The sequence below is a fragment of the Erythrolamprus reginae genome, chromosome 6, assembly GCF_031021105.1.
Source record: "Erythrolamprus reginae isolate rEryReg1 chromosome 6, rEryReg1.hap1, whole genome shotgun sequence".
Lineage (NCBI taxonomy): Eukaryota > Metazoa > Chordata > Lepidosauria > Squamata > Dipsadidae > Erythrolamprus > Erythrolamprus reginae.
This window is the reverse complement of record NC_091955.1, coordinates 59,037,630-59,109,718: the sequence shown is the minus strand read 5'-3', so window position 1 is coordinate 59,109,718 and position 72,089 is coordinate 59,037,630.

The following is a 72,089-nucleotide window of genomic DNA, read 5'->3' as shown; positions in this document are numbered from 1 at the left end:
TCCATACAGTAACATCTCACAGTATGTTTAATAGATATGATAACATCCTAGGAAAAGAAGAAGAAAGAAGAAAAGAGAAAGAAAAGGTGTTGTTCTTAAAGCCACAGACATGCTATTTGTTAAGAGACATTATACATTACACATTTAAAAAGCTTAAATATATTAAGTTATCGAAATTAATAGTAAGTACATCTATGAGAAAAAATCTTGGATTTTTTGCACATTTGCTTCATAATATGGATTTGATGATACATGAGGGTATGTTCTTTTTTATAAAGCAATTTTAAAATTTTGCAAACTTTGGAAAATCCTATAAGGAGATAGGTGGAGAAGTTAATGAGAAGAAGAGGGAAGGGTTTTTTGCTCTTCCCTCCTCTTTCTCTTCTTTTTTCTTGCACTGTGCTTTTCTTTTTCTTGTTTTTTCTTTTCATCCTGTTGTGTCTTTACATTCATAGTTACCTTATCTACTTAGTGTAATTTTCTATTTTCTGTTTATATCTCTTTGTGTTCTTATTTTTTTATAGATTTAATTCTATTTTTTTAACTTGCTTATTTTTAATTTTTTATATAAAGGAATTAGTAATTAGGTTTGTAATTGGATTAATTGGGCAATATTTGGTGATCCTATTTGTTTTGTTTTTTTCCCCTTTGATTATGCTACCGCAAGATGTTTTCAATTTTTTAGGGGTATTTTTTAATAGGCGCTAATTATCTGTAAAGGGTTGACTTTTTTTTACACCTATGGTGGAGTTTTAAACATTATTGCGTATAATTTATCTTCTGGTTACCTGTTATTTATTGGTATTATTGTGAAAACAAATATTTTTCTAGTGTGGTGCAGGAGTATTTTGTCTTTATCCTTTGTGCCATCTTATTGCTGCTTTTAATATTGTTGATGGCAAAATTAATAATATTTTGTTAATTTGGTGTATTTGCACTGTTCTGGTTATTTATTTATATGTATGTAATATGTTGATGTGACTTGAATATATTTTCTGCGTTATTAACACATTGGTCAAAAACTGAGAGGCCATCGAAGAGACATGTGGAATCAGCGCGGCTTTACTAAAGCTGAATATATGACAGAACTGATGGCCCTAGCAACTGCACTTTATAATGTTATATTTGTTATATGTTGTGTTGTCTAGTAAATATTTGTATATGTTTACAGTTCACTGTGCTTTCCTTTATGATGTCATATTTGCACCATAGTAATAAACATACTTGACCAAAAGATTTAACAAAATGACTCATATTATTAATCTGTCAAACAAGTGTACCTTGTTGTAGTGGCAGGGTTTAAATTTTTTTTGTGAAAGGTAAATTTAATACATAATTGGTATGTCGCAAAGTAAAGTAGTTTTAAAATGGCGGGGGGGGGGGGGGCAGACACTTAGGCTGTATGGGGCCCCAAAATTCCTGATGGCGGCCCTGAACCCGCCCATGGAAGTTATGCTGCAGATCGCATCAGTCAATGAATTTTACTGGTGAGCTGTAGGAAGAGAGCTCTGTCTGCTGCTGACCCCATATTGTGGAACATCCTACCCTCAGACATGAAGAAATCCCCAAATCTCTTGGCCTTCCATAAAGGGCTCAAATTTTGGTTCTTTTGGGAGGGGGAGGGGGAAATAGAAGAAATTGTGGGGCTGGCTAGTCCTGCCTTGTAATAATATTAAATGGCCATCTTAGGATATTTCCCCTTTTAATATTTAATTGTTAGTCTATAATTTTTAATTTAATTTAATTTAATCCTAATTAATGATAATGATCATATGTATTGATTGATTATATTACATTGTACACCACACAGAACCCCTCTCTGAGGCAGATGGATGGTCTAAAAATATGAAATATAAATAACTAAATATACCATGCACTCATTTTGCTAGACAAGGGAATATTTAAATATATATATGAAGAAGCAACTGCTTTAGTCTAAAAAATGCTTGAATTCAGACATTTGAAGACATTTGAATTCAGTTATCTTGGCTTCATTGTGGAATATAACTATTCTTCATTATCAGTAGTATCTGGCTACATTTCAGGTTTACTATTTTTTTCAGAAATATCATGTTAATCATAATGAAGTCTTTGATAAACAAAAAAACCCACCCTCCTCTAACAGGCATAAATGATGTGATAGTTTATTGGTCAATGTACTGCTAAATTTAATTATTTAGAAAGCAATTTACTGATATTTCTCTCTACTGGGATTCGTTATTTCCTTCACCAAGTACATTTACCAAACTATTAATAGCCAAGGATAGGGCTGAGTACAGCAGTACCTCTGGAGTATTTAAATATTTATAGCATTGCATACAATTAAAGTAAACCTATATTTTAACAAAATACAAGCTGCAAGGTCTGAGGGAAACTTGTGGGAGTAATAAATTGCCTTTCATATCCTTAGTGGAGTTTATAAAGATCGTATATGAGATGATTAACAGGTATTGCAAAATACTGTAGCAATAAAATATAACCCAATAATAACATTTAAACCTTTTTCCAACTTATACGTCTTAGGTGTGCTTCCTAAAGTTGACACTAATAGAATTTTAGTTAAATCCTAAATATTCTGAACATCACTTAGAGAGTCATTTTGCTCTATGTCAACATCCAGCTCAAGAATCCAAATAAAACTCCAGATTCATTCAGTTTCCAATAATCTTACCATTTATTGAATACACTGCATGGTAATGTCAAACCTAAACTAACTCTAAGATTCCCAGACACAAATACAGAGAATTAAACAATAATTTCTCCAGACAAACCCCCAACTTGTAACGTACTCCACATAAACACTTTGTTATGGGAGCCGTCTACTTCAACTCCACATCTGCTATAATGAACTAGAAAAGCGGAATTATTGAGGTTTCACTTCACCATCTAATCCATTTAAAAGCAACTCTTTATGCTAATGGCAAGTTTAAAAGAAAAGGCACATAGCTGCCAAAGCTTCATATTTGAGACCCTAGTGCAGACCTGGGCAAAGGGTGGCCCGCAGGCCGCATCCGGCCGGCCCACTGTCTGTGACCAGCCCGTGTGCTATCTGTGGCCGTGCAGGCCAAAACCAAATGCCGTGTGGGGTTTTCCACCCCCGTGCAGTGGAGCTGGTGCCGTTTCTTCATACCCAATAGCTGATCTGCCCCTCCCAAGCTGTTGGCCAGGGAGAAACCCCCATGGGCTCTCTGCCTCAGGGCGAACTTCTGCGCCCCGCCCTGTGCGGGGGGGGGGAGGGCGGAAGCTGAGCAAAGGGCTTTGGTTTGGGCAGCGCCACAGGAGTGTATGTATGTGTGCGTGTGTGTGTGTGTGTATATCCTGTGGGGGGAAAGGGGCTGTTGCTCCCATTGCTTGGATGACGGCACTGCCCAAACCAGAGCTTTTGCCTTGCCCTCCCTCTGCCTTTCTTTTTCAAGCTTGCGCTCAGCCTCCCCCCCCCCAAGGAACATGGCCCCTCCCTGAAGAAAACAGCTCTTTGCCTGCCACCGCAGCCACACCCCCACCCAAAGAGAGCCTGCCTCTTCTGGGTCCTGCAGCTGCAGAAAGAAAAAGGGAGAGGGAAGAGAGAGAAAAACAGAAATTAAGGTGAGAGAAATGAGAGCAAAAAGGGAGGAGAAACAAATGAGAGAGAGAAGGGGGAGAGAGGGAGAAATACACAGAAATGAGAGAGACCTGGAGGGAAAGAATGAGAGAGAGAAAAAAGAGGAAAGAGAGAGAGAAAGAAAGAAAAGGAAAGAGAGGGAGGGAAAGAGAAGTGGAGAGGAAGGAAGGAGGGAGGGAGGGAAGTAGGGAGGGAAGGAAGAAAAGAAGGAGAAATGGAGGGAACAAGGAAGGAAGGAGGCAGGAAGGAAGGAAGAGAGGAAGAATAAAATGAATGGAGGTACAGAGGAAGGAAAGACTTGGGGGGGGGGTGTTAATTTTTTTCTCAACATACTTTCAAACAATACAGTGTGTCATCTAATTTTCCATGAATAAAATGCAGTATTTTGTTAGCAACTAATATCAATCATCAAAAGAGTTGCAAAAGTTTTTATTCTAATATTGTCACCCAGTTACATTTTCTTTTAATTAAATTCCCTCCTTGATGTTCAAAAAGTACACCAATTATATTTCTAACTTATTAACCATTATGCCAAAGTGCTTCCCTCTTTCTTTATACATTTTTCTATAAACCAATAAAACCTTGTATAGCCAATCAGATGTAAACAAAAGAAAATTAAAAACAAAACATAAATATATACGAATTTTAGACTTCTTTCCCCCCTCTAAATAGCACATTTACCTAATCCCAAATTTAAAAATTATTTCAACCCATCTAACATTTAGCCAATTAATACTTATCTACATTTCTTACTTAATTATTAATCTTAAATTTCAACCAATTTGAGAAAAGGAAAAAATTCTAAATATTCTCTATTTTCAACCAATTAAAAATCATTAATGTCATTAATCTCCCCAACATTTCTAAATTCAATTCCATTTATGCATTAATCCAAATCAGTATCATCTACTACATACCTTATTATAATCAATACTTCTAACTTTATTAAAACAGATCAGCAATTCCTAAATTCATATATCTAAATAGAAAAAATAATTAAAGTTAAAAAAAGAGCAAACAAAACAATACTCTAAGCTTAATCAACCCTTCTCAAACTCCAATTTCTTTAATCTGAGCAGAACTTTGAACCTATCCCTTTTCTTTTTTTATTCTTTTGTATCCCCTGCTGGTTGCAGTTCATCGTCTCATCATTAAATAATGATATAATTAGGTCCTCCATATTTTCATTGTATTGTAAATCTTTGCACTGTTTAACATACTATTTGTTTATGAAAAGATAGCATATGTATACTATATACTGCGGAGAGGGGCGGCATACAAATCTAAATAAAAAATAAAAAATAAATACAGTATTGGGTAGAACTGAGTTAATTATATTAGTCTGGCCCTTTAAAACCATCCCAATTTCTCATGCAGCCCCATGGCAAAATTAATTGCCCACCTCTGCTCTAGTGGTTAAGACCATCAAACCAGAAACCAGGAGACTGTGAGTTTTATAGTAGTCGTGTCTTTGACATGAGAGTCCTCTGAGTTATTTTAGGCCAGTCACTTTTAGCCCATCACATCAGACTTGGGTTACAAGCCAGTCAACCAATTCCTGTCATAACCAGTGGATCAATACTCAGATCCTGCATTTGCTAAGAATCTAAGGATATAAGGAAAAATGCTAAGAAAAATATATATTAAATATTACTTGAAAATCCTAGCAGCTGTTCTGAAATTGACTCTTTTTTCCTTAAGTTCACCATGCATTTATTTATGAAGTGAATCATTGATGATTTTTTTACTCTTGAAAGTTTCATAATCATCTTCATTTTATTCCAATTTTCCTCATCAAGTAATTGCAATTGCTTTTTCTTAAATGATAGTAATAAATTCCATTCTCTGTTTCTTGTAATTTTTAAAGTTTCTTGGATTAATTCTATCTCTTTTAATAGATTATTCCTCTTAACATTCCAGGATTTCCTAAGGAAAGCTTCCGTACTAATGCAATTACCTCTCATCACTGCTTTATGTGTATCCCAGACTATTGTTTCTTTAACCTCGCCTGTTGCATTAATACTAAAAAATCCATTGAGTTCCTTTTGTAATTTTGTTCTGCTCTCCTCATTTGCAGAGACAATGGGGTTATACCTCCAAATTCTTTGTTTGTTACAAACCCCTATTTCTAACACTGCTAACATAGGAGCATGATCTGATAGCCATATGGCTTTCACTTCCGCTTTCTTCAACTTAACCTTATCTGTTTTATTAATTAACATGTAATCTATACAGCTAAATTTATTATGTCTTGCAGAATAGAAAGTGTCTCTTTTAACCACATTTTGATGGAGGTCCATCATATTAATTTTATTTAAATTTTATTTATTTATTTATTTTGTCCAATGCACAATACATATTGAAGAGGATAGACATGAGTTATTATATATAAAGAAAGGATATAAAAGTCCAATACACAATGAGGGTTTTAGTGGGTATATATCAATATACACATAGTAAAATACATGATGAAGGTTATAGAGGAGATACTCATAGTAAAATATATCTAAGAAATAATAGAAAAGAAGATATAGGAATAGAATATATCAATGAAAGAATAAAAGAAGAGATATAGGAATAGAGGAAAGGTATATAGGAGATATAGGAGAGCAATAGGACAGGGGACGGAAGGCACTCTAGTGCACTTGTACTCGCCCCTTACTGACCTCTTAGGAATCTGGATAGGTCAACCGTAGATAATCTAAGGGTAAAGTGTTGGGGGTTTGGGGATGACACTATGGAGTCCGGTAATGAGTTCCACGCTTCGACAACTCGGTTACTGAAGTCATATTTTTTACTGTCAAGTTTGGAGCGGTTAATATTAAGTTTAAATCTGTTGTGTGCTCTTGTGTTGTTGTGGTTGAAGCTGAAGTAGTCACCGACAGGCAGGACGTTGCAGCATATGATCTTGTGGGCAATACTTAGATCTTGTTTAAGGCGTCTTAGTTCTAAACTTTCTAGGCCCAGGATTGAAAGTCTAGTCTCATAGGGTATTCTATTTCGAGTGGAGGAGTGAAGGGCTCTTCTGGTGAAGTATCTTTGGACATTTTCAAGGGTGTTAATGTCTGAGATGCGATATGGGTTCCAAACAGATGAGCTGTATTCGAGGATGGGTCTGGCAAAAGTTTTGTAAGCTCTGGTAAGTAGTGTGAGATTGCCAGAGCAGAAGCTACGTAGGATTAGGTTTACAACTCTTGAAGCCTTCTTGGCTATAATGTTGCAGTGGGCTTTGGCACTTAAATCTTTTGTTATTAGTATACCAAGGTCTTTAACCGAGTGGGGATTATCTGTGATAATTTGATTATTCAGTTCATATTTGGAGTTCAGGTTCTTCTTCCCAATGTGTAGGACAGAGCATTTGCTAGTTGAGATTTGGAGTTGCCATGTGTTAGACCACTCAGAAACAGCGTCAAGGTCTTTTTGGAGAGTAGTTGTGTTATCGGTGGTGTTGAAGAGTTTTACATCATCGGCAAAGAGGACACAGTTGCTTGTGATGTAATCGCAAAGGTCATTGATGTAGAGAATGAAGAGCGTTGGTCCCAGTACACTACCTTGGGGAACACCGCTTTTAACTGGGACGGGGGTGGATATGGTGCTTCCTATTTTGACCACTTGTTGTCTGTTTGATAGGAATGCTGTAATCCAGCTGTGGAGGGATCCTGAGATGCCATAGGATTTGAGTTTTAGGAGTAGTTTGTCATGGACCACTGAATCAAAGGCTTTGCAGAAGTCAATATAAATTGCATCTGTAGATTTCCCTTGATCTAGATGAGTTGTCCATATATTTTTGCAGTGGAGGAGCTGCAGGTTGCAGGATAGTTTTTTTCTGAAACCAAATTGTTTATTAGAGAGCAAATTATTAGTTTCTAAATGGAGAGTAATTGATTTGTTTATAATTGATTCCATGACTTTGCATGGGACGCAGCATAGTGAAATTGGTCTGTAGTTATCTACAAGAGAGGGGTCTCCTTTTTTGAAGATGGGGATGACCATTGCTTTCGACCATAGCTTAGGAAGTGTGCTGGTTCTGAAGGATTTTTCAAAAATTATGCTTAGTGGTTCAGCTATGGCAGAAGAGAGCTTTTTTAGAAAGTATGCACATAGACCATCTGGTCCAACTGATAGAGAAGGTTTAAGGTCACGTAATGCTTTTTCAACTTGGTCTTCAGTGAAGTCTACTTGGGTTAAATCATTGAGGGAGTTTGAGGTGCGATTGATGAAATTGGGGGATGAGCCATTGCTGTTAACAAAGACAGAGCCAAAGAAAGAGTTGAAGAGGTTGGCTTTGGATGAATCATCATGGTATTCTTTGTTGTTGGGTCCTTTGAGAGGTGGGATTGGTCTAGAGTCTTTGAGTTTATTGTTGACAAAGTTGTAGAAAGCTCTATTAGATTTGGTGCGTAGGAGGTTTTCCTCTTGTTTGCTGTAGTAGTTAAGGCATTCTGCTTTTATTTGATTGCAAATGCTTTTATATCGGCTTTTGAAGTTGGAAACTTGTCCTTTTTTGTTTTTCCTCCAGAGAGATTTTTTTCTTGTTTGTAATTTTCTTATTGAGATGGGGAGGTTATTTTTTTTGTTTATGGTACATGTTAGAGGTACATGAAGTCTGATGATAATTTTCATTTCGAGTAGGAATGTGTTGTAGAGGTCATCAGTAGTGTAGCATTCAGAGAATAGAGTTTTCCAGTTTAATGTAATGTAATGTAACTTTTTCTTATCCCCCTTCCCTGTTGTTAGTTCCAAATTAAAATCACCTGCTAAAACCACTATACCTTCCGCAAAATTATCTAATTTCCATTTTACATTTATTATAAATTGCTTTGCATTTACGTTAGGGGCATAAATAACCGCTAGAGTTACTAGATTATTTCTTATTTTCCCCTTAATAAATAACATTCTACCATCCTTGTCTCTCTTAATATTGCTTAACTGAAAATCCACTCTTCTATGAACCATTATTGCCACCCCTCTGGATTTATTCGTTCCTTTCAAATGATAAATTCTTTCCCATTCAATATTTTTTACTAATTTATTTGTTTTTTCCCTTCCCTTATGAGTCTCCGACAAGAATAAAATATCTGCCTTACAGTCTTTAGCTAGCTTCATGATTCTACATCGCTTTTTCTGTGATGAAAGACCATTTACATTGAGAGATAGAAGGCTTAGATCACCCATCTGCATAAACTAAATGCATTTCCTCTTTCAACAAAACAGAGCCTACCGGAGAATTGTTTATTTTCCCAAAGAATCCACACCCTTGTGCCTCTCCCCTGACCTTCCCACAGGGGAAGGCAACGGAAAAAAATCTTCCGTTACTGAGAGGCACTCTTAGATCTACGTTCCCTCTGAAAGCCCTCCCTTCTCCCCCATTTTACAAGACAATAAAAGATTCCCCCCTCCTTCCCTCCTCTCCCTTTATTAACTAGCGTGAACCCCCAACAAGAAGTACAAAAGTATGAAAAAAAAAAAAGTTAATTAGTTGAAAAACTTAATACCATATTAGCATGACAACTCAGTTCAGTTTATTATTTTTTCTTCTGTCTGGTCACACGAGGCTGATCACGCTTCTCCGATTGCAGTGAGGCCAATTCTCTTTGAAGTTCGGCAATCTTCTCCTCCTTGGTTTGTTCTGACTCGCGAAACTGTTCTGCTGCATCTGGCTGGTCGATCGATGCCTGGGTCTGCATTGCTTCCTCTGGATTTAATCCCAATTGTAAAAGCATCTTCCTTCCTTCTTCTAATGACTTTGCCTGGAAAAATTTAGTATCTTTAAACACAATAATGGTGGCAGGATATCTCCAAGAAAATTTTATCCCATTTTCATACAGCTGAGAAGAAATCTCTCTCATCTGGTTTCTCATCTTGAGAGTCTCGGCAGATAAATCTTTTAAAACACGTATTGGAAAGGCTTTGTAGCGTAAGTTTAAAATCTGTTTGAGTTCTTTAAAAATCTCTGTAGCTCTTCTTTCTGAAAGAAATCTGATAACAATGTCTTTTGAATCACCCCTGCGAGGACCAAAAGCCCAATGCGCTCTTTCAAATTCTTGCAACTCACATGTAACTTTGTTCTCAATGAACCACTGGAGGATTTCTTGAATAAGTTGTTTGCCCCCCCCAAAATCTTTGGGGAAGCCTCTCAAGCGTATGTTAGCACGGCGCTGTCTATCTTCAAGATTAATGATACGAATTTCCTGGCGAGATTTCCCCGCTTCCAGTTTTCCAATCCTTTGGTCTTGAGTTTTTGTTTGTTGTTTCAGTTCCGCCATTCCGGTTCCCAGTGCCGATAAATCTTTTTTCATCTCTTGGAGCAATCTGCCCATATCAGCAAAACCTTTAAGCAACGAGTCCATCTTCTCCTCCAGCTCCACAGCAGACGCCATCTTCGCTTTGTTCTTACTTCTTCACCCAACCGCGTCAAAAAGAGTTATTTACTTCAACTTTTAACTCCTTCTGGTGAAGTTTTTCGACAGTTTATCCAGTTCACTCTCCTCTCAATCCACTTTTAGTAAGCTAGAGAGGGTAGTTAAGGGTTAACTTTTATTTTTTCTTCTTCATATGGGGGAGCTTTCCCTTGGTGCGTCTAGTCCATCCGACGCATGCGTAGATCTCTTGAAAGTGACATTTTGTACTCTCACAAGACTTTAAGCTATTTTATTTGGAAGTGCAGTGTCTCTAGTGCAAGATACCAATGCCCATGCCAATCACATGATTTCACATCGTACGTGGTACAACTTTTGAAGTTGATTCTCAACTCAGTAAAATTCATTGTATTGTTTTCTTTTAACAAATATAATTGTATCTTAGAGGTTTGGAAGCTCATCATTTAAAATGAAAAGAAGCTAAGGCGGAACACTACAGGCAGAATGATGATAAGACATTAACTTTTAGGAAAAAATGGCAAAACAGATCTGTAAATAACAGTCTGGTCTAGTCCCATTTTTAAAATGAATTTTAAGCAGTTCTCTGTGAACTTTCTCTCTTGCCTTGGACACACATGTGCACAAAATGTTACACCAACACTCCGCAGTCTGCATTGGTTGCCGATCAATTTCTGGTCACAATCCAAAGTGTTGGTTATGACCTATAAAGCCCTTCATGGCATCGGACCAGAATATCTCCGGGATCGCCTTGAATCCCAGAGACCGGTCAGGTCCCACAGAGTTGGCCTTCTCTGGGTCCCATCGACTAAACAGAGCCTTCTCTGTGGCGGCCCCAACCCTCTGGAACCAGCACCCCCCAGATATCAGAGTTGCCCCCACCCTCCTTGCCTTTCTCAAGCTCCTTTAAAACCACCTCTACCCCCTAGGCTTATAGAATTTATACATGGTATGCTTGTTTGTATGATTGGTTTCTTAAATTGGGGGTTTTTGGACTATTTTTTAATATTAGATTTGTTACATTGTTTTCTTTATTGTTGTTAGCCGCCCCGAGTCTTCGGAGAGGGGCGGCATACAAATCTAATAAATAAATAAATCTAATAAATAAATAAATAAAATAAATAAATAAATAAAATAAACATACCATCCACTTGGATGCTACAATGAGGAGCAGACTGGATTTGACTATTTCATATAGTTATGTTTCAATATATTTATATTTTTTTTAATGCTCAGGTTTTTGGTCTGGATTATTGTAGCCCCCTTCAGGGTGGTTTTGCTTCTTGTTGCTTGGTGCCATTTTTGTTCCTTGTTTTTACTATTGTATTGTTTTTTGTATATTTATCTATGGACCACACAGAATCACTGGAAGTTGAGTAATGCAAATATTACATACATACATACCTACATACACACATGCATACCCTCTGGCATCAACATACATACATACCCTCTGGAATCAACTCCCCCTGGAGATCAGGACTGCCCCCACCCTCATTTCCTTTCACAAACTCCTAAAAATCCACCTCTGCCACCAGGCATGAGGAAATTGATTCCCTCTGGCCGTTCCGTTTTATGTATGGTATGTATGGTTTATTTGGGATGTATGACTGTTTTATATTAAGGGTTTTAACCATTTTAATTATTGGATTTGTACTGTGCTTTGCTGTTGTGAGTCTTCGGAGAGATTTGTACATATACTAATCTAATAAATAATGGTGATGATGATGATGATGATGATGATAATAATAATAATAATAATAATAATAGATGCATACATACTGTTCTGTATCTAAGTAAATAGGACTATGTAAATCCGCTCATCTGCATATCCGCCCGCGGATTGGCCAATCCAATCCAAACGGCTGTCAAAGCCGCACCTACAGAAAAGAAACCCTTTAAATTCGGAAACCCGTGCCGCGCGTCTTGCTTTTTATCGCGAACTTCAATATAGATACTGTTGCTTGTTACTTTGTTACATGGGCCGATTCATTTTTAAAAATCATGTTTGGAAATTAATTTTTAAGTGCTTTCTAGCCATTACAACTTTTGAATTCAACAGATTTTGTAGGATTTGCCAGGTGAATTTCCTTCAATCCTTAATGGAAATAGTTTTAAATACAAGTCTAAGGACTTAAAAGAAAAATAATCTTTAAAATATAAACAGCAAATAGATCCAAATGGATTTGAATTAAGAGTTTGACCTTAATTATAAGAATCTTCCCTAAATGTGGTTGTTTTGAATTCTAAATAAATACACAAACATGATAGGCTGGAATTTTGAAAATGGGACAATTATATAAAATCAAAATAAATTTAAAATTACTATTAAAGGAGAAGAACATATTAATTGCACTTACTTACACAGAAAAAATAATTTAACATTTGATATGGCGAAGTGTATTTTTGAACAATCAACTAAAAGTTAATTCTAAGACTGTCTGCTGTTACAGGTGGATTATTTTAAAAAGATATTATGGAAGAGGAACAAGTTTTACCACTTTCAGACTAAATTTAAAGTGGATTTTAAAATGATAAATTACAAGAATGACATGGAAAAATGCTACACTGGATACAAATAAAACTTGTTGATATCTTAATCATTAGAAGGAATATAAAAATAACAAACCAAACCAGTACCTTAACATTTGTATATTGGGTTTACAAAAAGGACATATTAAATTTATGAAGGATTTGTGAGAAGGAACAAAGAAAAGAAAGGAAAAATCAAGTTCTAGGACATTATTAGAAAGGGCTAAAGCTAGAGATTGTTAAAACTAGAAAGAAGAAATATAGAAGTTGGTCAAAATACATGTTAGTTCTGGCAACCTTTAACTGACTCCTGCTGACCAGGTTTGGATTGTAAGATTCTAAGGATTTTTATCAATAAAAAATAAGATATGGGAAAAAGAGATCATTTGTTATATTCTAAGAGAGAGTGATAAATAATTGTTTATAATCGTGATGATATAATTTTTTATTTTTTTCCTTTTTTGCTTCTTTTCTGCATTCCTTTTTCTTGTTTTCCTGTATTTTTTAGTTTGTTTTAGTTTATTTTTTCTATTGTAATATTTAATAAAAAATATTTTAAAAAGACAGGGTTGGGGTGAAAAGGGACGGAAATAGTAAGGTGAATCTGGGAGTAATTATGGATTCCAGGACTATCACAGTGCCAAATTGGGGGCTAGTTTGGATTTAGTGGTTAACTTAATAGTGGAAGGAATTTTTTTTAAAAAAAATCCTAATAACATACCTATAGAAGAAAATAGAAATCTGCTTTTAACATTGGAGCACTACAATTTTGTCCTTATCAAAATTAAAGAAAACTATGCCACTGCTAATAATTATGTGGTCAGAAAATGAATTTTACATACCGTAACTTCGATGCTTGGTTTTTATTAAAGATACTGCAGACTGTAGTGCTGTGAAGGTTTGGTGAGTTCACCGAACCCGAACCCAAATCCAAACCTGAGCAGCAACAAGCTGCTGCAGCATCCTTTTCTGTAAAAATAAACTAGGAGGTGGGGGATTCCCCACCTCCTTTTGCATCCTTTTATTTTTACAGAAAAGGATGCCACAGTAGTGCTGCAAGCAAAAGTAGGTGGGAAATCCCACGAAGGGATTCCGAGGGCGGGACTTTGACGTCACGGAGACTACTTCCTGGCTGGCCAAACAGGGAGGAAGGAGTCTCCGTGACGTCAAAGCCTCTCTCCAGGAATCCCTTCATGGGATTCCCCACTTCCTTTTGCTTGCGGTGCTGCAAGCAAAAGGAGGTGAGAAATCCCATGATGGGATTCCCCACTCTCCTTTCAGGCGGCAGCGTTTTGCGGTGTTTGAGTGAACACCGATCCCCAATTTTACCCGAACTTCAGGTTTGGGTTTGGCATGCTGAACACTGCAAAGTCCAACACGAACCCGAACTTTGCAAGTTTGGTTCACTCAACACTAACTACAGTAATAGTACAAAAATATTTGAAGTTGATGTTAATTTCTTCAGTAAAATTTACATTGATTATTGGAAAATGCATGAAAAGAGCAGCTAATCAAATAATTTTAATTTGATGGTTATGTTTTTCTTTTATTTGAACATATTATTTGAATTTTTGGGGGGAAATGCAAATGTTGCTGTTACATATTGCTGAATCTTATATTCCTGGGTGTCTATAAATTTGGCAAAAAAAACCCCACAGCTAAAGCAAAAAGTGATAAAAATAATCATTCTTAGATGTAATAAAATGAAAAACATGCAGGTGGTGCTATGGGAATTATTTTTGGAGGGTAGCATAAAATATTTAATTATGAAGAAAGTATAAGTTAAATGAGGCAGAAATGAAATAAAACAGAAACAAAACTCTTTGGAATACATAAACTGTATGTTTTCTAAAATAAACCAAACTGCATCTAAACAGTTTCAGGAACTATTTATCACCACTTAAAAGATAAAAAACGTTGGGCTTATTAAATAATCAATTATCATAGTATATAATTCATTAGAGTCTGGAGCTTAAATTTTGCCTCAAACACACATAATAAAATAAACACATTTTGAACAGGAATTTTGGGAACCAAGATTTCATTCCCTCAGAAAGCCATGTACTATTTTAAATTGATATTGGAGAGATCGGTTATAATAAGCATCAAATTGTGCCATTTAAAACAGGAACAAAACAAGTGGTTAAAATACTGTATTATTATTATACAGAGAATACAATAATTTCTGCACTTAAATATTCAATCAATAAAACTGAATTTCTAATAAACTTCATAGATGCAAACAACCTTGTTTATATATGCATTTGTGCCTGTTACTATTTTCAATTACAGGGAATGAGCTAAGAATATGTTTTATAGGACAAACGTATTATTTCTAATAGTACTTTCCAAATATTTCCTGTACCTCTAGGGCAGGGGTAGGGAACGTTGGCTCTTCTATGACTTGTGGACTTCAACTCCCAGAATTCCTGAGCCAATCATGCTAGCTCAGGAATTCTGGGAGTTGAAGTCCACAAGTCACAGAAGAGCCAACGTTCCCTACCCCTGCTCTAGGGAGTTGTCTAGCCCAGCGATGGCAAACCTTTTTTGATTCATGTGCCAAAAGGGTAAGGTGACCAGACGTCCCGATTTTGGCAGGATAGTCCCGATTTTGGGCGGTTTGTCCCATGTACTGTGGCGTTCTGGGGGACTCCCGATTTTTAAAGGAAATACCGGTCGGTTGCTTGGATGCTGGCTGGGGATTGTGTTGGGGCTGGAGGGATCAGCTATTTGTACTTTCATGCCGGGCGATCACGTGGCTTGGGGGGATTGCCTGGTGGGCAGCTTGGCTTCCATGCTGCCCGGGGTCGGCCGGTGCAGGGCTGAGCTTCCTTCTTCACGATTCTGTTTGTTGGTGCTGGGAGGACGCTTGGAGGCCACGGGGAATGGCCAACTGAGTGTGGTGCATGGGGGAAGGTTTCCTTTGGCCTGGGGATGATGGAGGAGGGGGATGGTGGGGTAAGGTGGGGAGGGGAGGGGAGGGGGGAGGGAGGGAGGAGGATGGGGCAGTGGCCTTGGGCTTTGGTGCTTTGTGGGTGCCCAGCAACAAGGGGGAGGGAGAGGTGTCAGGGGGTTGGGGAGAGGCCGGGTGCTTGCCTATGTGGCATTGGGGGAAGGGGAGGGTTGCGGGTGGCTGCAGAGCATGGTGGGACCTTGGGGCTCTGTGGGCACCTTGGCAGAAGAGGGAGGGCCTGGACCTGGGATAGTCCCGGTGCAATGTTGGAGAAGGAGGGGGAGAGGAGGGACACAGGACAGGGAGGGGGCAGAGCTTAGGGAACATAGGGCCTTCATTATCCTACCATCTTCAGTTGGCACCCCTGCATGCATGCGCACTCATCCTCATTTCCTGTGGTGGGGTACCCGGGAGCACATGTGGGGGCTCCCAGATCTGTAAAGATTTTCCAGTCATCCGTTTTCCCCCCATCTACTCCCCCATCAATGGTGTCCCACTTTACCGAACTTAAAATCTGGTCACCTTACAAAAGGGGTGTGCATGGGGGTATGCCAGCATGTGTGCATGTGCCTACACCCCTTCCCTTCCCCCATACATGTGCACAGGCCTTTCTGAAGCCAGGCAGGTGAAAAAAATGCCCAAATGGGCAAATTCGAACTTTGGGAAAACACACTTCTGGTTTGCCGTTGTGCTGCTTTTTGCACCCCGGAAGATTCAGGGTTCAAGGAAGCTCCCTGAAGCTCCAAAGTGCAAAAAAAACCCCACAGGGCAACCAGAAGTTTGGAAAACTTACTTCCAGTTTGCCGTTGTGCTGTTTTTTGCACTCCGGGGCTTCAGGAAGCTTCCTTGAACCCTCCGGAGTGCAAAAAACAGCACAACGGCAAACCAGAAGTGTATTTTTCCAAACATCCAGTTTGTCCATTGAGGGAATTTTTCTTTGACTCTGGGGCTTCAAGGAAGGTTGCCACATTCCTCTTAATTTATGAGTTTTGACTTCCTCTTTTTCTTCCATAAGTATCATAAGGATTTTTTAAAAAAAATAAATGTTTTGATGACACAGAAAATATTTCATAACACATTTTATATTGAGTGATGTTTATTGCATGTGTATTAATATATTAAAACACAAATTAACATTTAGAATATTTGTGAGTCTTTCTCATTTACTTTTAGAAAGAGTCTTGACCCTTAATCAACTGAAGAGCACAGGGTGTTCGTTCTAACAAACCAAAAAGTTGTGCAATGTCTAGAATTCATGTTAGGTTTCTAGTTAAGCTAAAATGACTAAACATTGCAGTTCCTAATTAGCCTCATAGAAGGATAGCTGAATCACCTGCAAATGCATTGTTAAAATGCTCTTGCTTGTTACTTTCTGATAGAAGTAGACACCAGGCAATAGAGTGAATCTCTGATTTTTTTTCCATAAGCTAAATTTTTTTGCAAGTACAGTAATACCTCATGATACGAACTTAATTGGTGCAAGGAGGAGGTTCGTAAGATGAAAGGTTCGTAAGACGAAACATTGTTTCCCATAGGAAACAATGTAACGTCAATTATTCCGTGCAACCAAAAAAAAACCCTGCAAAAAAATGGCGTTCCGTGACTACTGGGAAGCCGCGCGGCTGTTTTAAAAGGTCACAGCCGCGCTGGGGGGCTTCCCAGCAACCTCCCGAACTGAACCCGGGGTTCAGAAAAATTTTGCCTCTTCTTACGAACTTTTTTGGAGTTACGAACCGGCGTTCGGGAGGCTTCTGGGAAGCCCCGCCGCCCGGCTGTCACCTTTTAAAACAGCCGCGCCGCTTCCCAGCTGTCTCCCGAAGCCAAATGCCAAACCCGAACTTCTGCGTTTGGCTTCGGGAGACAGCTGGGAAGCTGCTTGGCTGTTTTAAAAGGTGACAGCCGGGCGGCGGGGCTTCCCAGAAGCCTCCCGAACGCCGGTTCATAACTCCAAAAAAGTTCGTAAGAAGAGGCAACATTTTTCTGAACCCCGGGTTCGGTTCGGGAGGCTTCTGGGAAGCCCCGCCGCCTGGCTGTCACCTTTTAAAACAGCCGCGCCACTTCCTAGCTGTCTCCCAAAGCCAAACGCCAAACCCGAACTTCCACGTTTGGCTTCGGGAGACAGCTGGGAAGTGGCGCGGCTGTTTTAAAAGGTGACAGCTGGGCGGCGGGGCTTCCCAGAATGCGTTCCATAGCCGGCGGGATCCATGCCTACCTGAGACATAGCCTTAGACACTATCGCCCAGAATTGATACCGGGTCAGGGGGGAACCATCCTGGTGTATAAAAAGGTACCCACGCCCTGACCCACGCAAGACACAAAATTGCTGCAAAGCAGCCACCGGGCAAACAGACTTATCGGTGGCTGCGCTAAGTTCAAGTCTAACCCCTCTGTGCAACTGATCTGTCTTGGAGTGTCTCACCAAAAGAGAGACACCCCCCTGTCTAAAGGTCAGATCAGCGAGCTGGAAGGCGCGGAGCGACAAGTCAGACTGCGAGGAGGCCATTGCCTCGCTGACCCTGAGGGCCCCGAAAAACATAACGCAAGTCGCTGCCCTGAACAGCCGAGCCTCGTAAGGAGAGGCACACAGACTGCCAAATGTCTGATTAATCAGAGACAGCTGCTGAACCGTCAGGGCCCGACGAGTGTCAGAGGGAAACCCCTGTCGCTCCCTCACCCAACCTTCCAGCATCCTCCGGATGCGAAAATCACCCGTAAAATCACCAACCCCCCCCGCCTTGGACAGAAAGGCGAGGCCGGCTAACCTAGCCCTGATAGTCCTCACTGAAAGGCCACGCCCCTTCAGCAGGACACAGAATTCAGCTAGGTGCTCAACCGGGGCAGGCCAGCAATGGGGGTAACCCTTACCCAGCCTGAAATCCCCAAACTCCTTACCTGCACGCTGATAAGCTCGCAGGGTACTAGGAGCTACCGATAAGGCGATCGCCCTGGAGGCCTCGTCTCTCCAGCTCTCGAGAGCCCGCCCAGGCTCCACAGGTGGGCTGGAAACACCTCCAGCGACTCTCGGGCCCACGGGGCCAGGGTCCGAAACCTGGACAACTGACCACGGGACAAGGCGTCAGCCACCCCGTTATCTAAACCAGGGACGTGCCTAGCCAAAAACAAGGCGTTCAAAGACAAGGACCTGTGCACAAAATGGCGGACAAGCCGCATCACCCTATCACTCTTAGAGGACAGGGCGTTCACAACATGGACAACCGCTAGATTGTCACACCAAAAATGCACAGTCTTATCCCTGAACTGCTCCCCCCAGAGCTCTAAGGCCACTATTAAGGGGAAAAGCTCCAAAAAAGTTAAGTCCTTAACCAATGAACAGGCACTCCATTCCGGAGGCCACGCCGACCAGCACCACTGGTCACCTAACACTACCCCAAAACCGCAAGTCCCTGCGGCGTCGGAACACAGCTGCAGCTCCGCTTCCAAAAGAAGCTCCTGCCGCCAAAACGACAACCCGTTAAAACGTTCCAAAAACTCCCGCCACACGCAGAGGTCAGCCCTGACCCCTGCACATAAGCGGGTACGATGGTGGGGCAAACTTAGCCCCTTCATCGCATCATACAACCGGCGAGAAAAAGCCCTACCAGGCACCACTACCCGACAGGCAAAATTAAGAATCCCAGCCAACTCCTGGAGCTGCCGAAGAGTAACCTTCCTGCAGCCCAGGACCGCCTCGAGCTTGGACCTGATTTTAATCAACTTATCCAGGGGCAATCTGGAAGATTGCTCCACTGAATCCAATTCAATACCAAGGAAGGTAATCCTGGTGGCAGGGCCTTCGGTCTTCTCGGAGGCTAAAGGCACCCCCAATTGAGCACAAAGGGCCTCGAAGTCCCGCATCAAAGCAAAGCATTGCTCCGATTGCGCAGGCCCGGCCATCAAGAAATCATCAAGGTAATGAACGACGGACCCCAGGCCACTCCGCCTCCTGAGCACCCACTCGAGGAAGGTACTAAAGCTCTCAAAAAGGGAGCAGGAAATAGAGCAGCCCATCGGCAATGCCCTATCCACGTAAAACCCACCTTCGAAATGGAAGCCCAGCAGCTCGAAGTCGCCTGGGTGAATGGGGAGGAGCCGAAATGCCGACTTAATGTCGCATTTACCCATAAGGGCTCCCACCCCACACTCCCTAACCATAGCCACGGCCGCATCAAAGGATGCGTACCGGACGGAACAAAGCTCGTCAGGAATGAAGTCATTCACTGACTCCCCTTTCGGAAAAGACAAATGGTGAATCAACCTAAATTCACCACTCGCCTTTTTGGGGACCACACCTAAGGGGGACACACGAAGATTCGGAAAGGGCGGCTCCGGGAAGGGCCCAAGGACCCTGCCCTCAGCCACCTCCTTTCGAATCTTAGCCCGTACAATGTCTTCATGTCCGACAACCGACCTGAGGTTGTCGGACATGAAGGCCCTCCTAATACCCACATAAGGGATCCTAAATCCCTCGGAAAAGCCCCTCAAGAGCAACTCGGCTCTCGGGCGAGGGTGGTAGTCGATCAACCAACCCTCAAGCACAGAAACATTAATTGGGCTGGGCCCCTTTTCCCCCAGCTGGTGGGGGAGGTTTTCCTGGACCCCCGCCCTTCTTCTCCGCCCCTTTCTTGGGGCGGGGACAGACTGAAGCCGCATGGGACCCACCACAATTCCCGCAGGCATGCTTGTACTTACAAAAGGGACGAAAACACGCCCCTTTTGCAGCAAACTCATGACAAGCGGGCGAGGCCCCCTTGCCAGCCACACCCGGAGTCGCCTTGGCCGGCGAAGCCGCGCCGGGCTCCTCCTCCATAAAGTGCCCACTATCCGTGCGCTCACAACCTTCCTTCCCGGACATATGCGTGGCCCGGAACCACAGGTCCGGGACCACCATATCCCACGGCAAGTTGGGCTCCACAGCCATCCTCATGCGGAAACCCTTATCATAATGGCGCCAGATGGTGCCCTTATATTCAAAGTGGGCCCTGGCAATTAAGTCTATATACTTAAACATGGCAGAGGCCATAGCCGGCTGCCGTTGGATCACCACCGACCCATAGGTAAGAAAGGCATACAGCCAGGAGCTGAAGCATTTCGTTACCTTGGTCTTCTTCGTTTTCTCCCCCGGGACAATCTCTTTCTCCTGCTTGGGAACCTCACGGTTCAAAAGCGAAAAGAGATCCACGTACTCGCCCCGCCAAATAGCCTCCTTGACCGACGGGTGAAGGTGGCAACCTAGAGGGGTGGACGGCAACCCGCACGGTATGGCCCCCGCTTTGATACACGCGAACGGGTCCCATATCGAGTTGGCCGCCACACCAAAAACTCCCGCCCCGTGAGGATAAGGGAGAACCGGGAGCGGGGGCATGACAGGAGGGGCCGGGGGAACCCACCCCCCTGTACCTGCCACCGCTGGTGTCCCCGCAGGGCCCGTCCCGGGCAGCGGGGAAGCACCCGCCGCCTGCGGCCCTGAAGGAGGAAGCGGCGGGGCCCATACCTGCCCGCAGGTGCCCGCGGAGGCCCCAAAAAAGCTAGACCCACTCCCGACCCCCGCCGGGGGAAAACCCGGGGCGGGGGGAGGAAGAAAGGACAGTGATGTGTTGTGTGGTGCAGCCTCACCTGCCCCGTACGGGGTTGAAGACATCCACGGGGGGGCCCAATGGTGCGGGGCCAGGGAAAGCCGCCATCGGCCCTGCAGGGGCCTGCCGTCCAAACGGAGCCGGCTGCCCAGCCTGGGCCGCCGCCGGATCTCTCCCCAACGCCGCGGGCACTTGATCACTGGACGCTCCGGGGACTGCACCGCTCCTCCACTGCTCAAGCTCGTCAAGCCGCTCCAACACCCTGGCCCAAGACATAGCAGGAGAAAGATCAGGTTGAGGGGCAGGAGGCAACGATACCACACCCCCCTGGTCAGGGACCACCCCCGCATTCCCCTCCCTGCTGGCCCGGGCCCGGGCAGAAGGCCTAAGGGCCCTCCTGGGGCGCGCCGCAGGCGGAGCCATTGGAGCAGTGGCAGGCCTCTTCTTAGGAGCCATCACAGGGTTTCCTGGAAAACCAAAACAACCTAGGACCGAACCCCTGGAACGAGTGGCAGGCACAAATCCCCCAACGCAGGGCCCTACCTAGGGTCTGGGTCCAGAAAACAGAAAAAAAGGGGGGGAAGCCCCTGCTACCCCCTCAACCCCTTACTGAATTATAATATCAACAGTAAAATTATATTTACACAGTATTTATTAGTATTTAATGGTATTGTATTGCTAATGGCAAGCCTCCCTTGCAGGCAGGCCTGAAAGGCCTGGAATCCGGCCTCCCAAACAGCAACCTCCCAAGACCGGGGGCCCCCCTGAACACCCCCCACCGCGCCCTCCTCCCAGCCGGGAGGAGGTTACCAGTCCCCCTCGGGCCCGAGGGGGATCGCTGAAGCAGCTCCCAAGCGAGAGGAGTCAGGCCACGTAGTCTTGCAGCAGGCAAAGTGTAAAGTAGCACAATCTCGCCTCGAAGAAACCTCGTTGGCAAGATACAGAACTCTTCGCCCCCTCGGTAGGCCACAAAATGGCGGCCGCAACACGAGGAAGACCCAAAATGGCGGCCGAGCAGCACCAAACAAGTGTCTGCTCAGGCAACCAGGTCCGGGCGAAAAGGCTGTTTCCCGGCCTGCTGCCCCTTAAATAGGGCCAGCAGGCCCCGCCCGGACCCGACGTCATGCCCAGCCACGTGGGCAGGGCATTCCCGGCCGAAATCTCGTCTCGCGAGATTTCGGCCGAAAACAAGATGGCGGCCGCCATCTGAAGGGTCCGAGTCTGCCCGGCCCTTCAGCAACATCGCCGTGGGGCCGGTGAGTCAGCCGGCGTTAATTTAATGGAATTGCAATAAACTTCTTTAACCAATTAGAAAGAATAAGAATGATCCTTTCCAAATGTGGCCAATTGTCATCACTATAACAAGCCGGAAGAGGGAGATTATGATCCCGCTATATAGAATGCTGGTGAGACCACATTTGGAATACTGTGTTCAGTTCTGGAGACCTCATCTACAAAAAGATATTGACAAAATTGAACGGGTCCAAAGACGGGCTACAAGAATGGTGGAAGGTCTTAAGCATAAAACGTATCAGGAAAGACTTAATGAACTCAATCTGTATAGTCTGGAGGACAGAAGGAAAAGGGGGGACATGATCAAAACATTTAAATATATTAAAGGGTTAAATAAGGTCCAGGAGGGAAGTGTTTTTAATAGGAAAGTGAACACAAGAACAAGGGGACACAATCTGAAGTTAGTTGGGGGAAAGATCAAAAGCAACATGAGAAAATATTATTTTACTGAAAGAGTAGTAGATCCTTGGAACAAACTTCCAGCAGACGTGGTAGATAAATCCAAAGTAACTGAATTTAAACATGCCTGGGATAAACATATATCCATCCTAAGATAAAATACAGAAAATAGTATAAGGGCAGACTAGATGGACCATGAGGTCTTTTTCTGCCGTCAGACTTCTATGTTTCTATGTTTCTACTCACTTTCTCTTGATCAGAATTCTTCCAAACACCTTTCTGGATATACTAATGTCCCTGTTGTTTTTATATTAACTTTGCCTATCTTTCTATAGGAAAAAAACAGAATTCTTTCAATCATCAGAGGTATATGCAGTTGTATATTAAATTAGTCAGACAGCTATTCTATAAATAATCCATCCCCATATTTTAACATTCCTACATTTTTACTATCTACACCTGAAATCTTATTATTTTCATCATTTTACAGTTTATTACTTAACTTTTCGTTAATATTTTCCAGAAGACAATCATTTACAGCATTTGTTTCAACTCTATTATCTGACCTCTCGCTATAATTCTCATTAAAAACATCTCCAAAATACTCTATCCATCATTTTCTCACTTTATCATCCCAAGCCTTTTCATCACTTTTATTTTTAATTGCATTCACTATGTTGGAGGCTCCTTGTTTAGCCCCTTTCACTCACTCTGAAAACAAACTTGAGTCAATATAGATCTCATTTCTACCTCTAGAAGGGGAATGTTATTTTAATTGAAATCTGTAATAATACCTAAACTCTGCTCTGAATTCTTTTGTGAGATTTTGCATTTGCCGATTCTTAGTCCACATAGTTGTGTAACCTTTTCTCTTTTGAAAGAATGTGCTGTGATGGATATGTTTTGTTTCTGCATCTGTTGATCTAGGTGGATAATGTGCAGAACTTCCTATTTGGTTATATGTACACCTTGTAACCAGTAATGGGCTACCAAAAGTTTTACTGCCACACTGTGTGTGTGTGACTTACTTTGTGGATGTGGCTTGATGGTCATGTGACTGGGTAGGAGTGGCTTGCCAGCCATGTGACCAGGTGGGTGGCTTGAATGACCATCATTGTTCAAGTGAACTGTTAAGTCCTCGACTTACAATCTCAACAGTGTCGTGACAATTTGCTTCGCGTTTTCTCTGCTCTCCTTCCTGGGTCGCCCCCTGCCTCAGGCTGAGTACTTAGGCGAACGGGTGCTGATCAGCTGTTGAGAAAAGAGGGGGGAGGAAAAGGGCCCCCTGCAACTCCTGCCAGTGCTGGTCTCCCTGCTGCTTTCCGAGGAGGAGGATTGGAGGGGGGATTTAAAAATATCAGAAAGCCGAGGGAGAGTTTCATGGTTATTATTGCCACACAATGCCTATTCTGTGGTGGCCCCGGTCCTCTGGAACCAACTCCCCCCGGATATTAGAATTGCCCCCACCCTCCCTGTCTTTCGTAAACTACTCAAGACTCATTTATCCCACCAGGCATGGGGGAGTTGACATATTCCTTCCCCCTAGGCCATTACAAGTTATACATGGTATGTCTGTGTGTATGTTTCGTGTTATAATAAGGGTTTTTAGTTGTTTTATTATTGGATTGTCACATGCTGTTTTTATCATTGTTGTGTCTACGGAGAGGGGCGGCATACAAATCCAATAAATTATTATTATTATTACTATTATTATTATTATTATTATTATTATTATTATTTTTATTTTTATTTTTATTATTATTATTATTATTTTCATCTCAGCTGCGGGCAGAGTGAGGGCTTTGCAAGGGGAAAAAGACCGCAGCCCAGACTGCTTTGGCTCAGCTCTCCTTTTTTTCCCTGCTGCTGCTGCGCACTCGTCACTTTTTTCCTCTTTCCTCCTTCCTGGTCTTGGGAGGTGGCCACGTGAGGCTGGAGGGGAGCCAGGCAGGAGAGAGAGAAGCTCGTCCGACACCAGGAAGGAGGAAAGAGGAAAAAAGCGAGGAGCACACAAATCCAATAAATTATTATTATTATTATTATTATTATTATTATTATTATTATTATTATTATTATTATTATTTTCATCTCAGCTGCGGGCAGAGTGAGGGCTTTGCAAGGGGAAAAAGACCGCAGCCCAGACTGCTTTGGCTCAGCTCTCCTTTTTTTCCCTGCTGCTGCTGCGCACTCGTCACTTTTTTCCTCTTTCCTCCTTCCTGGTCTTGGGAGGTGGCCACGTGAGGCTGGAGGGGAGCCAGGCAGGAGAGAGAGAAGCTCGTCCGACACCAGGAAGAAGGAAAGAGGAAAAAAGCGAGGAGCACAGATGCAGCAGCAGCAGCAGGGAAAAAATGGACAGCCCACCCGAGACCAGTAATCCCAGAAGTGACTGCTGACAGTTAGCTGGAGCTGTATTCCACCCCGTCCTGCCTGCTGCCCACTCCTGCTTGTAACACGTGGAAAAAAAATCTATATCAATAGTTATAAAAGAAAAATGTTCACCCTACAACTTAAATACTTTAACAAAAAAACCCCAAGAATGAAATAGAGTTTAGAAAAAGAAAACCACAGCAATATATTTTCATTAAAAATTGAGATATAAATTTACAGATGCTTGGAAATGCAAAGGCACAGTTGTCACTTTCGCTGACACTATGGGGTCTGACATAATGTCAGTCTTAACTTTGAATTACTGGCTTTGGTTGGCTCATATTCTCACCGTGAGGCACAATTTAAATGTACTTTTTGTCTGCAAATATAACCATAGCTCTTATATTGTCAATAATAATAGGCTTCTTTTTGGCCCCCTTAGGGCAAACACTCAAACAAATGGCATGTGAATCAATAAATACCTTAGACTGCTATATTTATTCATGAGATGTGTATCTCTTTGCAAATTCCTTGGGGGGGGATCCTTAATTCTTAATCTCATCATATCAGATCGCCTGTTTATCAATTTTAAATTAGACCTGATTTCTTACCTGAAAATGTACCTGGAGAGGAGGGGTATTGTTTAGTCTTTCTCCGTGTCATTTGATTCCTGCTTTCCCCTCTTTTTTGTTTTCTCAACAGCAGCATCCCAGGTAAAGAGCACATTATGAGCATAAGGCATTGGCAAGCCTGTTGGAAAAAAAAGCTTGCATATACAGTATCAGTTTTCTTGCATTTGGATGTTCTGTAAGCTGAACAGCTATCTGCATAAGAAAGGCTGTTTTGTAACCCCTCCAATGCTTGGCTTCTCATCTGATTGCCTTTGTTTCCTCCACCTCTCTCTTTTGTTTTATTGCTGGCTCATTGGCAGCTGCTCAGGGTGTAGAACAGGCTGCTTGAACTGAAGACAATTATTTTTCTAGGGGAACAAAGGTACTTATGAACCCTTAAGCATAACCAATGAACCTGATGCCATTGATGCCCTTCTTATAGCTTCCACCCTAGAAAATTCATGAATAATATTTTGCTTGGGGCTCATTTGAATAGTCTCCCATTCATTAACTACAGCTGTAAGGCAAGGAATGACAGAGTTCAAAAAGCAAACCATGGGAATATATTAGTAATAAAATTATCTCACGGCCTTCAGGCATCTTCTCAATCTCTCTTTTCTCTTCACCTAAATTCATAGCACCATTAGTTAAAACAACAGCTTTTGTCATTTGCAAGTACTAGAAATACTGAATAAATATTTCTTCTGTTCAGGAAATGTGCATGTATATGTAATATCTGCATCCCACATCTCTGAAAATTAGCAAGGAATAAAACTCTGTAATGTCTTGGATATTTTTCACCAAGAAAAAATATTGCTACTGCTCAGCTGTCAACCCAGATACTGTCTGTAAATCTATCAGGGTGTTTGTTTTTCCTGGACATTTAACACTGATACCTGTATATTTCTACATACAGCAAACAGTGTGAAAATGAAACATTCAGTGATGCAAATGAGTCTACCCTTTGCCCACTTCTTCCTATTAAAACCTAACGAAGAAGCACATTTGTATTTGCTATGCAAATTATAATCGTTTGCCCATTAAAATGTATCTTTTGTCACACAGGTGATATGGTCTGAAACCCCATCTGCTAATATGAATTAAAGCAAGCAGTTAGCATAGGGGTGCATTGTTGTGTTTAGGTTGTACAGTGTGAGCATGCCAAAATGCTTCAGGGTTACCAAAGTGTTGACATGTTTAGTATAATTTTCATCATTGCCTTTGCTAAATAAAATAAACTGCCTAACAAGGCTCTGGGGACTGAAATACTGCCCGCCATTCCCTACAAATCAAGAGTATTTGTATTCTTTAATATTTATCAGCTACATCCAGAATGAAATATATAATGTTTTTCATTGCTACAATATGCATTTTATCTTCAATTCAGAAGACAGGTGATTTTTTGAACAATAAGTTGTTTATTTCCTATATGTATATATCTTTACACGGGTAATACAGAGAATTTGGGGAATTCATGGAAATAAAAAAAATTACACAAATGGCAATGATGTGAAACTGAAATGTCCATTTTGTTTTCAACAAAGAGTTTGTCCCAAGTGTTTAAGATGGGCTCTAAGAATTGCTGATGGATATGCAATAACTAAGATATACACCAGGTTATTTATATGAGATATGGCTTATCATCTTTGCCAGCAAATAAAATATTCATGTTTCTTTCTTTAGCACCAAGTACAAAGATCGAACATATAACTTATTACTGTTAACTATAAGAAAGTTAGAAGTGGATTTTTAAAATGTAGTATCACTGATGCTAGAGGACCAAAATCATCATATGTAAGAAAAACGTCTAGTGCTTGGTTTTATTTTATTCATTCATTCATTCATTCATTCATTCATTCATTCATTCATTCATTCATTCATTTAGCCGCTCTTCTCCTTAGACTCAGGGCGGCTTACAACATGTTAGCAATAGCACTTTTTTAACAGAGCCAACATATTACCCCCACAATCCGTGTCCTCATTTTACCCACCTCAGAAGGATGGAAGGCATCAACCTTGAGCCGGTGATGAGATTTGAACTACTGACCTACAGATCTACAGTTAGCTTCAGTGGCCTGCAGTACAGAACTCTACCTGCTGCGCCACCCCGGCTCCACTTTGGGTCACGTGTAAAATATATGATATAATTAATCTATATAAATAACCAACTTCCTTCTACATTTTTTATTATTGTCTTGTGGGGCTGCATTACTAGTACAGGTCAAACTAACTGATGTTTCAATCTGAGATTAAAGTTCCTGGAAAACACTTCACCTTTTGCTTTTGTGAGCATCTTCTCAATCCTTATAAATCTGTCATCAAGAGATATAACAATCTGTTCATAGTTCCGGGTCTCACAGTTTTTACTATATATTAGAGTTTAAAAGGGAGCTGCATGTTATGCTACAACCATATCTAATGAAGGTCTCCCTACTATTATGTTTTGAAAAGCTATTTGACCCTGGGTAATTTCTCGAAATCATTGTAAATTAATGAATAATTGAAGTTAATAGGCTTACTGCGTCCAAATTGGATTATATTAAAATAAACCCTAAAATTCACAAATTGCATAAGTGATAGTCCATTCTTAGGTACATTTTCTCGTCATTACAGTACATTATATGGAAGAATTGGACAGCTATATGAGGTTACAAATGTAATTTGGTCCTCAACGGAGAGTTGAAATGTGAATCCTTTACTTCAGACTTGCACCTGATTAAAATAAAAACAACAGAGGTAGTAAATAGTCAATGAATATTGAATTTTTACAATAATTATAATAGCAGGGATTGTATCTATCCAAACTAGAAGTAGTAGTAGATTGGGATTATCATTTGTAAATCAATGTCATAATCTTAGTTCTTAATATATTTCATACAACAAAGAGTTCTTTCTGTGCCAATTCAGGAAGTTCAAACTGCCCAAGGAGCTGCTGATACAATTCTACAGAGGAATCATTGAGTCTGTCATCTGCACCTCCATAACTGTCTGGTTTGATTCTGCAACCCAACAAGACCAACACAGACTTCAGAGGATAACTATAGAAAAAGCAATTGCTGCCAACCTGCCTTCCATTGAGGACCTGTATGCTGCACGAGTCAAAAACAGGGCTGTGAAAATATTTACCGACCCCTCGCATCCTAGACATCAACTGTTTCAACTCCTACCCTCATAACGTCACTACAGATCACTTCACACCAAGACAACTAGACACAAGAACAGTTTTTTCCTGAATGACATCACTCTACTAAACAAATAATTCCCTCAACACTGTCACACTTTTTACCAAGTCTGCACTTCTATTTCTACTAGTTTTTTTCTCATCATTCCTATCACCCATTTCCTCCCACTTAGGACTGTATGACTGTAACTTGTTGCTTGTATCCTAAGATTTTTATTAATAGTGATTGTTTCTTCATTGCTTATTTGACCCCTATGACAATAATTAAGTGTTGTACCTCATGATTCTTGACAAATCTATATTTTCTTTTATCTATATTGAGAGCATCTGTACCAAGACAAATTCCTTGTGTGTCCAAACACACTTGGCCAATAAAGAATTCTGTTCTATTCGATCTATGGTTAGTCTTAATATATTCTAGTAAAATATATAATTAACTAATGTTTTAAAAGCAATGGCTCAGTAGTTAAAGAAGCTGAACTTGTCAGCTGGAAAGTTGATAGCTTGGGTTCAAGATCTGAATGCCGTATGACAGGGAGAGTTCCCATTACTTGTCCTGGTTCCTGCCAACTTAGCAGTTCAAAAGCATGCAAATGCAAAGTATTATTATTATTATTATTATTATTATTATTATTATTATTATTATTATTTAGATTTGTATGCTGCCCCTCTCAGTAGAGTTGGGGCAGCTCACAACAATAATAATACAATACATAACAAATCTAATAATTAAAAAGTCACTAAAAACCCCTTATTAAAAGAAATATACATACAAACATGTATAGGCCCAGGGGAAGATGTCTCAGTTCCCCGATGCCTGGCAGCAGAGGTGGGTTTTAAGAAGCTTACGAAAGGCAAGGAGGGTGGGGGCAGTTATAATCTCCGGGGGGAGCTGGTTCCAGAGGATCGGGGCCGCCACAGAGAAGGCTCTTCCCCTGGGTACTGCCCACATATCTACTTATAAATAAATGCATATTTACCTATAAAGCCCTACATGGCTTAGGACCAGACTATCTCTGGGACCATGTCCTGCCACATACCTCTCAATAAGATCTTACAGGGTTGGCCTTCTCCAGGTCTCGTCGACTAAGCAATGCAAGTTGCTGGGGCTGTGGGGGAAGGTCTTTTCTGTGGCTCCCCGGCTCTATGGAACCAACTCCTCCCTGATGTTCGCACTGCTCCCACCCTACTGGTCTTCTCAAAGGCAATGAAGACCTGGCTTTGCCAGCATGCCTGGGGACCATGGATACTACCATCTGTCATGGCTGAATTGTGTTGATTGGATAGGTATGTATGTTTGGTTGATTGGATTGCTGTGGGTTATTATAGGATTTTATTGTTTTTATTATTTTAATGTTTTAGGTATTAATATTGACTTCTTTTATTATTGTATTGTATTGTATTTTATGTTGTTGTAAGCCTCACTGAGTCCTATGGGATTGTGTGGCATAGAGATCAAACAAACAAACAAACAATAAATATCACTGCAACAAATTATACAGAAACCAATTCCCTAAAAACCAGAACTATTCCTCCAAGGGATAATTAGGCAACCATTAAACAAATATGATAGATACCTACTGGTAAACATTTTAACTACTGCAAGAATAACATTCGCCCAATTTTGGAAATTGGATCACATCCCATCTACCCTAAATTTCATTAACAAAACCCATGAATGTGTTGAGCTGACAAAAATGACCCTCGAACTACTGGATAAAGAGGAATCAGAGTTCTACAAAGCGTGGAATAAATGGTACACCTGGCTGGATAAAAGACAATATACAATTCTGTCATGATCTTTTTACCCTTTGTTCTGGTTTCTGGTAGAAGTTTAGTAATTACAAATAACTCTAATTAAATGCATCATTTCATGAATAAAGCAACTCCGTTTATTTCTCTGCTCTCCTGTATTTTCATCACATTCCGGACATCACTCTGTCCATTATCTCTCTCTTAGCCCCATTTCTCACATTCCTTTTCCTGCTTCACTTAGATAAGATTTATTTCCTAACTACATAGCTTTAAAAAAGACAGCAGCACTGACTAAACACAATACAAAATACTTGGCTTACTTTAGCGTGGTGAAAACACCTCCATATTTCTTTTCAGCAATGTTGAAACTCTACCCTTCTTCTCCACTAGCCCCCTGACGTGCCAAATACCTCACTACAATATTTAACCCATTCCTTTCCATAATATCTTCTTCCAGACCTTTGCTCTCTACGTTTCTGAATCCTTCTGAATTTAGGATTAACCCAGCGAGCATCTGATTCTCCCACACTAGATCCTGAACTCATAACCCCATCCTGTGGCTGGCCTCCCACCTGTTCTACTACCTGTAACACCGGGCCCCCCACTACTTCATAAACACTATCTGAATCCTCAATATCTTCATCACCCTCCAACTGATCAAGAATATGTACAACACCCTTCACCCAAACAATTATCTCACAAATTTATAAAATAATATTATGAACAAATCCAAAACCACAAAACTCAAACCTTAACCCAAGTTGACACTATTTACGACATTTGATAAACTTATAGATGAACTTATTTCTTCTTTCTTTCTTCTTTTTTCTTTTTAATTTTTTTCTTCTTTTCTCTTTCTCCCCCTTTTCTTTCTTTTTCTTTCTCTTTCTTTACCGTTTCCTCTTTATTTTCTTCCTTTATGTAAGTGTGCATTTTATTTTATAACTGCATACTCCAAATTCATATAAATTTGTACTGATATTTACATAGTCCTTTTGCTTTCTGTATCCCCCCATTTATTTTCAATAAATATTATATTTTCTTAACAAAATATCACTTCAGTGGGAATGCAACAGCATTCTATGTGCCTTGATACATATATAGTCAGACAGATATATAGTGAAGACAATGTCTTCAGTCAACACTGAGTTGACTTAATTGGACAGGATAAACTTTTACCTTTATAATGTTTTAAAGCTCTTAAAAACCATATAGAATTTTCAGTTCATCTATTATCCCACATATTCTTGTTTCCATTTGTCACTGAATTGCTGAGATAAATTTAGGGAAACTTGATTTGGTGGAAAAGTTATTAAAACTCATTTGGCTGTAAAATTCTGAAAATGACTGCATGCATGTACAGAATTTGGTTAAAATCTCACTTTTGTATTTTATGCTCACAGGCAAATAATTTTCATAATAATGATGTTCTTTCCATTCATCTTGAAAGCTTGTTTGTATTGGTGCTATCAGTTCCATGTTTATATCATAGCAAACAAACTGCTCGTTGAGTTGGAATGATAAGGTTTAATACCGAGGCAATATCCTCCTTATATTTGAACATTTTTCTAAAATTCTGGGAGAAAGAAGATTCTGGCACCAACCCTAAAATCTCCATAGGTAATATAGTTACTATATAAACATTTGAATATACATATATAAGTTAAAAATGGTTTAACCCATTTTGTATTGCTTTGCCATTGCTGGTTTTAGTTTAATATTTATTCTATTTTGAATTTTCTGTATGTTTGCTTTTTTGCTGCCCCTCAGCCACTCTGAGTTCCACAAAGAGGGGCAGCATACAAATATTATTATTATTATTATTATTATTATTATTATTATTATTATTATTATTATTAAGACTGTGATAATTGACAATAGATATCAGCCTCTTTGGGGGCTTCAAAAAATAGAACAATCAAATAAATATTATATCTTGGTTTTTTTCTTCAGATCCATTAATACATACTATATATATTTACTTTGCAGCAGCAAGCAGATTGTTTAGCAAATATTTGATTATAGGAGATATGATAATCCAACATGCTACATATCAGGTATGATAGCAAAAGGCCTACTGTACTTGAGATCATGCAAATATAGCTGGTACACTAAGATCTAAAACTATTTTGAGTCCATTAAATAAGAGACAGTGTTAGAGAATGCAGGAAAAGCTTTACACAAGTAGACAAACAAAAACATTCAAAGCAGATTAATATTAATAAATAAAATATACTATAATTAATTGATTCTGCTGAAATAAGCTCAATGCCATGAATCTTACTTTGTAAGATTAACAAAGTAACCTTTATAACTTAAAGACACGGAATTATAATTATAGTTGTGTAATTAATACTTATAAAAATTAGATTAGACTCTCACTGACTTTTAGAAGTTTTTGAAATTGTTAATGCATGAGATGAATCTCATCTAGGAGTTTTTTTTCCCTTCCAATCTTAGTGAATTTCTTTTATATAATTCCAAACAGTTTGTACTATTAGATGTGAGAAAGAAAAGGTAAGAAGAAGAAAGAAAATATTTGCTTCAGAGGGCATTAAATCCATTGAAAACCATGACATGATCTCACTATAGTATAAAATTGGGCTATTTTTCAGCATTTTGTATTTAGTCCACCTATTTATATTTAATGGAGCTGCAAATAGAAAGCAAGAATGTTGGACTGCTAGAGAGATGATTCATTAGAACTGTCAAAAACATCCCAAGGTTTTGCAATCTTGGCATCTTTAGAGATGCTGGGTTCAGAATTCTGCAGTAAAATGAAATCTCCTCACTCTCTATTCCTCATCTATTAAAACCCTTTAACTGTTAGGTGGAATGGAATTATATTTACCAGAGAAATGTCCCAAAAGCATGTTTTTCCCAGTAGCCATTTTAAGCTATATATATAAAATCAATTTCCTATCAGCTTGCTGCAAATTCTAATTTAAGTTTATACTTGGGTTTACTCAGGCTTAATACTAAACTTTTCCACCAATGGTATTGCTTTTGTCTTTTTGTCTACCAGAATTCCATGTGGAACTAAGATGAACCCCAATAATTATAGGTGACAGATATGTCTACCGTACTGCTACCCAAATTGATCAGATGCCCAGGGTGGACTATTCCAGAAGATGTTACAAGTCTGTGTAGGTCCTACAAGTCAGTGATGGTGAACCTTTTTTTCCTCGGGTGCTGAAAGAGATAATGCATGTGCATTATCACACATAAATGTGCAAGTGCCCACACCTATAATTCAATGCCTGGGGAAGGCAAAAACAGCTTCCCCCACCCCCAGGAGGCCCTCTGAAAGCTGGAAACGACCTGTTTCCCAACTTCTGGTGGGACCAGTAGGCTCTTGTTTCACCCTCCCCAGGCTCCAAAGGCTTCCCTGGAGCCAGGGGAGGGTAAAAGCACCCTACCCCATCCCCCCAGAGGCTCTCTGGAAGCCAGAAATGCCCTCCCAGAGCCTCTGTGCAAGCCAAAAATCACCTGGCCAGCCCCCACATGCAGGTTGGAACTAGGGCAACAGTTCACGTGCCAGCAGATATGGCTCCACATGTCACCTGTGGCACTCATGCCATAGGTTCACCATCGCTGCCCTAGATGGTCTGAGGTTGCAATCAGTTTCAACTAGACCAAGAAGTGATCTTATTATAGCCAAGGGTTTGATACATGTAGAGTGTTCTCCATTATTTTTTGTCACAGTAGAGGTGCTTGAAGTAAAAAATGAGATCCAATGTATATCTGTTGACATGTGTTGGGCCATAGTACCTGGTGACCATGAATTTTATAAATGTTCCTGATTTATACTTCAGAATATGACAGTCCAAAACTACACAAGCCCCATGGATGAAGACATTAGATTAAGGAGCCTGGTGTAAGGAGCTCTTGGGAAGCAGAGCAGGAAGTTTATTATTTATTTCTTTATTTATTGGATTTATATACCGCCTCTCTCCAGGGACTTGTGGTGGCTTACAGGATATTAAAAAAAATACTAAATATCCTAAATCCAATTTTTAAAACTAAGCTAACTAATCTAAAACCACAATTTATTTTATTAAAAAACAGTTACTCTCATTCTAACAACAAACAATTCTTCCATTCATCGGTAGGGACTGATGTCTAATGTCCTTAGATCTGTCAGCACAATTGGGTCTTCAAACTCTTGTGGAAGACAAGGAGGGTAGGGGCTGTATGAATTTCTGGCAGGATCTGGTTCCAGAGGGCTGAAGCCCCCACAGATAAGGCTCTTCCCCTAGGCCCCGCCAGGTGACATTGTCTAGTTGATTGAACCTGAAGAAGGCCGATTCTGTGGGACCTGACCGGTCACTGGGACTCATGTGGCAGAAGGCGGTTCTGTAAGTAATCTGGTCTGATGCCATGTAGGGCTTTATAGGTCATAACCAACACTTTGAATTGTGTTCGGAAACCAATCGGAAGCCAATGCAGCCTGCAGAGTTTTGGAGAAACATGGGCATACCTAGTGTTCTGCCGGGCTCTATGGTATGAGTCTCCCAAAAATTCAAGGGTACAAATTTCAGACACACACACACTTGAAAGTTCAAAAACAATGTTCTTTATCACAAAAATTCAAAACAAACAAAGCACCCTTTTTGTATTGCAAAGAGCACTCGTCCAAAACAACCTTGTAGGCTGTACAGATTTATTGATTAGATTTATTGGATTTATATGCCGCCCCTCTCCGCAAACTCGGGGCGGCTCACAACAACAATAAAACAGTACATAATAACAAATCCAATGCCCACCAATCTAATAACAGTTTAAAATTAATAAATTTATAAAACAATCCCAATGTATATAAAAACAGACACACAGTCAATCAATCAATGGCAAAACAACATGGGCAAGGGGGAGATGTTTAGTTCCCCCATGCCTGACGGCAGAGGTAGGTCTTAAGGAGTTTACGAAAGGCAGGGAGGGTGGGGGCAATCCTAATCTCAGGGGGGAGCTGGTTCCAGAGGGTCGGGGCCCCCACAGAGAAGGCTCTTCCCCTGAGTCCCGCCAGACGGCATTGTTTGGTCGACGGGACCCGGAGAAGGCCGACTCTGTGGGACCTAACCGGTCGCTGGGATTCGTGCGGCAGGAGGCGGTCCCGAAGATATTCTGGTCCGGTGCCATGAAGGGCTTTATAGGTCATAACCAACACTTTGAATTGTGACCGGAAACTGATCGGCAACCAATGCAGACTGCGGAGTGTTGGAGTGATATGGGCATACTTAGAGACGCCCATAATTGCTCTCGCAGCTGCATTCTGCACGATCTGAAGTTTCCGAACACTTTTCAAAGGTAGCCCCATGTAGAGAGCGTTACAGTAGTCGAGCCTCGAGGTGATGAGGGCATGAGTGACCGTGAGCAGTGACTCCCGGTCCAAATAGGGCCGCAACTGTCGCACCAGGCGAACCTGGGCAAACGCCCCCCTCGCCACAGCTGAAAGATGTTTCTCTAATGAGAGCTGTGGATCGAGGAGGACGCCCAAGTTGCGGACCCTCTCTGAGGGGGTCAATAATTCCCCCCCCAGGGTAATGGACGGACAGATAGAATTGTCCTTGGGAGGCAAAACCCACAGCCACTCCATCTTGTCTGGGTTGAGTTTGAGTTTGTTGACACCCATCCAGGCCCCAACAGCCTCCAGGCACCGGCACATCACTTCCACTGCTTCGTTGACTGGACATGGGGTGGAGATGTACAACTGGGTATCATCAGCGTATTGATGATACCTCACCCCATGCCCTTGGATGATCTCACCCAGCGGTTTCATGTAGATATTAAATAGCAGGGGGGAGAGGATCGACCCCTGAGGCACCCCACAAGGGAGAAACCTAGAGGTCGACCTCTGACCCCCCACTAACACCGACTGCGACCGACCAGAGAGGTAGGAGGAGAACCACTGAAGGACAGTGCCTCCCACTCCCAACCCCTCCAGCCGGCGCAGAAGGATACCATGGTCGATGGTATCGAAAGCCGCTGAGAGGTCAAGGAGCACCAGGACAGAGGACAAGCCCCTGTCCCGGGCCCGCCAGAGATCATCCATCAACGCGACCAAAGCAGTTTCCGTGCTATAGCCGGGCCTGAATCCAGACTGCTGGGGACCTAGATAATCGGCTTCTTCCAAGGACCGCTGGAGTTGGAGTGCCACCACCTTCTCAACAACCTTCCCCATGAAGGGAAGGTTGGAGACTGGACGGTAGTTATTAAGCACGGCTGGGTCCAGGGAGGGCTTCTTGAGGAGGGGGCGCACAAGCGCTTCTTTATAGAGTGATGGAAAAACTCCCCTCCCCAAGGAAGCGTTGGTAATCTCCTGGGCCCAGCTCCGTGTCACCTCCCTGCTGGCCGAAACCAACTAGGAGGGACACGGATCCAGTAAACAGGTGGCGGAACTCACAGCTCCAATGGCCTTGTCCACTTCATCAGGTGTCACCAAGTCAAACTCCTCCCAGACAGATGGACAAAGACGTTTAGCTCCAGTCACCTCGACTGACTCGTTGTCAGTCGACTCTGTTTTACAATTGGAGTCGAGGTCCGCTCGGATCCGAGCGATTTTATCAGCGAAAAACGTGTTAAAATCCTCGGCACTACTCTGCAAGGGCTCCCCAACCCCCCTCTGATTAAGAAGGGAGCGGGTCACCCTAAACAGAGCGGCCGGGCGGGATTCCGCTGACGCAATCAAGGCGGAATGATACGCGCATCTTGCCGCCTTGAGCGCCACTTTGTAAGTCTTAATATGAGCTCTTACAAGTGTTCGGTCGGATTCGGACTTACTCTTCCTCCATCGCTTCTCTAGACGTCTCTTCTGGCGTTTCAACACCCGGAGCTCCTCGTTGAACCATGGAGCTCTACGGGGTCTAGTGCCACGGAGAGGTCGCAATGGCGCAATCCGGTCAAGAGCCTCCACTGCAGCCTTGTTCCAGGCCTCAGCAAGAGACTCTGCCGAACTGTGGATGAGTGTATCTGGAATAACCCCAAGCGCCGTCTGGAAACCTTCTGGATCCATCAGGCGTCTGGGGCGGAACCTCCTAATTGGTTCCGCCTCCCTGCGGGGAAGGATTGGAGCCAGGAAGTTAAGCCGCAGTAGGAAATGATCTGACCACGACACAGGCAACATTTCTAAGCCCCTTAATCTCAGATCATTACTCAGTTGCTCAGAGAGGAATATCATATCGGGTGCGTGTCCACCCTCGTGAGTCGGACCCTGAACTACTTGAGTCAGGTCCATGGCTGTCATGGTGGCCATGAACTCCTGTGCCAGTCCAGAGGAACCGCCGAGTGACGGTAGATTGAAGTCCCCCAGGACGATAAGTCCGGGGAACTCCACCGCCAACCCGGCCACCTCCTCGAGCAGCACAGGCAGGGCTGTTGACACGCAGCTGGGAGGCAGGTACGTGAGTAACAAGCCCACCTGAACCCCTAAGTCCAACTTCACCAGGAGGGACTCGCAACCCGCAACCTCTGGAGCAATGAGCCTACGCAGGCCAATCCCCTTAATCAGTCCTTAAGTACTTAGATAGCAGCTGTGAAGAAACGTAACAGCCCTCCTTCTTCCACGAAGTGAGACACACACACTGTGCTCTGCTTTGGTTTCAAAGTCGTGAAAAATCAACAAACAAAGTCTGGAAACAGCAAGGCACGGTCCTGAAGAAACAACGATCAGATAATAAAATACAAAAAATAGTATAAGGGCAGACTAGATGGATCATGAGGTCTTATTCTGCCATCAGTCTTCTATGTTTCAAATGTTTCTTTCCAGGTTAGCCAGGTGCTAACAATGTTCCCAGCTTTTACTGGCTTGCAACCTCTTCATTGTTACTCTCTGCCAAGAATGTATACCAAACCCTGTCTTTGTAGGTTTTTAAAAATTGCTTTACTTGCTCCAGATATTTCTTTCCAGCCCTAATCAGGTGCTATTAATGTACCCAAGCTCTTTCATTGTTACTCTCTGCAAAGAATGTATTCCAAACCCTGTCTTTGCAGTGGGTTTTTCATTGTTTTACTTGCACTGAATGTTTCTTTCCAGCCCTAACATGGTGCTAACAATGTTCCCAGCTCTTACCCACTTGTAAGCTCTTTCATTGTTACTCTCTCAGAATTAAAAAAAATTAAGCCCTTAACCAGGGAATAAAATAATGTGCTGAAGCTGACCAGACTAAGGATGCTAGCCAGATGAATACCTGGTAAGCAGATTCTTTTCCCTATTTTCCTCCCCAAAAATTAAGGTGTGTCTTATATTCTGGTGGATCTTATACGCTGAAAAAACAGTATACTGTACACCATAGATTATTTTTATCACTACCTCTCTCTACACGTTAATCTATACCAAATTAAAATTATTTAGTATTTAGGTGGTTTTTTTTTGTTCTATAATGTGTTCGCTGGTGGATTTTGAACATTTAAGGAAATTGCAGACACCAAAGGAAGTAAAAGAAAACTTCACTTAAAGCATGCTATTTAATTTTTCTGAAATTGGTTCATATGACACTGGTCCTTGGGGGAGAGGGTATTTTGCCCTAAACAGAACTATGTTACGCAAAATATTTTCCTGATCCATTTAGGTTTGTCATGTGGAAAGTAAAAGAATAACATGTTACATTTGAGAGAAAACAACAGTAGCTGTCTCTCAGATGCATTTGATTGTCCTCAGCTAAGGATTACACCTCACTGAATCTTCTCTTTAGTAGCAACTTCATAATCACTTCTGTAGCATTTGATCCAACGTTTCATTATTTAAAACATCATGGTTCTATAGAATATAGAGTATTACAAGAATATCAATTGGATGTGTGAAGAAAGCAACTATAATTCTCCATCAGAAAATCATAAGTTTGTAAGTAAGAGGTACATGTGTGTATTTTAAGAAATCATACAAACTTAGTATTTAAAATAACATAAAGTCACAAACATTTGCTATATTATAGCAGATGAAAAAGCTAATTCAATAAATAGAAATTAATAAATGTTGGGAAAAGCTTAAATACTTTTTTCACTTCTTAGTAGTGCAACCAATCAAATTATTTCACAAATATGACCTACTGCTTGAAATCCTGAAGACAAGGAGAAATGCCTTTGCAATAAACAATATCATTATCATAAAGTAAACTTGATTAGGCTGTCTCTAGAGAAAATCAAAACTGGTTAGGAAGGCTTTCAACAAAGGATCCATTTAATGACAACTGTCAGTTTAATAAAAAATCTTCTTTGCCAGTTAATGAGCTACAAGGTCAAAAGATAAATTCTGAAACATCAAAAAGGGATGAAATAAATGCTGATTTATTATATTATCAAAATATATGAATATGAATTCTAATCCACATAAATGCTAGATAAAATACATAAATGCTATATAAAGTATTGTTTTTTTAGCTGATCAATGACACATGCTATTGTATATTGAAGGGCTCTGATGGAGGTCCAAGGCCATATATTCTACACCACAGAATGATCTTTATGCAGTTGTAAAAGTAGTAAAACCATTTAAATCTTTTTTCCCAGATTGGACAATTGGAAATTATTCCATTCAAGCAAAATTACAACCTTAGTTTAAAATGGTATTCTGATATACCAAACTTCCCAAGTGTTTCATAAACAGTGAGAGATGGATGTATGAATGTCAAATTTATATTGTACTGCCTTTTTATGACCCTGTAATCCCTTAATTCAGAGTAGAGACAATTGAATGGAGATAAGTGTTTGCTGCCCAGCTGCCCTTCTTGAGACCACATGGAGATTGCAATAGATTTCCCCCCCCCCCATGCACTCTAGAAGAAAAACATCTACTGTTACCTAAGATTAAACACTCAAGTTTCAAAATGGAAGGCAAGCGTCTTCAGCACTAGGCCACCATGCCACTTTAATATATTAATAATAATGGTACAACATACACCCAGAAGGCCACATGGTCTACCAAGCAATTTTGTGTAACCCAGCAGCATTTGTAAAAAATAATTCATTGCTGCCAATCACCACTGCCACCAGGAAGAATCTGCTGCCACCACCTAGGTTTTTGCCATCGTCTCCATTCCAGAAAACACAGGTGTTGTGAACACCCCCAACTCCATTGCTGTCACTGTGCTAGCAGCTGTTGAAAAGCTGATTGGCATGCCACCTATTCCTCTGTGGCCCACAGTTTTTAAAAAGGTATTAATCTGTGTCTTTCCCATGTACGAGTTGTGATGGCCTTCTCTAAACTCTTCCTTCTAGATGAATCAGGAAAACAATGAATAAAGTCTGACTCAGTATGACTGATGGAACCATGTCTAAAATGATAGGGGTTACTGTCTCCATACTAAGATAACTTAAAGATAAATTATATAAAGATAAATTACAGAGAAGCCTGCACATATTGACTATAGATCGGTATATTTAGATCCTTTCTGGATATTTTCAAGATTCTAAGCATATGTTGTATCAAACAAATCACATAAATAGTGATAGTTATAGACACCATTTGAAATAGATATTGTTCTGTCTGGGTCACTCCAGAAGCCAATACCAACCCAAAAAGAGAATCCAGACACACTGGTAAAAGGCAAAGGCAGTTTTATAAAATTCAAGAAAAACACAGGTAACAGAAAATGTCCTTACAAACAGGAAAATGCTGTATCTTCAGATATATTCACGAAGGCCAAAAGTCCATGCAGCAATACAGAATTCTTGCTGCCAAGCCAAGGCTGTAGATAGCAGACCTATACCTCCCATGGATCTTCCAAAGCTGCTGGGCCACAAGCCAGGAACAGAGACTCCGAGAAACAAGACAGGATAACACCACGCCAAGCTGATAACACTCCACATGGCTTAAAGGGCTTGCCTGCCTTTTAAACCCTGCTGATGAGTACCACACCCAAACCCAGCTGTTTCTACTTCAATGGTGAAAATATCCCTTTAACTGCTCCTTTCGTTGATCTGAACGTCGCTGTCTCACGTCAATGACAGCTTGTGCGTCATCACCTAATGACTCCAAGCTACTGGCTGGGGAGAGCCCCCCCCCCCCCCCCGGGCCTCTCATGCTGTTCTCCTTCATCCCATTCCTGATTTTCCTCTCCCCATCAGACTGTTCAGCCCCCTCCTCTGCGTTGTCATCCTCCTCCGGGCATGGAGCCAGCAGAGACACAGCTGGTCCCTGAGCAGCCTCAGGCTGAATCACAACAGATATATTCTTGAAGGCAGAGGCTTTCAATGCCTCTTAGTCTTGGTATTACCTTCAGTACTAGAAGGCATTTACTTCCTATTACTTCTTGCTAGTAAACATAAGCAAGGAGCATTTATTTGTTTGTCTGTTCATTGCTGTTCTTGTTAGAGAAATGGCTATTAAGAAGTATTTGAAAACAAAGCACTGAATTCGTCTGCACCAAATTAGCTTCTGTCTATATCATGCTTGACTTGTATGTTCTGCCAATTTTCCTTTTGCCCCAGTTGCATATATTTAGAGGATTTCTTAAGGGACCAGTAGGAGATGAGGGTGGATGTTTTGCTTATATAATATAATGGGCTATCAACTGGAAACTGCTAAATCTGTGTGTACATAGTGCATGAAATTCATAAGGGATCCTTGCTTACATAAGTAACACTCTTACATTACTTGAAATGATAAACAAATACAAATGCATCATCTTAAATCACTAGTGAACTATAGGATACCTATAACATAGAACACACTCACAATTGTTAATTGTAATGGTTATCATTATAATATCCTTAGTAGGTTTACCATTTCCTTCAATAGTTTACCTTTCCCCCCCCTGCTTGTATCAAGTAAACAATGTTATTTTTTATCTCAACAGAGTTAATTTATTTTATCCTGTTAGATAGTAAACCAAGAAAGGGCCGGTTTAGATGTACAGTACTTAGATATCTCTCTTGCTTTTCTTCAGCGAGGTGCCCAGATTCCCAGGCAAGTAATCTATATTTCTTTTTAATGATGTGGTATGATAGTAAATAGGTACTCAAATTAATAAATTTAATATAGTGTGAATGTGGAAGTTTCAATCAGCAAAGGTTGGTTTTGATCAGAGCATCTATCCAAAGCTTCTTTTTCTTTCTTCTGTATCAAAGACAGTAATTAGTTGATCACCAGTCATGGAGAACTTATGCCTCTCCAAATTTTCTTCACTGCAATTCCCAGTATCTTTCTCCACTGAGACAGGGCTGCTGAAATATCTAAAGGGTTACAGCTTACCCATAAAGACAGGTAGTTTTGCAAGCACCAGGGACCCAGTACCTGTTAGAATAGCAATTTAAAGGGGCTATTATCTTATTCAGCAGGAACTCACTGAAAAAGAATTCTCAATCTGATAAGCCAAGCAAAGCCATTTTTACAGCTTTAGAACAATACCACACCTGTGTGTATAGGTCTTCTACATCCTGTTGCCTCTAAATCTCCAGACCAATTTTTTTCCTGATGACACCACTGTTGAAAAAGGCATTAAAAGAATGGAAGCAACTAAAAACTACAGCCAACTATTGTAGAGCATAATGCTTGATAGCATAAAAAAAATTAAGAGAGAATAATGAAAATTGAAAGAAAATGGAACAATGGGTTATATATCAAATTCCTTCAGAACTTTAACATTGGGATTTTCTAACTTTTTTGTCATTAGACCCCATGAGGTTTATGCCTCAGATCCCTGATATTATCCCATAGAAATATGTGCAAAACAACATTGTAATTAGAGTGAACCACCAACCAAGAAGTTCTATACCCAAAGCTTCCTTGGTTAAATAAAAAGCCATTGTCTAATCTCAATTTTTTTTTTCAGAGAATGATCAGAAATATTAGCCAACTCTTTCATCTTTTTCTCTCTTATCATTGCACCCAAGTGAGTGATGGACTTTTAAACATTTTTGTGTTGCAATGACTTATTGGTAAAGATGCTGGGCTTATCAGCTAAAAAGCCAACAGCCTGGATTTGAGACCAAGTGTTGGATAACAGGGTAAAAACCTGTCCAAAAGTTCTAAAGCATGAAAATGTGAGCTGATGAATAGACTTGTGGTTATCACCAGATACCACTTCAGTAGGGAGGAAACAGTGCTCCATGATGCCATGCTGTCCAGATAACCAAACACAGAAACATCTTCAGACAGTGCTGGCTCAATAGCTTTGAAATGAGATGAGTGCTTCCCTCAATTAGTTGGCAACGAACTAGCAGAGTAAAATTCACAAGGACTCCATTCCTCTTTTGGGGTTTTTTTTTTTTTAATTTCTTTATTGTTTTTTTTAAAAAGAATAAAAGAAAATATTTCTCACATATTTTGTTCTAGTTTTACAGATTTTAATCCATTTCTATTACATTTTCGATACATCATTCATTTCTTCATATATATGTATCTCTTTTTAATATTTACTATGATTTCCGATAGAAGGGGTACAGTGTATTCATTTCTTTGATAATGAAGCCAAATTGATTTTTCTACTGGCCACATTAAGGACAGACATTTATCTATAAGTTTGGTACTGATAAGAGGGAACTATTGGACAAGGACGGTAGGCATGCTGGTGCACTTATCCATGCCCCTTACTGACCTCTTAGGAATCAGGTGACCTCTTAGGAAACAATGGACAGTCTAAGGGTAAAATTTGGGGGGGTTGGTGACAAAATCACAGAGTCAGGTAGTGAGTTCTAGGCATTAACCACTCTGTTGCTAAAATCATATTTTCTACAGTCAAGTTTGGGGTTCACTTTGAGTTTGCATCTGTTGTGTGCTTGTGTATTGTTATGGTTGAAGTAGTCGTTGACAGGTAAGACATTATAGCAGATAATTTCATGAGCTATGCTTAGGTCGGGCCGAAGCAACATAGTCCTAAGCTTTCTAAACCCAGGATTTTAAGTCTGGTTGCGTATGGTTATCTCACAGAAAAATGTTTAACTACCTCGGATGATGAGACAATAATTATTTATTTATTTATTTATTTATTTATTTATTTATTTATTTGTTTGTTTGTTTGTTTGTTTGCTTGTTTGTTTGCTTGTTTGCTTGTTTGTTTGTTTGTTTGTTTGTTTGTTTATTTAGCACATGGCAAAAATGTTAAGAAAACATTTATATCACAATTACATTCTTAATGAGCAAATATGAAACTATTTACTCTGTTTATACATTCAAAAGTAGACTATTTATATAGTCAATACATGTTGGAATTGCATATAGACAGTCCCTGGAGTTCCTTTGATAGATGCCCAGAGGGCATTGTTCCACAGTGTGATGCAGTGTGATGTCTTCTTTGGAGCACGTTCCAGAGTTTTTCCCATATATAGGAATACCATACCCACCATGTTGAGTTCTAATCCTATTAAGGATTAACTAGGTCGGATGGAGTAGACTGAATTATTTTGGTTCAGCATTGAAGCAGGAATGTTGTGCACTTTGGAGGAGCAATAGAGGACCACCCTTGCATCCAGGCTTGAAGCTGATTGAAGTTGCTATCCAGCAAGTTTCTGGCTTTCCTAAAAGGTGGGTGTCTGGAGTGAAGCCTTTTGTTAATAGCATCTGTAATATCTGCATTGATTGGCAGATACTATATTCTTGTAGTAGAGTGGTATTATTATATTATAGAATAATGTTTAGATTCATATAATATGCCAATAATGAAAATATGTGAAAGAATATATTGTCCAACTACTTACACATTGCTATTCCCAATGAAAACCATGCAGAATGACATTTTCTGTGTAAAACTCTAAAACTTTCATCCTAAGTCATTGCTTTTGCGCTCACTAGTCCATAAAAATGTTTGTTTCACCAGTTATTATTTTGCCTACACTAATCTTGGCTATACTGACAAAGACTTGCAACTTCTTAATTAAACTAATCTTAATTTAAACTGAAATGTTGCGTTTAAACTGTATTTGGAAGCATAGTATTCCTTTCAGAATCAGGAAAGGTTTAGGAAACATTCCAAAAAATTAAGGGAGACTTAACCCTTTATACCCATGTGTTGTGGTTAGCTCTGGCCCAGCTCCTGCCCCAAGGACTGTGGATGTGGGGGAGACATCCACATGCTGCAGGCCTGTTTTGCCCCCGGTGGAATCTGATGATGAAGGCTCCTCTGACCAAGAAGACATGAGTGACAGGGAGGAGGAGAGTGGGGCAGACAGCTCAGAAGGAGATCAATTATCTAGCTCCTCCTTGGATTCAGAACAAGAGTTAATGATACAGCCACGCATGCAGAGAGCGATGCATAGGCAACAACAACTGAGAGATTATTATCAAAGAAAATGAGGCCACCTGTGGTTGGGTGGGGCTGTGGTAATTAGTGAGGCTGCTATAAATAGCAGCCTGAGGTTTGGTCATTGTGGAGGATTATCTGATCATTGTGTTTCGTGACTGCTTGACTGACTTTGACCTTTTGTGTGCTGATTTTTTCCCCGCTTTGAAACTAAACCAGAGTAAAGTGTGTTTCACTTTGTGAAAGAAGGACTGTGAATTGCCTCACAGCTGCAAGCTAAGTATCATAGAACTGATAAGGGACTTGTACAAATTACCAGTTTGTTTGGAGACCAGTGCTCTTTGCTATACCAAAAGAGGGCTTAGGTTAAGTGAATTTTCATTATAAAGAACATTGTTTTGAATTTTCAAACGTGTGTGTGTCTGAAATTTGTACCTGTGAATTTTTGGGAGGAGTCTACCAGAGTGCCCGACAGAACACCCATGATACTTACAAAAAAGTTAATATTAAAAAGCAAGAAAAAAAATACATAATACCAACCTCAAAAAAGCAATATAGCGTTTTGTACAATAACTTCTGTAACACATGCATCGTCAATTTAACTTATATCATTTTCAGAACATGAAAAAACTAAAACATGATTTATATTACGGAGATTTTATTTCTAGCCTTTTATTATTTTACCTTTTAATACAATAAAATTCCAGTAACTTTTTAAATTGGAGAAACAGTACATAGTCTCTGGAAATCAGTAGCAAAACCTAAATTGTTATTACAATATTATTTATTGGGAACCTTTAGTATACAAATACAAATACACACACTCAGACACAGGTATAGACATATGCACATACATAAATATAATTGTTTAAATATTTGTTCACAACTTTATCCAAGTTATGAGTATTCAATTAATGTTAAAAAAAAGTAATGGTTATTTTATCTTAAAATGAAATTTTAAGCATTTTACAATTTTACAATTATTACATTTTACTAATGTTAACAACTTACAATTTTCTAACATTTTATTCAAAATTAATATTTGACTTGAATTATTGTCTCTTAATAGTTAATATCCAAAAGGATGAAATAATACAACCGCTTACTATCCTACAAAAAGTCCTACAAAATATTTTTATATATATTATCCACATGCTGTAGAGATCACTTGTCCAAGAAATGGGTCATAAAACTCAGAAAATTGCTTTCTTTGTTGGTACCATCAATTTTCTTTGGCTAAAGAACTACATGAACTTTAAAGCTTATCCCAAAACATGAAGGATTAAAGGATTCATTGGATTTCAAAGAAAATGTGTGGTTTACGTAAGTTAGCTACATGTCTTTGCAATTGTTGCTCTATAAACATACCCAACTTTTTGTGACCTGATGGACATCACGCTGCCAGGACTGAGACTGTCAATAAATATTTTCTTATTATAAGCTCATGCTACATCATCAAGGATCATACCTACCTGCCTTCTGTCACTCTCTTTTTCAAGTGTCTTTTATTTTTCTTCAGGGTCTTTACAAATGACTCATTCTTGAATGACTCGTTAATGTGACCAATGTTTTAAAGCTATATTTTATTTCTACTGAAATAAAGTGGGAAAATTAAATATCTTAAATTAAATATCTTAAATTGTCTACCGTGGACCTCAACCCATTCCTAAGAGATCTGTAAGAGGTATGCATAAGTGCATGACTACAGTCCCTGTCCTACTGTCCCCATTTATTCATACTCCTTCCCTGTGTTCATGTCCATACTTATACCTGTTATCCAGTGAAGGGCCACCAACATTTTTACTACCGCACTTTGGGTGTGGCTTATGCAGGATGCCCTGCATTTTCTTTCAACATCTTTTAGGGGTGCTGTTATCTCATACATGTCTGACAAACTAACTAACTAACTAACTAACTAACTAACTAACTAACTAACTAACTAACTAACTAACTAAACTAACTAACAAACAAACTAACAAACTAACAAACTAACAAACTAACAAACTAACTAACTAAAGTAAATAAGTAAGTAAGTAAATAAATAAATAAAATTAATTATAACTAACTTAGAGGTGGTTAATTTACTCCAGTGTTGATTATCAGAATTCAGAAAAATACCAACAATGATATTGAGCATCTCCACAGATTGGGCATCAGTCAATCAATATGATGATCACAACATGTAACCAAAGACCCCCTCTTTTTACACAAGTTGTATGGGTACGGGTTCACATAGGTCACATAGTCAGCCACCCCGAGTCTTCAGAGAGGGGCAGCATACAAATCCAATTAATTAATAAATAGTTGTGGTTGTCACCCTGACTTTTTTTTGTTTACTTCCTGCCTGAGCAAACCCTTGCAAATCAACTGTCTAATCAAAGCAATATGCATTTGCAGGTGTTTCCATTTCTTAGAGTTGGTTGTACATCTAGTGAAGAGATACAGAGACTATATTTGCAACATTATAGGTAGCTACAGAATTACCTGGGCAATTAGGCTCTTCTGGTATCCAACTTGGAGTTGAATGCACATTTTCAATCTTCCTTTCCTCACTCACACATAATTCGGCAGGCTGCTAGAACATAAATTACAGGCTATAAATCATTCACAGCCAGAGATAAGCATGCCCAGGTTGTTTCACAGTTAGTATAAAACATGCAGCCTTTGAAAATATCCTTTCAGAGTATCTTGAGGCTAGAATGTGCTCAGGTCCAACAGGTCAGGCATGGATCAAGACTGGTAAACAAATAATCAAATGATGAATCTGGAAGAAAGGCAAGAGACATGATGAGGCAAAGATGTGGTAAATCAATGAACATTGAGGCCATGGCTGAGGTTTTAAGAGGGAGATAAGCCACAGTAAATCTCTGCTTAATGCATAGGTGAACTACAGTAAACATGAATTGCCAAATCTGCTGTCCTTTTAATTAGCTTCTCTCTCTGTGCCTAAGTTTGAAGAGTTGAATTTCTGAATCTGAAAGAGTGTCAGTTGGGAACTATCTGGATTTGCTAAAGGTGGAGTGGGAACTATTTACTCTAATACTGCTGCATGTCCAACAACAGGACAGGATTTGTTACTATAAGATATTTGGGCTCCAGCCCAACATTCTGTCTTCTAGCAATGATTATGCTAACCCATTGGTAGAGTAGACCATACTCTGAGAACATATTTCTGCATTAAGAATGTCATATTGTTTTAAGTTTACTAGTGATTTTTATCAATGGTCCATGATCTGAGTTCACTCCAAAGATACTCATATTTAGCAGTTGGAAATGTTAGTTAGTCCTCAACACAAAGAAAACTCGTCTGAATATTTATTTCATGTTATTTCAATCATCATTTCAATTTTCTGATATTTAGCCATATTATAAATATGTAAAATATACCTCTTTTCCTTTTATCATCATCTGAGCGTAATGTTTAAGAGTCAGACCAACTGAAATTGTTTTACTTTTTAAAAACTTAAATAACAGGTTTCAATTAAGTGTTAGAACTTGATATACATTACAAAAATCATTATCTTAATCTCAAACTGAAGAATGAGAAGATAAGTAGGAAGGAAAAAGGAAGACAGAATAAGGAAAGGTTCTTGGAAATCTTCCAAACTTTAGGTACAAAAGTTGTTTCTCTTGATTCTTGATTTTTTAGCGGGACATTAACTGGATCAAGAAATTATGCTGGTAGAACAGGAACCAATAAGCTAACCAAGTTTCAGAGGTTATTGCTTTTTTCTGATATAGCTCTGTTAAAATCTTTAGAATATGTTGTCATCTTTTTAGATCAGGGATTCCCAATCCCCAGACAATGGCCTGTTGAGAAGTGGGCTGTGCAAGTAGTTGGCCAGCACACATGCGCAAGTGCGCAGTTTGACTTGAGTGAGTTGCAGACCAGCACACATGCATTCAGCTTGATTTCAATGAGCGAGCTGTGGACCGGTGTGTATGTGTGCATGTATGCTGGGCTGCCGCTTGCACAGGCTGGTTCTTGTCTCCCTGCATGGCCACTAAGCCATAAAAGTTAGTGACCACTATTCAAGATAACTTATTCTATTTGATCGTTCACCATTTCTTATACAGATCATTCTGATAATTTTCCCTTGCTGTGTTCAACTTTTCCATGAATGTGTGGCTGCTTCGGGCTGTCTTTATTAGCATCTTAGTTGTGTATCTTTCCCCTACTGGCAGTAAATGGTTGATTGTAATTTTCTGCTTGCCTAGCTTCTGAATTTTATGCTATCTTTCTACACATATTAGCGTATGTGATTAGCTATCAAATTCTTGCAGAACATTATTACTCCTGCTAAATATAAGAAAAGAAAAAGGGAAGTACAAGAAAGTCCTGCTATCTAAAAATAAAGGACAAAAAAGCTTCTTGTTTAATAGGTGAATCTAAGCAAGAGCTCTAGCACATTACATCATTCTTCAAACAATGGAAATTTTTAAATTTTGGAACATTGTTATTTATGACCCAGAGAAGATTTTCTCAATCTGATATCCTATAGATAAGTTGGATTCTAGACTGTAGAATCATAATCCTAGAAAAGTCTCACTCACTTAAGCCATTCATATCAACAAGAGTTGATTAGAACTTCGTTTTGAGAGTTGACAAGAATGCTCCTTGTTTGTTTGTTTGTTTGTTTGTTATTTACTATTTATTTATTTATTTACTATTTATTTACTATTTATTCATTCATTCATTTATTTATTTATTTATTTATTTATTTAATATGCCGCCTCTCTCCGTGGACTCGGGGCAGCTTACAACTTTTTGATAAAAAAGATACAGTATATAAAACATTTCTAAGCCAATTAATAGAACAGTAAATTTAAGAATTTATTAGATTTGTATGCCGCCCCTCTCCGTAGACTCGGTGCAGCTCAGAACAGTAATAGAAAAAACAATGTACAATACAAATCTAATAATTAAAACTAAAAACCCATAATTTAAGAAACATGCACACAACATACCATACATAAACAATATGTTCATAACTCTTAAAAGTCAGTTATTTGTAATACTGCATATTTTATAAATTGTGACCTCAAAGTAACTTAATAATTTCATTTCAGCTGAAACCATAGTATATGAAGTGAGCATTAAGTTAAAATAATAATTTTTGGATCATGTGAATATAGAGATTTGTTGTATTTTTTTAATCCTTATTCATGGATGGTTAATATTGTTCTGGTACCCACATTTTAGCTAAATGATTCTACATATCTTTCCTTCCTTCCTTCCTTCCTTCCTTCCTTCCTTCCTTCCTTCCATCCGTTCATCCGTACGCCCTTCATTATTTTTATAAATAATCCAATGGCATTTTTTAAAAAAAAATTCCACTCTTTTATCACACACTCAGGCCAGTCCTGCTCTTGAAGAGTATTCAAAGGCTGCAATGATCCATATTGGTGTAGCTCACATACAGATATGGGGGTATCTTAATTGCCTTTTGATACTAATTTTGAGAAGTATAATCTGAGTGGAATTTAAGGTGCTGTTGTCATATTTCAAGCCTTTCATGAGTATCTGCCTGATGCTATTAGTATCTGCCTAGCCATTTGGCAGAATCTCCTTTCATATCTTTAGAGCATGACATCTTCAGAGTTCTCTGCTGTTTCCCTTTTGTAGACCAACACTTCCCCTGACACCTCTATTAGACTATGTGGCAGCAGTGAAATCTACTTACCTTCCCTACCGGTTCAGAATCACTTGGTCTCTCATGTTCATGCCACCATCACACATGCCTTTTCATTCTCTGTGCATGTGCAGAACACTTTGCGCATACGCAAAGAGTTAAAAACAAGAAAATTTTGACATCCAGGAGTATGGGTGGTGCCTCCTGCTGTTACCGCTATTGGTTCTCTGAAGCACCAGAAGCTGCCGCTACCGGTATGCCCGAACCAGGCCGAACCTGTAGCATTTCACCCCTGCTATGTGGTCATCCTAGCAGGCCTTGGAGGTTGCAAGTTTTGGTATTGTTCCCTCTGAGAGTAGAATACACACACACACACTGCTCAAAAAAATTAAGGGAACACTTAAACAACAGAATATAACTCCAAGAATTCAATGAGAATATTTCATTCATTGAGAACTAGATGTGTTATTTGAGTGTTCCCTTTATTTTTTTGAGATGTATGTATGTATGTATGTATGTATGTATGTATGTATGTATGTATGTATCTATATTTGCCAAATGACAGACTATCTCCATGTTATACTATTCTTGTATTATGCTGGTAGTTGATGTGTATTTTATTTATACTGGTTGTACTCTGTCAGTCATGTTAATGATTGGAGTGGCCTAGAAATCCAGGAAATATGAAAGTAAATATTAAGTAAAAAATGAAATACTTCTATTCTATTTCTCCAGACGTTTCCTCTCAGAATGCTTGAAAGAGCTAACTAAAAATTAGCTATCTAAAGGCAAGGGCATCTCAGTCCTTTCCACTTGTAAACCTGTTTGATGTTGTATTATTAATTATTGAAACAGAAAAGAACAAGCTACATTAAGACTTACAAAGTGGCGCTCAAGGCGGCAAGATGCGCGTATCATGCTGCCTTGATTGCATCAGGGGAATCCCACCAGCCACTCTGGTTAGGGTGACCCGCTCCCTTCTGAATCATGGGGGAGTTGGGGAGCCCTTGTAGAACAGTGCTGAGGAGTTTAACTCGTTTTTCGCTGATAAAGTCAATCAGATCCGGGCAGACCTTGACTCCAATTGGATAGCAATGTCTGCTAACAACGAGTCAGTTGAGGTGACTGGGACCCTTCCTTGACCATCTCTCTGGGAGCAGTTTGACTTGGTGACACCTGATGAAGTGGACAAGGCCATTGAAGCTGTGAGTTCTGCCACCTGCTTACTGGATCAGTGTCCCTCTTGGTAGGTTTCGGCCAGCCGAGAGGTGGGACAAGGAGATTGTCAATGCTTCTTTGGGGAGGAGCTTCTTCCCGGCTCCTTACAAGGAGGCACTTGTGTGCCCCCTCCTCAAGAAGCCTTACCTGGACCCAGCTGTGCTTAATAACTACCATTCAGTCTCCAACCTCCCTTTTATGGGGAAGGTTGTTGAGAAGGTGGTGGCACTCCAACTCTAGCGGTCCTTGGAAGAAGCCGATTATCTAGGCCCTCAACAGTCAGGATTCAGGCCCGGCTACAGCACGGAAACTGCTTTGGTCACACTGATGGATGATCTCTGTCCTGGTGCTTCTTGACCTCTCAGCGGCTTTCGATACCATTGACCATGGTATCCTTCTGTGCTGGCTGGAGGGGTTGGGAGTGAGAGGCACTGTTCTTCAGTGATTCTCCTCCTACCTCTCTGGTCAGTCGCAGTCGGTGTTAGTGGGGGGTCAGAGGTCGACCCCTAGGTCTCTCCCTTGTTGGGTGCCTCAGACGCCAGTCCTCTTCCCCCTGCTATTTAATATCTACATGAAACCGTTGGGTGAGATCATGCAAGGGCATGGGGTGAGGTATCATCAGTATGCTGATGATACCCAGTTATACATATTCACCCCATGTCCAGTCAGCGAAGCAGTGGAAGTGATGTGCTGGTGCCTGGATGCTGTTGGGGTCTGGATGGGTGTCAACAAGCTCAACTCAACCCTGACAAGATGGAGTAGCTGTGCATTTTGCCTCCCAAAGACAATTCCATCTGTCTGTCCATTACCCTGGGGGAGGGGAATTATTGCCCCCCTTGGAGAGGGTCCGCAACTTGGGTGTCCTCCTCGATCCACAGCTAACATTGGAACATCATCTTTCGGCTGTGGCAAAGAGGGCGTTTGCCCAGGTTCGCCTGGTGCACCAGTTGCAGGCCTATTTGGACAGGGAGTCATTGTTCACAGTCATTCATGCCCTCATCACCTCGAGGTTCGACTACTGCAACGCTCTCTATATGGAGGCTACCTTTGAAAAGTGGTCGGAAACTTCAGATCGTGCAGAATGCAGCCGCAAGAGCTATCATGGGGTTACCTAGGTTCGCCCACGTCTCTTCAACACACCGTGGCTTGCATTGGCTGCCGATCAGTCTCTGGTCACAATTCAAAGTGTTGGTAATGACCTTTAAAGCCCTACATGGCATCGGACCAGAATACCTCCGTAACCGTCTTCTGCCGCACGAATCCCAGCGGCGGATAAGGTCCCACAGAGTTGGCCTTCTCCGGGTCCCGTCAACTAAACAATGTCATCTGGCAGGCCCCAGGGGAAGAGCCTTCTCTGTGGCGGCCCTGGCCCTCTGGAATTAAATCCCCCCAGAGATCAGAACTGCCCCAACCCTCCTTGTCTTTTGCAAATTACTTAAGACCCACCTATATTGCCAGGCATGGGGGAATTGAGACATCTCCCCCAGGCTTTTATAGTTTTATGTATGGTATGCATGTGTTGCATGGTTTATGATGGGTTTTTTAGATACTTTTTAAATATTAGATTTGTTTACATTGTCACACTGTTTTATTATTGTTGTGAGCCACCCCGAGTCTTCAGAGAGGGGCGGCATACAAATCTAATATTATTATTATTATTATTATTATTATTATTATTATTATTATTATTATTATTATTATATCATATTTTGATTGCAATTCAAGATTTCTCCTGAGACTTTTTTTCTAAAATCTGGGATTAAAAATTCAGAGCCTTTATTCCATGAAACCAATTCATATAAAATAGGCAATAAAACATAATATGTGAATATAACAATGCATGTAGAAACTAATCCAAGAATGCAAAAGTTTTCATCAGACATTCCCCTTGCTTCTCTCTCCCAGCTTGTGTTCTGCCAGAGCACAAATTAATTTTATGGCTTTTGTGAAGTGATTTATTCTATCTGAAAGAAATAGCAGTAATTTATCATGAAATTCAACATTGTATCTTATAGAGAAAAGAATACTCTTAATGTTTTTATTTCTATTGTTTTTATGCTATCCATTACCAGAGTGTGCAGCAAAATTATATTAATATTGCTACATTTCCCCCCCTAATCTGGTTATATTAAAATTTGAACGTGTCTTGAAATAGAAGCACATATAAGGAAGCCTTTTAAATTTAGCATTCATGCATACTGGCAAATTGACCAAGGAAGTTGCAACCAAGATACTCAAATAATAGGGATTCTGGGCAAACTATGGCAAACTGAAGACAACTCAGTAGAGACCAGAGCCAATCACTATAACAGAATCAGGAGCTGGGAAATGGATTACTTCTCAAAATTCATCTCTGGATAAAGGAGAGGAACTGGGGTCACCTAAAAGCATACCATATAGAGGCTTCCCCAAGAAGAAACAATAAGACTGTGGTTTCCAGTGGGGTTTAGAGCCTCATAGCCAAGGCCACAGTTTGTAGCCTCTTCTCAAGAATTGTTTTCCACTTATAAACCCGAGCCTCCAAAACTGTAACTGGAAAAGGCAGGGAGAAGCATCTCTGGAGCCTCCCTAGGAATCTTCTGGGAGGAAACAGGGCCTCCACCCTCCCTGTGGTTTTCCCAGTCGCAAGCATTATTTGCTTTTACATTGATTCCTATGGGAAAAATTGCTTCTTCTTACAAACTTTTGTACTTAAGAACTTGGTCATGGAACGAATTAAGTTCGTAAGTAGAGGTACCACTGTAATGCTGTAGGTTCCCAGGAAACAAGGAGCACATTCCGAAGAAAGGGGTGAGAGAAAAGGCAGCATAGACAGGAATTGGATAATGAGAAGAGAAAGAGATTTAGTATAGTTTCTCACTAGAATCTCCCATTAGGTTAGGATAGAGGCATTTAATTGGCAAGATTCTGTCTATAAGGCATGAGCACATAAAGAACTTTATTTTGGCTGGATTGTTTTAGTTGTCCTTGGGCTAGATCTGACAGCTAATTAGGATAAAATGATGAGGCTCTAAAATATACTTATAGATAAGAAAGAAGATACAGGAAGAAGAAGAGTCCTTAAAATATCAGAGAAGGTGACCAATCCTGAAATTGTACTTGTCTTGAAGAAAGAAAATACATTTACAAATTTACATTTTTATAGTTCTTTTTTAAACTATTTTATATTTTTATTCTATACTTCCTTAATTTGCATTTGTTTATCTTTTAATAAAAATATTGCTTAACAAGAAACTCAAATACAATTATCTCAGTGGGCACATTCACATTTATAAAAAATGAAGAATAATTAGCTTAGACAGGTGTTGTCATTCAAATAGATGAAAAGATAATTTTATACACACAGGAAAACAAGGAAGCATGAAGAAATGATATTTCAATTATAAAGGGAAAAAATGACTTTTCAGCCTGAGAACTTGCATAACAATTCTGTGTATCCTAAATGAACAAGTAAATATGCCAAATATGGTTATTATCAGAATCTGCCATGGCAATATAGACTAGTGATAGGGGAAATCATTGAAGGAACAGGGGAAACATATTCCAAGAAAAGAAATAGGTGAGCATAAGTTTGGAATTACTTGTGTTGGAAACAACAGAATGGCAGGCAAAAGGATGAAAGTATAATTTTGAAAGAATAATTGCAATCAAGCTACATATCAGAATTTTAAATCAAGCAATTTAAGGAAACGCAAAAATACTAGTCTTAGAAGCATAAACTAACTCTCAGAATAGCGCCGGCGGACTTACCCGCCGGCGGCGTTTGCGGGAGGGGCCGGGAAGACACCGGACCCCATGGCGGCCGCCATCTTGGTTCTCGGGCGAAGTTGGGCCTGCATAGGCCTGCATAGGCCCGCTGCTGATTGGTCCGGGCGGGGCCTGCATAGGCCCGGCTGCTGATTGGTCCGGGCGGGGCTTGCTCGCCCTATTTAAGGGCGGGCAGGCCCGAGGCTCAGCCTTTTTGCCCAGACCATCGCCCCGAGCAGACGCTTGTCAGTTCTGCTCGTGGCGGCCATTTTGGGTGCGGCCTCGTGCGCGGCCGCCATTTTGTGGCCTGCTTGGTGGCAAAAAGGCCTCTCGGAGTGTCGGCGGCATTTTGGGCGGCAGGAGCTGCTTCTCCAGTGGTGGAGCCAGCATCGGCTGGGCTCTGCTCCGGTTTGACCCTCCAGTTGCCCCCGGGACCGGGGGCGTGGGGGGGTGCCCTTTGGGGGGTGCGGCCTGGTTTCCCCTTCGAGGTTCGGGGGCATTTCTTTGCGTCATACAGGGAGCCCTTAGGGTGGGCTAGTTCCTCCAGGCCCCCTTGCTGAAGCGGTGGGCAGTGAGGCCTTACTCCCACTGCTGGGGGGAGGGTGGATTGGCCTTCCTGGTGAGGCCTACTGTGCTTAGGCTGGTCTTGCTTCCCGGATCGGGCCTTTTTTGGGTCAGGTTTAATATTAGAGTTGTATTAACTGTACAGGTATGGCCCCAAAGAAGAGGCAAGCTCGACCCCCCCGGCCCAACTGGTGGCGCGGCCTAGGAGGGTTTTGAGGTCTTCTGCCCGGGCTCGGGCTGGTATGGAGGGGCCCGTCTGAGGGGGCGGTGGGATTTCTGCCCACGGCCCCTCAACCCGAGGTTTCTCCCTCTCTCTCTTGGGCCAGGGTCCTTGAGAGGCTCGATGACTTGGAGCGCTGGCGGTCCGGGGCGGGCCCAGCCTGGCTCCCCTTTGCTGCATCGGCGGCCTGGGGAAGGGACCCAGAAGAAGAAGCAGCCCAGACCGGGCAGATGGCCCAGACCGGGCGGATGGCCCAAACCGGGCAGATGGCCCAAACCGGGCAGATGGCCCAAACCGGGCAGATGGCCCAAACCGGGCAGATGGCCCAGGCCGGGCAGACGGCCTAGTCGGGGCAGGTGTCAGCTTTCCAGGGCCCCACTCAGATGGGCCCTCCGTGGATGTCTTCCACCCCATATGGGGCAGGTGAGGTTGCAACACACTTAGCCACTACACCGCTCCTCCCTGCGCAGGGTCCGTGGTTTAGCCCGCCTGCGTTGGGGAGTGGCACTAGTTTTTTGGGGTCCACTTCAGGCACATGTGGTCAGGTGTGGGCTCCGCCGGCCCCGCCGGCAGTAGCACCGGGGGTAGCTTTCACACCTGGGGCTGGGGTGGGGGGTTGTATCCCTCCAGCGCCGGCTATTATGCCCCCGCCCCCTTTGGTGTATCCACCGGGGCTAGGAGTGCTGGGAACAGGGGTATCCCCCGTGTGGGACCAGTTCGCCAGCATCAAGCCTGGGGCCATCCCATGCGGGCTCCCCGCTACACCCTTAGGGTACCACCTCCACCCATCAGTAAAGGAGGCAATTTGGCAGGGGGAGTATGTGGACCTCTTCTCCCTGTTAAATAGGGAGGTCCCCAAGCAGGACAAAGATGTCGTGCCCGGGGAAAAGGTGAAGAAAACGAGGGTCACAAAGTGTTTCAGCTCTTGGCTGTACGCTTTCTTGACTTTCGCATCTGTAGTGATTCAGAGGCAGCCGGTTAGGGCTGCTGCTCTGCTTAAATACATTGATTTAATTGCCAGGGCTAACTTCGAGTACGGTGGTACCATTTGGAGGCATTATGATAAGGGGTTTCGGATGCGCATAGCCCATGACCCCTCCTTGCCCTGGGATATAATGGTCCCGGACCTGTGGTTCCAGGCCACGTATATGTCCGGCAAGGAGGGTTGTGACAGGACCGACAGCGGTCATTTCATGGAAGAGGAGCCCGTGGCTTCCACGCCAGCCAAGGCGGCTGCGGGGGGAGTGGGAAAGGGGGCTTCCCCGGCGTGCCATGAGTTTGCCGCAAAGGGGGCGTGTTTTCATCCCTTTTGCAGGTTTAAGCATGCGTGCGGTAATTGTGGGGGAAACCATGCCTCTTCCGTGTGCCCCCGCCCCAAGAAGGGGGCGGAAAAGAAGGGTGGGGGTCCACCAAAGCCTCCCCCACCAGCTCAGCCCAATTAATTTACAGGTGCTTGAGGGTTGGTTAAAAGACTACCACCCTCGCTCGAGAGCGGCCGCTCTCTTGCTAGGATTCTCTAAGGGATTTAGGATCCCTTACGTGGGGGTTAGGAAGGCCTTCATGTCCGACAACCTCAGGTCGGTTGTTGGACATGAAGACATTGTTAGAGAAAATATTCGGAAGGAGGTGGCCGAGGGCAGGGTCCTTGGGCCCTTCCCGGAGCCACCCTTCCCGAATCTTAGGGTGTCCCCCTTATGTGTGGTCCCCAAAAAGGCGAGTGGTGAATTTAGATTGATTCACCATTTGTCTTTTCCAAAAGGGGAGTCAGTGAATGACTGCATTCCTGACGAGCTTTGTTCAGTCCGGTACGCATCCTTTGATGCTGCCGTGGCTATGGTTAGGAAGTGTGGGGCGGGAGCCCTTATGGGTAAATGCGACATTAAGTCGGTATTCCGGCTCATCCCCATACACCCAGACGACTTTGATCTGTTGGGTTTCCATTTTGAAGGTGGTTATTATGTGGACAGAGCTTTACCCATGGGTTGCTCTGTCTCGTGCTCTCTTTTTGAGAGTTTTAGTACCTTCTTGGAATGGGCGCTCAGGAGGCACAGTGGTCTGGGTTCGGTCGTTCACTACCTTGATGATTTCTTGTTGGCGGGGCCTGCGCGTTCGGAGCAATGTTTTGCTCTAATGCGGGACTTCAAAGCCCTTTGTGCTCAGCTAGGGGTGCTTTTAGCCTCTGAGAAGACCGAAGGCCCCGCCACCAGGATTACCTTCCTCGGTATTGAATTGGACTCAGAGGAGCAATCTTCTAGATTGCCCCTTGATAAGTTACTTAAAATTAAAGGGAAGCTCGATGAGGTTCTTGGTTGCCAGAAGGTCACTCTCCGGCAGCTCCAGGAACTAGCGGGGATACTCAATTTCGCCTGTCGGGTGGTGGTCCCGGGCAGGGCTTTTTCAAGGAGATTGTACAACGCGATGAAAGGGCTACGTTTGCCCCATCATCGTACACGCCTCTGCGCGGGGTCAGGGCTGACCTCCGCGTGTGGCGGGAGTTCTTGGACAAGTTTAATGGCCTGTCTTTTTGGAGGCACGAGTTTCTTTTGGAAGCTGAGTTGCAGCTCTGCTCCGATGCTGCGGGGACTTGTGCTTTTGGGGTAGTGTTAGGTGACCAGTGGTGCTGGTCGGCGTGGCCTCCGGAATAGAGTGCCTCTTCTCTGGTTAAGGACCTGACTTTCTTAGAGCTCTTCCCCTTGATAGTGGCCTTAGAGCTTTGGGGGGAGCAGTTTAGGGACAAGACTGTGCATTTTTGGTGCGACAACCTAGCGGTTGTCCATGTGGTGAACGCCCTGTCCTCTAAGAGCGACAGGGTCATGCGGCTTGTCCACCATTTTGTGCACAGGTCCTTGTCCCTAAACATGTTGTTTTTGGCTAGGCATGTCCCCGGGTTGGATAACGGGGTCGCTGACGCCTTGTCCCGTGGTCAGTTGTCCAGGTTTTGGACCCTGGGCCCGTGGGCCCGAGAGTCGCCAGAGGTATTCCCAGACCACCTTTGGAACCTGGGCGGGCTCCCGAGCGGTGGAGTGTGAAGGTCTGCTGGGCTACGGCCCTCTCTGTGGTGCCTGGCACTCTGGGGGGGCTTAGCAGCAGACAGGTGCGGAGTTCGGGGAGTTCAGGCAGGATACGGGTTACCCCTATAGCTGGCCTGCCCCAGTTGTGTACCTGGCCATATTTGTGTCCAGCTTAGGCAGTTGGCCTTTCAGTTAGGACTTTGTGGTCCAGGTTGGCCGGCCTCGCCTTTTGTCTAAAGCGGGGGCTGGTTTGTTGATTTATGGTGACTTCCGCATGGTGAAGCTGCAGGAGGTTGGGCCAGGGCCTTATCGCAGGTTGCCAGGTCCTTTCGGCCTTCCATCTCATTGCCTTAGTCGGGTGGGTTCTGGAGTACAGGGTTTGGCCAGGCCAAGCATGGATCCCGCCGCTTGGGGAACGCTCGTTCCGTAGTGGCGCCGCCTCTAGTGCGGTGACGGCGTTCTCGATACGGAGGATTCGGGGATGCCAACCGCTGGCGGTCAACGGCCTGTTTTAGGGTACGAACGGCCGGTTGAGGGTCCGGGGTAAGATCTTAGGCCAGGGCGCCCTTTGGTCCCCTTCTATTCAACCCCGCCAGGACGCGACCGATGGTGTTGCTTTGGGTCATTGAGCTCCGCTGACCACTCAGCAACAAGGTACCGCCAGGAAGTGGGGACCCTGCCGTCGCGGCGGCTGGGTCATTGTTACCTGGTTGGGGAGGAGGGGTGTGCGGTGGGACGGGTGTTTCTACCGCTATGGCTGGGAGGGCGGCATCCCATTGCTGCGCCCAGGTGGTCCTGGGCGGGCGGCATTCCATTGCTGCGCCCAGGTGGTACTGGGAGGGCGGCATCCCATTGCTGCGCCCAGGCGGTGCTGGGTGGGTGGCATCCCATGGCTACGCCCAGTTGTTCGGGGAGGGCGGCATCCCATTGCTGCGCCCCGGTCGCTGGTCTTGCTCTTCGGGCAAGGACCGGTACCTGCTTGGGGGTCTGTAGGGGACCTGCCATCTGTCTGGGAGGAGTTTGACGGTGACACCTGATGAAGTGGACAAGGCCATTGGAGCTGTGAGTTCCGCCACCTATTTACTGGATCCGTGTCCCTCCTGGTTGGTTTCGGCCAGCAGGGAGGTGACACGGAGCAGGGCCCAGGAGATTACCAACGCTTCCTTGGGGAGGGGAGTTTTTCCATCACTCTATAAAGAAGCGCTTGTGCACCCCCTCCTCAAGAAGTCCTCCCTGGACCCAGCCGTGCTTAATAACTACCGTCCAGTCTCCAACCTTCCCTTCATGGGGAAGGTTGTTGAGAAGGTGGTGGCACTCCAACTCCAGCGGTCCTTGGAAGAAGCCGATTATCTAGGTCCCCAGCAGTCTGGATTCAGGCCCGGCTACAGCACGGAAACTGCTTTGGTCGCGTTGATGGATGATCTCTGGCGGGCCCGGGACAGGGGCTTGTCCTCTGTCCTGGTGCTCCTTGACCTCTCAGCGGCTTTCGATACCATCGACCATGGTATCCTTCTGCGCCGGCTGGAGGGGTTGGGAGTGGGAGGCACTGTCCTTCAGTGGTTCTCCTCCTACCTCTCTGGTCGGTCGCAGTCGGTGTTAGTGGGGGGTCAGAGGTCGACCTCTAGGTTTCTCCCTTGTGGGGTGCCTCAGGGGTCGATCCTCTCCCCCCTGCTATTTAATATCTACATGAAACCGCTGGGTGAGATCATCCAAGGGCATGGGGTGAGGTATCATCAATACGCTGATGATACCCAGTTGTACATCTCCACCCCATGTCCAGTCAATGAAGCAGTGGAAGTGATGTGCCGGTGCCTGGAGGCTGTTGGGGCCTGGATGGGTGTCAACAAACTCAAACTCAACCCAGACAAGACGGAGTGGCTGGGGGTTTTGCCTCCCAAGGACAATTCTATCTGTCCGTCCATTACCCTGGGGGGGGAATTATTGACCCCCTCAGAGAGGGTCCGCAACTTGGGCATCCTCCTCGATCCACAGCTCTCATTAGAGAAACATCTTTCAGCTGTGGCGAGGGGGGCGTTTGCCCAGGTTCGCCTGGTGCGACAGTTGCGGCCCTATTTGGACCGGGAGTCATTGCTCACAGTCACTCATGCCCTCATCACCTCGAGGCTCGACTACTGTAACGCTCTCTACATGGGGCTACCTTTGAAAAGTGTTCGGAAACTTCAGATCGTGCAGAATGCAGCTGCGAGAGCAATTATGGGCGTCTCTAAGTATGCCCATATCACTCCAACACTCCGCAGTCTGCATTGGTTGCCGATCAGTTTCCGGTCACAATTCAAAGTGTTGGTTATGACCTATAAAGCCCTTCATGGCACCGGACCAGAATATCTTCGGGACCGCCTCCTGCCGCACGAATCCCAGCGACCGGTTAGGTCCCACAGAGTCGGCCTTCTCCGGGTCCCGTCGACCAAACAATGCCGTCTGGCGGGACCCAGGGGAAGAGCCTTCTCTGTGGGGGCCCCGACCCTCTGGAACCAGCTCCCCCCTGAGATTAGGATTGCCCCCACCCTCCCTGCCTTTCGTAAACTCCTTAAGACCCACCTCTGCCGTCAGGCATGGGGGAACTAAACATCTCCCCCTTGCCCATGTTGTTTTGCCATTGATTGATTGACTGTGTGTCTGTTTTTATATACATTGGGATTGTTTTATAAATTTATTAATTTTAAACTGTAATTAGATTGGTGGGCATTGGATTTGTTATTATGTACTGTTTTATTGTTGTTGTGAGCCGCCCCGAGTTTGCGGAGAGGGGCGGCATATAAATCCAATAAATCTAATCTAATCTAATCTTGCGGAAGCCTGCGGTGGCTTCACGCTGTGTGGCCCGCCATGCATGTGGTGCGGTCTTCGATCCTCTCGTGGATCTTTGTGGGTCGCCATTTCCCTTAGGGCCATTCACCGGGTCAGGTGTAGAGGCAATAAGGCCCTGGGAAGGGTAGTCAGGGATTTAGGTGGGGTTGTAGTGGCCCATCCCCTCATCACTGTAGGTCGGCTGTGGCTTTACCGGGCCGACGGCGTTCACCTGTCAGAACAGGGGAACGCCATTTTCTTACAGGACCTGCAGTGGTCTCTGGGTGAGCTGGCGCAGCTAGAGGGGGGAGTCGGGGGGCCAAGATAGAGATCTAACCCCCGCTCCGTGGCAGGTTAGGGGCGGAAAACTGGGTGATGGTCTAGCAACTGGTGTTCTCCCTTGGGCATCTTTGGGGATGATTGACAGGTTATCTCCAAGCTTGTGGTGGAAGCGACCTGAGCAGTTGGGGGGAACCTGTCTTTGGGTCACGCACCTTTAAGTCCCCTGTTAGGGGTTAGCCGGCATGACACCCCTCATGCAAGTGCATGGCAGGGTCTCAGGTGAGGGAGGGGTCCCTCACCTGGACTAGCATCGAGCTACGCCCATAAGTTGCCCAGGAAGTTTATGTGACGTAAACTTTTCCACCCCGGAAGCAATTGTTTGACCCTGCAGGTCCATTGTTTGGGTCATAGTTGTTATGCTAATTTTTATGCTAATTTATTTGAATAAATTATGCTGATTTAATTTAATAAAATGACCCAGTTAAATCCAGCTCTTGTGTCCGTGTCGTTACTCCGCCTCTCCTGCAATAAAAGGAGATGAAGCTAGGTAAGAATAATAAAGACTTAAATGAGCCCTAGATCTATTTCTTCAGTTCATGTTCTGGGCATGAAATCAGTCTGAAAACAAAAGGAGAAGTATTCCAGGATGACTATACGTTCTAGACAAATAATTCAAGTGTCATAATAATTATGGATATTTCTTATATCTGCAAGAAATGAACTGGAGTAAGATAAAGAATGCGACTAGATTAATCCTTGAAGACCCAGGGTCTAGTTTAGAGATCTAGTTGAATCTATTTCCACTGTCTCTCAATGTACAAGCTAATACTTCGACTCAGAAACAAGTGCACTTTTACAAGGTGTGTGAGAGGATTACTATCTCCATGTTGAGTTCCTATGAATAGAGTTGAAGAACTGCCAGATTGCTGAGAAGAGTGCTTTTTGTAACTATTTAGAACTATATAGTTATTCCTAAGTAGCCCAGCTACTTCATTTCAGTCCAAGCAGCAAAAGCAGTACTTGGCTGGAGTCAATGATTTTTCCCCCTGAGCTAATTCAATACCAAAACAAGGGTTATGATAGCCTGGCTTATCTCACTTTATTCCTTCTGACACTTGCTTTTTCTACCTGTACAACATGGTCAGAATTTTTCAAGAATTTTGCAATACTTTCTAGGTAAACCTCTGAATAAATCTCTTTGGCTCTAAACCAGATCCTCATTTTATCCCAACCTTCATCTTTTTGGTAAGGCGAAGCATGAGGTATGTAGACTTTTCAACACTAAAATCAGAATTTGATATGTTGTATATGACAATCTTCAGTATATCAAATTCTTAAGCACTGGATTGTAATAACTTAAAACGGGTCCCACAATCCATTTAGTTATATGGTCTGGAAAGTCCATCAGTTTAAGAAACTTTGACTAGAAGTGTGAAGTCTAGAAAAGATTACTGATTGAAAGTAGAGGCTGTGCAGCTGTGCCAGGGAACTCATTAATTTCTTCATAAATGTCCCTCCCAAAATAGTTGCATACCTCTTTGCATGTGAATAGTTAAAGAATGTCTTTCAAACCTGACTAGCCAGGTTTTACAAACATTTTATGTTGGCACCAAAAGCCAGTTTTGGCTTGGTCCCACAAAGAATTAACCATAAAAGAAGGAAGATAGAAATTCATTAATGCCTATAAAACATTCCAAGTAATTATATGAAGGTACAAAAAAGATCCCTGTGTGGATAAAACAATATCCCTTCCCCCCAAATTAATCTAGCTGAATTTCCAATGATGCAAATCCTCAATCATCATCTCCACTATAGAAGAACTGGATGAGGAGCTATCTTTCAGTTGCCATTTGGGAATCATTTTTCAGCAAACAAATCTGAAGTAAACAAATGGTCTCTTGCTTGCCCAACATTTATGACCATCTGTTTGGAAATCATCAAACCTGTTCAAAGAAAGATCAGAATCTTTCCACCCAAAATTCATTTCATGTCATGAAGGTTTGGTATGGCAGTTAGCCAAATGCAGAATTGTCACTCATCCAACAAGGAGAATCTCCCTGTTATGAAGAACTAAAAGTCAATTTTCCTTTTTTTAAAAGCTTTTTTGAGTTTAACACTCAACTAACTCAAAAACAGTGTGATAAAGGGGAAAAAAGTATCCTTAGGTACTATATATTGTTCAATTAATAAATTTGAGATTGCTCGTGGAGATGAAAGTTTTTTTTATAGTCTGAATTATGATTCTTGTCTATGAGCATAAGATAATTAAAAATTACAATGCTGGATAAAAATAATATCAAGCCTATCACATCAAGTGGATTAGAGATTTTAAAAATATTATGCAGTAGCAATATACTATTTTCTTAAAGATAGTCCACAGCAACTATGACCCAATTATAAACATACCTTGAAAATGGACATATACATATTTGTTTTGATGGATAGCAGCAAGGGTAGGCTACTGCCCAGATGGGGAGGAATGCAGTGGGGTAGCAAAAATGGAACTCCACCCCAGATCACCCAGTTTGCACTGAAAGATTTGAAAGAAAATGCAGGGTGTGCTGCATAAGCCATACCCACAGTGTAGTAGCAAAATTTTGCTGTTACAAAGTCTTATACTGTATGGCTTTGATTTACCTATATCTAAATGGAATAGGGATCCTGTTTGTTTCCAGAATGTATCACTTGGAACTTAGAATATCTACTTCTCTCATGTGTAATTATCTGAAATTATCTTCTCCTTTAAAAGATTTTTCTGTACTATTTAATCATACTCAGAACTATGAACTTTTGTGTTTAACAGGTTTAGTTTTGTTCAGCTGTGATACAACCAAAATTTATTTATTTATTTATTTATTAGATTTGTATGCCGCCCCTCTCCGAAGACTCGGGGCTGCTATTTATTTATTTATTTATTTATTTATTTAATTTATTTATTAATCAGATTTGTATGCCACCCCTCTCCGCAGACTCGGGGCGGCTCACAGCAATAACAATACAATGTAAAACAAATCTAATATTTAAGTTAATTTAAAAAACCCCAATTTAAAACCAATTACTGCTGCTGCTCCTGCTTCTCATCAAGCTAAGACAACATAATTTAAAAGGGCAAGGTTGTTCCTTTCTCTTTGGAAGGGCAATAAACCAGGAAGCGAAGATTTTTGTAAGTTATTGTCTTGATTGTGGAATTTTCCTTTTGGGTGGAGTTGGGATGGAGACATTTTTGTTGTTCCAAACCCATCTCACTATCACCATCGCTATTCTTCAGTGTCCTGTTCAGTAGCTGGTTTGATTGCTTAAGTTTTGTCCTGACCTTGTTGAAAGGAAATAATTTGTGGGAAATGAAACTGGAATAACAAAATAGAGATAAGATGCATATCATTGGGGATTTTTGTTCCCAAATTTCACTGAACCATTATTTTTTGCAGTCCCAATTCATTTTAGTAGAGCTTATTCAGGAGACAGTGCCAATGAATAAAAACTTTAGTTTCCTTTATTTAGTGCACCCTTTAATCCTTCATCTACAATTAATAAGAATTACTATTTTAAAAAGTTCACAAGAATCCTTAGTTGTTACTGAAACATAAAAGAAAATGTCTGGCCTTTCATCATCTGAAACATGTATATAAGACTTTGGAAATCAAAGTTTCTTTTTATTCATATCAAAGGAGACAGCTTTGGGGGGGGGGGTAAAAACCCTAGCTGTAGCTATTTGCCTATGGTGAAAAAAGAAAGAGGAAAAGTAAATCTGACACCCAGCATTGTTTGAGACAAGACAAGATGTTCAGGGCTGCCAGTTTGTGAACACTGCATTCAACTGGGCAAAATGAACCATATCTCTGTTCATTTTGCCCAGTCTAATGGAATGTTCTCATGGAGTTCTCCTCATCTTTGTGAAAAGTTCAGAAATTCATTGTGTGTCTTAAAATGCAATTTTAAAATATTGTAATAATAAGCCATAGGATTTGAATGCTTATCCATCTTGGTGTTGTTCTAGCTAAGCCAACAAGTCAGGCTTCTTCTATAAAGACTTTCTTTCTTTCTTTCTTTCTTTCTTTCTTTCTTTCTTTCTTTCTTTCTTTCTTTCTTTCTTTCTTTCCTTCTTTCCTTCTTTCTTTCCTTCCTTCTTTCTTTCTCTATTTATTTATTTGTTTGTTTGTTTGTTTGACTTAGAACACCGGGACAGGGACGGTTTGTGTGTGTGTGTGGGGGGAATTGCAGTGGCGGCTTCCTTCAGCCCGCGCATCACAGGTGGAAGGCTCAGCTTGTCTTGTTTGTGGATGTTTCTCAACTCTCTGAAGATCGTATGCCGCTGCTCGACTACACGAAAGCTGCTACCACCGCTGCTGACTGCTGAGAGAAGCCGGTCTCTCGCAGCGGTCAGCAGCAGTGGGTTGTTAATAATACAGTGAGGGTTTTAAAAGTCCAAATACTCATTAAATACATTAAAAAAAATATTTTCTCTACTTCGTGGAAAATCAATTTTCGTGGGTGGTCTTGAAATGCATCCCCTGCGAAAAATGAGGGATCACAGTACATGTATATGTATTTGTATATACGATGTATAAATGTATATATTGATATTTAGTAAAAGAATGACCATAGGATTTTATAAGTTTGGATATAATGGATAGATATATTTACCAATAGACGTATAGATAAAAACTGTAAAAGAAATACAGTTTATATGAATTATATATAAACGAAAATTTAATGTTAAGACAATTTACCGTAGAAGTACCTAGGAGGTTTATATGTATATTTGCAAATGTATTGTTTGCTTTGGTTGGTATTTATTCACCTTTTAAAATATTTTTTAAAATGTTTATATTCAATAAAGAATATTTTTTTAAAAAAAATAGAAATGTCAATTTAGAGAAAAATAGCTGAGTTTTAGGCTAATTATAATGCTCTAGTATGCAGGCTGAATGTACTATTTCATTTAAGTGTATTGTAGGATGCACTGTTCTGAAAGATATATGCATTTTTTCTGGACTGTTCAATCTAAATGCTTGCAAAGAACCAAAGGTACTTGCAGAACACATAATTTTCACATTCACTTCATTGTTAAATAATGGTTTTTTTCACTCAATTAAGACCATTCCCTGCAAAATGGCCTTCTTGGTAGAAAGATCCAGAACATCAGTTTAACATTAAGAAGGCTAGGACAGTTACACATAGGAAAAAATGTTCCACGGGAGCTCTTATTCTTGCAAAATAAATTATATTGGATCATGGAGTTTCAATGGCCCTTTGAGATCTTTGACTTGAACATTCTGCTTAGAGCAGAAATCCAAATTAAGGCCGTAATCTGCATAGTGTCTGCTAAAACCATTCGATGAAGGGAAAGTCATTACTTCTCTGCTCAGCTGCTCTAAATGTTAGAAAGTTTCTTCAAACATTTAATTGGAATCTGCCTTGTAGCTTAAATCCATTCTTCCATGACCTGCACTGTGAAATAACAGAGAATAGCACTTAACCTTCTTCTATCTATTTGATCTTGTTTTCTTATCTGAAAAGAATCATATTCCCATTCAGCTGCCTTTTCTCAAAACTAAACATACTGATTTTCTTTAATCATTCTTCATAAGGTTAAATTTATAATCTTCTGATTAACTTCATTGTCCTTCTCTGAACAATGCATAATTTTTAAATTGCATCATAAGTGATATTGCACCAAAGTGGAATGCTTACTAATTGTGACTTGGAAATTTTTTTTTTATTTTTTTTTTAAATCAAATATATCAATTATAGGAATTACATTCTCTACCCAAGCTCTCTTCAAAATGCCCCTTGCTTGGTGCTATGTTCTGTCTGAATGCTCTTCAAAATGCCCCTTGCTTGCTGCTACCTTCGCCGCCCGTTCTCTCTCTTCTCCAATGTCTTCACGCTTTGCCATGACGGTAGCAGAAGGGATGGGGGTGGCTGGAGACCCTGCATGGCAAAGCCTGACTCAAGTTCCTTTGCGATCATCAGAGCCTACAAACTTAAAAGCACTCGTTTTGGCCACTGATTGCAGCAGCAGCAGCCGAGAGAGAAGCGAGGGTTCATAAATTGAAAATGGTTCGTGAGAAGAGGCAAAAAAAAGTGAACACCCGGTTCATATCTCGAAAAGTTCGTATGTGGAGGTGTTCGTAAGTAGAGGCACCACTGTACATTAATAAAAATATCAAATAGTAGAGGGCCAGGGTAAAACTTTTCAGAACCTAACAAAGGGTTAATACTTCTTCCTAATCTGATGTGATATTCAAATATGAAGTTATCTATCTATCAGAAAACATTTAATTAGCTTAGTAGCATATCATGAGGCATTGTCAGATTGCTTAAGTTCACGTATATTATTTCTACAGCATTTTTACATTAGATTTTAAATAACCTACACTACTAGATTTTAAAAAACTGGAAAGATTTGTTCTTCAGAAATCCCATTTAGTAATATCTGCATTGTTTTCAAGGTGCTCGTGATCTATTTCAGCATCTTCCAATCTAGTGATGTTAAATTCTCTGTAGCCAGTTTCATGACACTTCATTAATTCTCCAAAATTTCTTAAGGATAATGCATAGACCAATTTGGCTAGATCTTCAATTTTTCCCCCCCAGTATAGAATTCCTATATTTTAGAGATTTAAACTTATTGAAAGTAAGGACAAATTACTTGATTTCTTTCAGTGTAAAACTTCTGTACAGCCTCTATCTCCTGCTCTTGATAATTTCTATTACAAGGTGTATTTTTATATTGAAGAAAGTTGAAGTGAACTATTATTATTATTGTTGTTGTTCTTGTTGTTATTATTATTATTAATTAGATTTGTATGCCACCCTTCTCCAAAAACGTGGGGTGCCTCACAAAATAAATATAGAAACAAAGTGTACAAGACAAATCCAATACATTAAAAAACTACAGCTAAAAACCTATATATTACTCAATCAGACAATCAAATCACACCATGCATCACATTTATTGGTCAGGGGGGCAAGATATAAATGCCCCAGGCATGGCGACATAGGTGAGTCTTTAGTATTGCACAGTTTTGCTTTTTATTGTCATCAGGTAATATTTTATAGCAAAAATAAAGTTATTATTTACATCCACTTTATTTTGATCATGAGAGCAGAGAGATAACTTTGCAGAATTAATGCCTCACTCAAATATAAAAAATCTTTATTATCTTATTATTCAGTTCTTATACAGTGGTACCTCGGTACTTGAACGCTTCCTTTCTCGTACATTTTGGATAACGAACAAAATTTTCGGCAAAAATTTGCTTCGGTATCTGAACAAAAATTCAGATACCGAACAGCCAGAGAAAATTTTGTTCATTATCCGAAATGTAATCCCGGCAGCTTCAGGGGGCTGAGGAGTTCTCTAATAGCTCCAAGCTGCAGGAAAGGTGGGGGCTGTTGCAATCTTGGCAGCTTCTGGGGGCTCCTTTCCTCATTGCTTCCTTTTATTACCTGTAAGGAGCTTCAAAACCTTTTTCCCTGTGGCTGCAACAGCGGCGATTTCCCTTCCAGTAGCAACAGCGCCGGGAACGTCACGTGATGAAGGGAAGCCGGCAGAGCCATCTCAGCAATTGCTGTCGCTCCAGCAGCTTCCCTTCATTACGTGACTTCCCGGCGCTGTTGCTACTGGAAGGGAAATCGCCACTGTTGCAGCCACAGGGAAAAAGTTTTTGAAGCTCCTTACAGGTAATAAAAGGAAGCAATGAGGAAAGGAGCCCCCAGCAGCTGCCATCCCGGCAGCTTCAGGGGGCTGAGGAGCTCTCTAAGAGCTCCAAGCTGCAGGAAAGGTGGGGGCTGTTGCAATCTTGGCAGCTTCTGGGGGCTCCTTTCCTCATTGCTTCCTTTTATTATCTGTAAGGAGCTTCAAAAACTTTTTCCCTGTGGCTGCAACAGTGGCGATTTCCCTTCCAGTAGCAACAGCGCCGGGAAGTCACGTAATGAAGGGAAGCTGCTGGAGCGGCAGCAATTGCTGAGATGGCTCCACCGGCTTCCCTTCATCACGTGACGTTCCCGGCGCTGTTGCTACTAGAAGGGAAATCACCGCTGTTGCAGCCACAGGGAAAAAGGTTTTGAAGCTGCTTACAGGTAATAAAAAGAAGCAATGAGGAAAAGAGCCCCCCAAAGCTGCCGGGATTGCAGCAGCCCCCACCTTTCCTGCAGCTTGGAGTAGCGAATTTATTTATCCCATTGGAAATAAAGAAAATAGATTTAATTGGTTCCCAGCGAGTTAACAGGGGCTGGGAACCAATTAAATCCATTTCCATTATTTCCTATGGGATAAATAAATTTGGTACTCGACCAAATCGGTTCTCGACCACACTTCTGGAACGAATTGTGGTCGAGTACCGAGGTACCACTGTATATGCTTTTCTGATTTGTAACATATATGCTGATTGTTTACTTAATTGTATTCAAGAAAGTAGCAGACATCCAACAGTAAGTTAAGAACACAAAGACTAGACCAGTGATGGTGAATCTATGGCACATGTGCCCAAGGTGGCACACGGAGCCATATCTGCTGGCATGCGTGCCATTGCCCTAGCTTAGCTCCAGCGCATATGTCCGTGTCAGCCAGCTGATTTTCAGCTCACACTGAGGCTCTGGCAGGGTGTTTTCAGCTTCCAGAGGGTGGGGGGCATTTTTACTCTTCCTAGGCCCTAGGGAAGCCTTTGGAGCCTGGGGAGGGTGAAAAATGGACCTATTGGGCCAACCGGAAATCAAGAAAATGAGCCATTTCCAGCCTTCAGAGGGCCTCCTCTGGGAGGGATGGGAGGGAAGGGGAAGCTGT